This window comes from Pan troglodytes, chromosome 2 (genome assembly GCF_028858775.2).
Source record: "Pan troglodytes isolate AG18354 chromosome 2, NHGRI_mPanTro3-v2.0_pri, whole genome shotgun sequence".
Lineage (NCBI taxonomy): Eukaryota > Metazoa > Chordata > Mammalia > Primates > Hominidae > Pan > Pan troglodytes.
In genome coordinates, this window is record NC_086015.1 from 88,219,300 (window position 1) to 88,291,388 (window position 72,089).

The following is a 72,089-nucleotide window of genomic DNA, read 5'->3' on the forward strand; positions in this document are numbered from 1 at the left end:
AGGTGAATCTGATTTTTGAAAATAAAAATCCAGGATTTGAATAAGTATATGGTAAAAATAAATGATGCAAAGTATACAAACAAGTACTCTTGGAAATAACACTGTTCAGGATCCAGTAGGAGTGACGTTTGGGTCTGTGACTAGAAATAAAAGTTATATACCTTTAAACAACTTAAATAAGCTTTCAGGCTAGGCTTTTTTTCTGAGCATGAAGACAATTTATATAAATTTTGTCTTCTGTTCTTAAAGGATAATTTAAAAATATTAAATTACCTACGGCATGTAAGACAAATTGTATTTTCATATCAACAAGTTAGATATGAAAATATTCTTTTAAAGACAAAAAACTATAAATCTGTGTACATCAATGTAACAAACTATCTATAGAGGAAATAGATAATCTGAGCAGTTCTAAATCTATTTAAAAATTGAATTCAGCCCAGGCACAGTGGCTCACGCCTGTAATCTCAGCACTTTGGGAGGCTGAGGCGGGTGGATCACGAGGTCAGGAGTTCAAGACCAGCCTGGCCAAGATTGTGAAACCTCGTCTCTACTAAAAATACAAAAATTAGCCGGGCGTGGTGGCGGGCGCATGTAATCCCAGCTACTCAGAAGGCTGAGGCAGAGAATTGCTTGAACCTGGGAGGCTGAGGTTGCAGTGAGCTGAGATCAAGACACTGCAGTCTAGCCTGGGTGACAGAGTGAGACTCCAAAAAAAAAAAGAATTCATAGTTAAAAATATCCTACTTCAGTTTAAGAAAAAAATAGTTCAAATTCCACCCAATTCTTTTTCTTTTTTTTTTTTAGCAAATGAGAGGTGGTAACAATTCCCAATCATTTTATGAGACTAGCACTGTTACCAAAGAACAGGCAAAGACATTGCAAAAAAAAAAAAAAAAAGAAAAACACAGACCAATGTCTTCTATGAGTACAGACCCTCAAAAACTTAAAATTTCAGCAAGTTGAATCTAGTAATTTATAAAAAGTGTGATCCATGACAGGGTTGAGTTTATTCTCAAAATGCACAACTAGTATAAAAATGAAAAATCATTCAATATAATTTACACCATTAATGCGTTGAAAAATACAATTTGAACAGCTCTATAGATGAAGGAGAGCATCTGAAGGAATTCAACACACATTCAGCATAAAATCTGCAACAAACTAAAAGTTGAATGAAAATTTCTCAACTTGAAAAAGCATAATTATGAAACCTAGAGCTAACCTTATATTAAACAACACAGACCTGAAGGTTTTATACAAATATAAAGAACAGGGAAAAAATATTTGTTCACTACTTTTAATTAACATTATACTGTACATCTTAGTACAATAAGAACATAAAAAAATTGAGTACTGGATAAAGATAAAGAAATAAATTTGTTCCTTTTAGTAAAGGGCATAATCATGCATGTAGAAAGATTGAAGGAATCCATAGAAAAGCTCCTAGAACTCATTAGCAAGTTTAGCAAATTTGTGCAATGTTCCAAAATAAAGTGTAGTTCTATATAACAGAAAATCATTGGAAAATAAAATTAAAATACAATGCAGAATTAAAAAATTTAAATACACTATATATACTATATATGCTATATACTATATATTATGTATAGTGTGTGTATATATACAAAAATTGTGTGTACATATATATGTATATATATAAAATGGCTGAAAATATATTTTTAAAATTGTCACCTAACATTTTTAAGTAGATGATTATGTTAAGAAAACTCTAATAAATCATGAAAAGTAGACTTAAAGCAATGCATTGTATTTTGTATTATATATACTATATGTTATATAGTATATACTATGTGTACTATATTATATAGTATATATAGTATATAAGTATATACTATATATTATATAATATATAGTATATAAGTATATACTATATATTATATAATATATAGTATATATAGTATAATATATAGTATATAGTTTATATAGAAACAATATATAGAAACCCATTAAACCCAACAAGTGGCTTTAAGGAGAACAGACAGAATGTAGATTGCCTGCAAAGAGGTGGAGCTATATTATGTCAGGGTCAAAATAGAGTGCTCTGGGGAGAGGAAGCCATCCAGACATGCATGGTAGAAACAAGATAATGGGAAATAAACCAGAAAAATCTGGTCCAAAAGCTATGCTAAATTTTACTGATGACCAAAAAACAAACAAACAAAAAATACAATTAAACATCCTAGTAGAGGTGATAATGAAGAACAACCATAGTTTAAATGCAGAAAGCCATGAGAACCAAAAGAAGGAACAAAAAGCCGCATTTGGAGACTTAAGAAGAATTCCTTGAGAAAATGGAGTCCAAGCTCAAATCAAATGGCCTTTCTCTTAAAAGAGAAAGGATGTAAAATTCTTTTGTAAGAAATGAGAATATGGCCTTGTGAGAATTTTGTATTTGAAGCGTACAGGTGTTGAGTGAGAGAGGAAACAAAAGAGACAGGTTGGATCAATTGGCACAAGGTCATAATGGGCCTAGTGAGCCACATTAATGCACTTGGATTTATCTATAAGCAAAGAGATGACAGTTAAATCCGTCTATTTTTATTCACATGTAAGTCATGGAAAATCTTAGGCACAAAATATATTTCCTGAAGTTTATAATTCATATGAATCAAATGAAAGATCAGGCCATCTTATTTTCTGATGTTCACACCAGAAAACCTAAAAGTATAGCTCATTGGACAGCTAGAAAAAAACCCATGAATGATAATACTTCTAATTCTGCACCAAAATGAAATGTCTGCTTTCTTCATATTTTGTCATAATGACACAGCACATCTTAATAAAATTAAAAAAAGAAAAGCAACTGTTAGGGGTAGTTATTTCAGGCTAAATATTATCAACAAATCTCAAATTCCGTAATGAGAAGGGATGTAAAATACAGAATAAAAGCATTTTCTCCTTTACATTGAATTTTAATAACTATCATTTATCTTTATTTTCAACTCCTTCCCCAGATATCTTACTACAGCCTTCTAAAGTTTGAAAATGTTTTCTTAAATATTTCTGTCTCTGAAATTTCATGTCAATAATTTTTGATGAATGGAATTAAGTCCATTTTTTTCCTAGATGTATTTTTTTGAAAAAATAATTGTCCTGGTTATAAACATCTGTGTTTTCTGGCAGTGGCCCAAAAATGCCAAAGGAGGTATACAAAATGCTGAGTAGATATTATGATTATATTAATACTATTTTGTATCTATTTGATTTTATTCAAAAATAACATGCTAGAATTTTTATGTTTATTGGCATTCTTTGTTTGTTTCTTTAATTTTTTGTCTATGTATTCAACTATTGCACAGTTATCCATTCCTGATCTCATAACTTTTAATCATTGTTAGACACAGAGTAATGCAGTATGATGATAATTTCCTAACTTTAAATTTCCTGGCTTACTGCATTTCCTTTTATGTTTAAGAACAATAGTATTTTCCTTAATTCAATGCTTCCATTTAAAGAGTTAGAAAAACAGACATTTGTAATCTAGTCTTTTGAGGAACTTCGAACTCAACCTACTTCAAAAATAGCCACTGACTGAGGTCTGTGTGGAGGACCTAATTGGTATGAGTGAAGCACAACAGGAGATAGCAGCTAAATTTGTATGCAAGAGTCAGGATAAGAAGTATGACACTCACAGTGAAAGCACAAAACATCAAGCCAACAGTTCAGGACTAGTCATTCAAATGGACTAAAGGTCAGTTCCTTTTGTATACCTTTCTTACAGAGTTACTTAGAGGTGGGAGATGGAAGAAATGAATTTTTCATGAAATATACTGCCTGAGGAAAAGAAAAAAATGATGTCTATTCCATTGTGTATACCCAGAGCAAAGTGTAAGGCTCGTGGAGTACAAAATGTCATAGGCAAAGCTTGACTCTTTTTTCCATCATACAGTTGGGTAAATGAAGCTTGGCAGTGACTAATAATGCATCAATTTCTCGTGATCATAAATAAACCTGGATTATAAAGAAACATGAGAAAACATCTATCTAAGCCCAGGAAATGATTCAGAATTCCCTGTATGAAGTAAAATCTAGGATGTTTTAATACTCAAGGAAATAACCAGATGTCTGTTTTAATGCTTAGAAAGTTTATAATTTTCTAATTTCTTCTATAAGATAGATAATTAAATTTGAATTTATAAGATACAAATAGAAGATAATTCAAAGAAGCTAATCAATAAATGTGTTCCTCATTTGCTGACCCTGCTTTAAGCAATTTCTGTGAGTCTGATTGTGATTTCTATGTTCCTCTTAAGTGGGGGAGAAAAAATAAGAGTGCATAAAAGAAAGAAAGAAAACAGAGAAAGGTGGGAAAAAAAACAAAGGAAGGAAGAGAGAAAAGAGAATGAGAGGAAGAGAAGGAAGGGGAAAAACAAGATTGACTTTACAGTATGAGATATACTATTATATATTGGTAAGCAATTGGAAAAATATGTGTAAATATAATGGATTAATTGTATTTTAAACAATTACATTTAAATGTTACATACGTTTAAAATTTTAGAATTATTAATCTGACATAACTGTATATTTCTAGGTGTTATTTAAATAAACATAAATTTGTTCCAATTAACTTTTTGATAGATTAATCTACATTGACTCCTATCTTACATACCCATTTAACATTTTTTAGTTTTTTCTTAAATCCTAACGTAAATGAACTCTTCTGTGAGTTGCTAGATTTTCTCAAATATTAAACTTTTTTATTCCTTTTTCTTTTTTCTTTCTATCTCTTCCCTCTTCTGTCCTTCTTACTTTGTAAATAATTTTTCTTCTTCGTTCTTTTTTATTCTTTTACTTAATTACTTTTCTGTCTTTCTTATTTTCTTTCTTTCTTCTGATTACATGCAAAAGTGTACTTCTAGATCACCAGGCAAGATTTCAAATTTTCCAATTGGAGATCCTGGTAGAATTTTTGCTTACAAGTTTTGTAAGCAATAATCTATATTAACAAAATGAAAAAGAGGTAAAATGATTAAAATGTCTACATAATTGCAGATAATTAAATACATAAATGAAGTTAATAGAAAAATAATTTCAAATAAAGAGCAGGTAAATTAAACATCACCTGTTTTTTACTAGTTGCTGTTGATTTTATTACCTAAAAAAGATGAGGAGCTGTAAACTTTGTTATTTTAGGGAGAACAATTGCCATGAATATAGGACACAGCTCTTTCATCTGAATTTGAATACTTATTTATTTTTCTTTTTAAATTAGAGACACTGTCTTGCTATGTTTCCCAGGCTGGACTCAAACTCCTGCACTCAGGCTCCTGTCTTAGACTCTGTAGTAGCTAGGACTACAGGTGTTCACCACTGTACCCAGATTGTGGATTTAAATCTTATTTGAAGGAATTGCTTTAAGGATATAAGGTTAGGTTCTGTTCCAGGTAAATTCGACAATCTTACCATGAAAACAACAAACAAATATCCTGAGTTGGAAGTAGTGAAAAAGTTATGACCGACAAATATCAAATTATTATAATTAAAACTGGAACATGATATCAGATTACAGCAAGTTTGTTTCACTGTCAACCTTGTACCAGCCAAGAATGCAAAGGTACAGTTCTTGCATATTCTACAGCACCTGAGCCAGAAATTCCCCTAAGAGGTTTCTATACATATATTCAGTCCATTTAATTGTAAAGAATGAAATCTGAAGAAAATTACCTGTCTTAGAGCATAATTTACTTTGCACATATAGAGAAGTTATAAAGTCCCTGAATTTATGACATCGAAAGCGAGAAGCTCATTTTTACCACCATTTCCCATTTCAAAATAGGTAATTACAATCGAAGTCCCCACTTTCCACTTTGTGTAATGTATATATCTCACCCATTCTGCCTTCTAGCTGATGGATCTATAGGGAACACATTATGAAATATAAAATTGGATGCAGTTTTCCTATGAAGTTATAATTTTACTTCTATATAGAAAAAATAAATATGTGTGTGGTACTGTTATCCCACTTGTGCTGAGCAACTAATGTTAAAAATCTCGAGCACACAAAATTGGTTAAATCAGTGATTTGCTAGTTTTCTTTTAACGTTTCTCTATGTCTAAAGTATTTTTTTTACTAGCTATATTCTTGATAATTTAAAAGTAGATATTAGGACTCTTCTAAAAAATATTGTCTTTTAAGAGTTTCTGTGGGTTAGAAACTTTTTTTCTTGCTTTCTTATAATTCTTGAAAAAACATTAAACAATTTATCTCATAGAGTACTTTTATGAAACTAAAATTTTATGATTTTTATTTTTAAGGAAATGATTAACTTTATTGGTTAGACTACCATATTTCCTCTATAAGTCTATTACCTACATGAATACAAGGATCCTGCCTCCTTCTCTCTATCTCAGATCCACTGACAGCACCTGGCATAGAGTAGGGGCATCCATTCATAGAACACAAGAATACAGTGGTACTCTACCTGTTTATATGTTTTCCTTTGTACCTTCAACAGCGAATAGGAATACAACTATTTAGCGCACTTAATTTTGTGAGTGAGTTCATGAAATGCAACCTTTCATTCTCTTGTGTGTCTGTGTTGCTGGGAGACCTAGGTTATTGCCTACAATTTGTTTTTGTTCTGAATAAAGCTGCAGAAACCAAATCCAACAACTTTTGGCAAGGAAGCTTCCTTTTATCATGCACCTCCCTCCCTTGGGACTTGGACAGTCTTCTCTTCTTGGAAGGCCGATGCATTTGCAATTCTCTACAACTACTGTAGTCCCATGAGAAATGCTATTTTCCCAAATTTCAACAAAAAATTTGGATTGACATTTTATTTATTGACATTGACATTATTTTACACTTCTTCCAACTCTCCAGAAAATAAGAACCACTTGATGGTAGCAGTCCCACTATCACTGCTGCTCTGTAAATAACTCTTTACAATAATTAACACAACTTAATCTGACTTTATCTGACATATCTTATTTTTAGCTTTCTACTATAATATTTATTTTGGATTTATCTGAGTATTTATTCAAAAAAAAATCCTCAGTATGAAACATGGCTTAATGATTCCAGATATCTCATCATCAAAACTAACTCATGGAACTTTATTCTTAACCTTTCAATATTTCACAGTTTTATTATAAAAGTAATAGTCAGTTCTGCTATTACAAGTAATGGTACTTTTTATTAATAAATTACTCTACACATGTGCTGCTAAATTTCTGCAACCCTAATTTATTTAGAACCTCTTTTTTCTTTCTCTCATGCTACAGAGATAAAAAAAAGTTATTGATATGTGGGATTTCCCTAGTTAATACTCGAAACATTTTGGAAACATTTTTAAAAAAATTATAGCATCATACAGTATAATTTCTTTACTAATGTACATATATCCCCAATCCCTACACCAGGAATTGGCAAATGTTTTCTGTCAAGGGCTAGATAGTAAATATTTTAGACTTGCAGGACATACAATCTCTGCCACAACTACAACTCAGCCTTTGGAGCCTGGAAACAGCTACAAACTGTACATAAATGATCATGGTTGTTTACTACTATTTCTGGACACTTGTATTAGTTTGCTATTACTGCCATAACAAAATACCATATACTGTGTGGTTTAAACACAGAAATTTATTGTCTCACAGTTTTGGAGGCTAGAAGTCCAAAATAAAGGCGTCAGCAGCAGGGTGGTTTCTTCTGAGGCTTCTCTCTTGGCTGTCAGGTGTGACTGCTTTTACTCTATGTCCTCATATGGTCTTTCTTTTATGTCCACACGTGTGGTGGCATCTCTTTGTATGTCCTAATTTTTTATTATAAAGACATCAGTCAGATTGGATTAGGGCCCATTCTAAGGCTTCAGTTAACTTAATCACCTTTGAAAGGCCCTTTCTCCAAATACAAGCACACTCTATGGTATGGGGTTTAGAGCTTCAACACATACATTATGGAGAAACAAACATTCAGCTCCGAACAACACTGATACTTGTTACCACTTAATTTGATGCAGACTTATACCAATTAAATGCAAACCTTCTACTTATGAAGATATTCATATGATATTCCAGAATTACAAAGCTGTATCTACTTTAAATATTTACTACTTTTTATATAGAATGATATACTTTTCAAGACATTGGCCATAACATTCTTTCCATTTATATATATATATTTATCATGTTGTGCTATAAGGATTCAACAATAATTAAAATATGATATCAGCTTTCTAAGTAGGAGGAACCGCCACAAACATATGTACTTTAATATCATAAGTGCAAATATAGATCTATAAAATGTTAAGATGCACATCAGAAACACATAAACTGTAGGTCAGATCTATGGAAAGTTGACTGAAGAGGTAACATTTGAGAAAAACTTTAAAATAAAAAGCATTCTGGTTCATCATGACAAAATGTACATACATGTTCATGTCTCTTGCCATTAACTTTTCATGAGAAATAAAAAATAAAAAATGTGATTAAACCAGTATTGAAAATAAAAGAAGCATGCTATAACTCCAAGGCAAAAAATATTCTCTGGAAGATACAATGCAAATGCCTGAGAAATCCACGACGCCAAGCCAGGAAAGCCCTGAAAAATGTAATGGCAAACTAAAAAACATTGTTGAAAGAAATGAAAGAAGACATAAAAAAAAAAAAGACATCCCATATTCAAAAATCATGACAGACTTTATTCTCTAGATGACAATATTCTCCAAATTGATCTATAAATTCAACAAAACCCCTATCAAAATCCTAGCTAGACTTTTTTTTTTTGGCAGAAATTGTTAAGCTGATCTGAAAATACGTAGGTACAATGGATTCAAAATAGTCAAAGAAATCTTGAAAAAGAACAATGTTAGAAACTGACAATTTCCAATTCCAAAATTTATCACAAAGCTACTGTTATCAACACAACATGATGTTGGAATAAAGGTAGATGTATAGATCAATGGAATGAAATTGAGATCCCAGAAATTAATTAATTATACCATTAATTAATTAGATTAGTAATTAATTAATTTCAGTAACCTAATTAATTAGATTAATGGTTAATTGATTTTCACAAAGGTGCCAAGATAATCCAATGAGAAAGGAATGATGCATGGACACCTGAATAACCATGTGCAACACAATAATGTTGACATGTCCCTTACATCCTGTAAAAAATTAAATCTAGATGGACCATCGATGTAATTATAAGAACTAAAACTGTAAAACTCTTGGAAGAATAAATAGGAGTAAATCATTATGATTTTGGTTTAGGGTATATTTTATACTACACCAAAAGCATAAATGACAATGGGTAAACAGATCATTGTACTTCATCAACATTTTTTTTGAAATTGATAAATTTTACTGCTGAGTGATGGAAAGAGACAAAAATGACAGAAACATAATTCATAGCTGCATTCCTTACTGTAAAGCCAAGCACGAATAGCTCTATTGCTTAGAATCATTGCATTTAAATATAGCAAGATCACATCTTTCATAGTCTTTTTATGGATGATAATAAGGCCACCATCAGGAAAGTGAAAGACTATGCATGCAATGCGAGAACACATTTGCAAATAGTATATCAGATAAGGAACTTGTGCCCAGAATATATAAAGAATTCTTAAAACTCAATATTAAAAATTAAAAATAAATTTGCCTGATTTCAAAGGGAGCAAGAATGCAAAGGATGTATTTCAACAGCTTTATTGATATATAATTACATGCTATAAAATTAACCCAAAGTATAAAACTCAGTGGTTTTTAATATATACACAGATACGTGCAAGCATTACACAATTTTATAACATTTTCATCACCTCAAAATAAAACCCTGTAACCTTAGCTTTTAGCTCCTAATCCTCTATGTATGTATATTCTTAAGAAACAAAAGTATGTATATTCTCAAGAATATACATATTCCTCAAAGTATGTATGTTCTTAAGAAACAAAAAACATAAATAAGCTGATCTTAGTAATTTTACTATGTTATTCAAATTTTGAATTTATTCAGATATATAAATATATATGTATGTATATATACAAATAATATTAAACTGATATATATAAATAACAAAACATAACATCCAAATGGCATTATTTGTAATCAATATTTTGAAATATAATAACATAAAATTCTTAAAAAATGAAAGAACTTTGTTATGTTGATTGGAAATGTAAACATAAAGGCAGAATTATTTTAACTAAAATGTATTTCCTAGAGCTGTTCATTGATATGTACAAGAACAATGGTACCTCAACAGCAATGAACAAACTGGGACCTAGTTGATTTTTTAAAATCTAATTTCAAATTTATTTTAGATTTAGGGAGTACACGTGAAGATTTGTTACATGAATGTATGGCATGATGTTGAGGTTTGGGGTACAGATTCTGTCATCCAGGGAGAGCATAATACCTAATAAGTAGTTTTTCAATCTACGTCCCTCTCCCTCTCTCCCTCCTCTAGTATTCTGCTGTGGCTATTGTTACCATCTTTATGTCCATGTGTACTCACTGTTTAGCTCCCACTTGTAAGTCAGAACATGTGGTATTTGGTTTTCTATTGCTGAGTTTGATTTGATTTTACCCTCGGCCTGAACATCATTAATGTATACCAAGGCTACTGATTTTTCTGTTGATTTTGTATCCTGAAACATTACTGAAGTCATTTATGTTTTAGGAGCTTTTTGGTGGAGTTTTAGAGTTTTATGAGTATAGGATCATATTGTCAATGAATAGAGAAAATGTTATTTCAGTAGTTTTATATTTGATAATGTGAATACAGGATAATGTACCTTTTAAGAATAGACACATGCTGAAGTATTAGTAAAAAATAGACACATGCTGAAGTATTATGATGTTAGTAATATTTTTAAAATCATTTTCTAACAATGAAGTATTATGATGTTAGTAATATTTTTAAAATCATTTTCTAACGAGTTCCAAATAAATAGTGTTACATATGTAATTGTTATGCTATTTATCTCTGTACATGTATGTATATATTTGTATCTAACACTACAGATAAAAATACATAAACATGATAAATGTTAATAATTATTGAATATTACATTTATTATATTCTTATATTATATTATAAGATATATATTATGTCTTATATATATTATATATATCTTATATATATTATAATATAATATTTATTATATTATATTCTTCATGATTCTTGCTTGTTATTTTGCATAATAAATATTTTCGAGAAAATATTGGCAATTTAGTAAGTCATAAGAGTAGATATACAATTTTTTAAAATAGAAATGAAACAGAGCACTTATTTATATTGCAGTGAATCTAGCATTAATAATAAAAAGAGTAGAAATTTATTAATTAAAATACAAGTTTTATATAAGAGATGCTTTCAACAGAGAAAAATTTTAAAGTGTTATTAAGGTTTTTCAAAGTATGGATATTCACTGGAAATATTTCCTACTCCAAGAGTCAACTGAGGCAGTAAACAGAGTAAGTGACTACATAAGGAAGTAGGAAGTTAGATCAAATTACATTTCTGACAATATGGCATGAAAATGCTTGTAAAAGACTGTGGCCACTTGCCTTTTCTTTCCACCTTTGTTCTACTATTTTTAAACTGTAGATCTTATCATCTTTTCTGAAAAATATAATATTAAAATATTAAATCTTATTTGTTGCTTTAAAAAGTAAATGGGCTAAGTTGTTTTATAAAAAGAGACAGACTGTTTTAAGAACTTCTGCACAGCAAAATAAGCTATCATCAGAGTGAACAGGCAACCCACAGAATGGGAGAAAAGTTTTGCAATCTATTCATCTGACAAACAGCTAATATCCAGAATCTACAAAGATCTTAATCAAATTTACAAGAAAAGAAACAAACAACCCCATCAAGAAGTGGGCAAAGGATATGAACAGACACTTCTCAAAAGATGACTTTATGCCACCAAAAAACATTTGAAAAAAAAGTTCATTATCACTGATTATCAGAGAAATGCAAATCAAAACCACAATGAGATACCACCTCATGCCAGTTAGAATGGCAATCATTAAAATATCAGGAAACAACAAATGCTGGAGAGGATGTGGAGAAATAGGAACACTTTTACACTATTGGTGGGAGTGTCAATTAGTTCAACCATTGTGGAAGACAGTGTGGCGATTCCTTAAGGATCTAGAACCAGAAATACCATTTGACTCAACAATTCCATTATTGGGTATATACCCAAAGGATTATAAATCATTTTCCTATAAAGACATATGCACACCTATGTTTATTGCGGCACTGTTCACAATAGCAAAGACTTGGAACCAATCCAAATGCCCATCAATGATAGACTGGATAAAGAAAATGTAGCACATATACACCATGGAATACTATGAAGCCATAAAAAATGATGAGTTCATGTCCTTTTCAGGGACATGGATGAAGCTAGAAACCATCATTCTCAGCAAACTAACACAGGAACAGAAAACCAAACACCGCATGTTCTCATAAGTGGGAGTTGAACAATGAGAACATATGGACACCAGGAGGGGAACGTCATACACTGGGGCCTGAGTGGGGGTCGGGGGCACGGGGAGGGAAAACATCAGGAGAAATGCCTAATGTAGATGACGGGTTGATGGGTGCAGCAAGCCACCATGGCATATGTATACCTATGTAGCAAACCTGCACGTTCTGCACCTGTATCCTAGAACTTAAAGTATAGTAATAAAAAAAAGAACTTCATGAAGGCTGTTTACTAGAAATGTGTATAAACAATATGATGATGCTGCAAATAACAAAGACTCCCCTCTTTATTTGGCCTTATTAATATTCTATTGTGCATATATAGCACTATTTTTCATTCATTCATTTACTAACTGATAAATATGCAGGTTGATTCCACATCTTGGCTATTGTGAATACCAATTCAATAAACAGGGTGGGTACAGATACCTTTTTAACATACTGATATCATATTTTTTGAATATGTGTCCTGAAATAGGATTGCTGTATCATATGGTAGTGATTCTTTGAAGTTTTTGAGGAACTTTTATACAGTTTTCCATAATGGATGTGCTAACTACCAACAGTTCACAAAGCTTCCTTTTTCTCCCTATTGTCTCCAACACATGTTATCATTTGTCTTTTTGATAACAGCAATTTTAACAAGTGGGAGGTGGTATTTCATTGCAGTTTTCACTTGCATTTCCCTGATGAATAGAAATGTTGAGCATTTGTTCATATATTTGTTGGCTATTTAAATATTTTCTTTTGAGCAATGTCTATTCAGGTGTTTTGCCCATTTATTACATTTATTATTTCTATTTTTTCTATTTAGTTATTTCAGTTCCTTATATATTTCGGACATTAAATCCTTATGAGATGTATGGTTTGCAAAAATTTTCTCTCATTACATAGGAGGCTCTTTACTCTGTTAATGTTTCCTTTGCTGTCCTTCTTAGTTTGATATAATCTGATTTATCTGTATTTGTTTTTGTTGTCTGTCTTTCAGGGGTCATAGCCAAAACTTCATTGCCTAGACCAAAGCCAAGATATATGTCCCTTATGATTTTTTTCTGGTGGTTTTAGAGTTTCAGGTCTTTTGTTTAAGTCTTTAATTGTTTTTGAGTTGATTTTTAAATATGGTGTGAGATAAAGATCCATTTTTATTCTTCCCAATGTGAATATTCAGGTTTTCCAACATCATTTATTGAGGAACTTGTCCTTTCCTAATTTTATGTCCTTGTTACTTTTGCTGAAGATTGATTGACTGTAAATATTTGGATTTATTTATGACTCTCTTTATTCCATTGCCTTATATGTCTGTTTTTATGCCAGTACCATGCTGCTTTGATTACTATAGCTTTGAAGTATGATTTGAAATCAGGTAGTGTGATGCCTCCAGCTTTATTCCTTTTGTCCAAAATAGTTTTGGATACTCCAGGTCTTTTCTGGTTTTGTGCAGATTTTAGAATTCTTTTTCTGTTTCTATGAAAATTTCATTGTAACTTTGTCATTGGGATTGCATTAAATATGCAGGTTGTTTTGGGTAGTATGGACATTTTATCAGTATTAATTCTTCCAATTCATGCACATGGGATGTCTTTCCATTTGTTTGTGTCTCCGTTAATTTCTTTCATCAATGATTTTCAGTTTTCATTGCACAGATGCTTCATCTCCTTGGTTAAATTTATTTCTAAGTGTTTTGGGTTTTGTTGGTGCCATTGTAAGTAAGATTGCTTTCTTGATTTTTTGGATAGTTTGCTCTTAGTGTATAAAACTGCTATTAATTTTTATGTGTTGATTTTGTGTGCTTTGTACTGAATTTATTTATTTGTTTTAATAGTTTTTTGATGGAGTCTTTAGGGTTTTCTATATATAAATTCATGTCATCTACAAACAGAGATGATTTTACTTCTCTCAAAACTGAATACTTTTTATCTCTGTTACCTACCTCCTATGGCTAGGAATTACAGTACTATATTGAATAGAAATGGCTTGAGTGGGCATCCTTGTCTTGCTTCTAATCTTAGAGTATAGGTTTATAGCTTTTCACTGTGCAATACCATATTAGCTGTTTTTTTTTATTACTATACTTTAAGTTTTAGGGTACATGTGCACAATGTGCAGGTTAGTCACATATGTATACATGTGCCATGCTGGTGTGCTGCACCCATTAACTCGTCATTTAGCATTAGGTATATCTCCTAATGCTATCCCTCCCCCCTCCCCCCACCCCACAACAGTCCCCAGAGTGTGATGTTCCCCTTCCTGTGTCCATGTGTTCTCATTGTTCAATTCCCACCTATGAGTGAGAACATGCAGTGTTTGGTTTTTTGTTCTTGCGATAGTTTACTGAGAATGATGATTTCCAATTTCATCCATGTCCCTACAAAGGACATGAACTCATCATTTTTTATGGCTGCATAGTATTCCATGGTGTATATGTGCCACATTTTATTAATCCAGTCTGTCATTGTTGGACATTTGGGTTGGTTCCAAGTCTTTGCTATTGTGAATAGTGCCGCAATAAACATACGTGTGCATGTGTCTTTATAGCAGCATGATTTATAGTCCTTTGGGTATATACCCAGTAATGGGATGGCTGGGTCAAATGGTATTTCTAGTTCTAGATCCCTGAGGAATCACCACACTGACTTCCACAATGGTTGAACTAGTTTACAGTCCCACCAACAGTGTAAAAGTGTTCCTATTTCTCCACATCCTCTCCAGCACCTGTTGTTTCCTGACTTTTTAATGATTGCCATTCTAACTGGTGTGAGACGGCATCTCATTGTGGTTTTGATTTGCATTTCTCTGATGGCCAGTGATGATGAGCATATTTTCATGTGTCTTTTGGCTGCATAAATGTCTTCTTTTGAGAAGTGTCTGTTCATATCCTTCGCCCACTTTTTGATGGGGTTGTTTGTTTTTTTCTTGTAAATTTGTTTGAGTTCATTGTAGATTCTGGATATTAGCCCTTTGTCAGATGAGTAGGTTGCAAAAATTTTCTCCCATTTTGTGGGTTGCCTGTTCACTCTGATGGTAGTTTCTTTTGCTGTGCAGAAGCTCTTTAGTTTAATTAAATCCCATTTGTCAATTTTGGCTTTTGTTGCCACTGCTTTTCGTTTTAGACATGAAGTCCTTGCCCATGCCTGTGTCCTGAATGGTAATGCCTACGTTTTCTTCTAGGGTTTTTATGGTTTTAGGTCTAATGTTTAAGTCTTTATCCATCTTGAATTGATTTTTGTATAAGGTGTAAGGAAGGGATCCATTTCTGTTTTCTACACATGGCTAGCCAGTTTTCCCAGCACCATTTATTAAATAGGGAATCCTTTCCCCATTGCTTGTTTTTCGTATTAGCTGTTAACTTGTCATTTATGGCCTTTATTATATTGAGATATATTTATTTTATATATCTAACTTGTTAAAAGTTTTTCAAAGAAAAAAGTGTTGAATTTTGTCAATTCCTTTTTCTATATCTATTGAGATGATCATGTGATTTGTATCCTTAATTTTATTAATGTGATGCATCACATTTATTCCATTCATATGTTTGATTACTCTTGTATACAGGAATAAATCCCACTTGATAATGGTGGATAATTATTTTAATATGTTGTTGAATGTGGTTACCAGTGTTGTGTTGAAGACTTTTACACCTATGTTCATCAGAAATATTAGCCTTTAATTTTTTTTTTTTTTGTAGTATCCTTTTCTGGCTTTAGAAGTAGGGTAATGCTGATAATGTAAAATGAGCTTGGAAGTATTGTCTCCTCTTCAATGTTTTGGAAATACTTAAGAAATATTAGTGTTTGTTCTTTTTTGAGTGGTTGGTAGAGTTCAGCAGTGAAGCTCTCAGGTCCTGGGCTTCTGTTTTTGGCAGCTTTTGATTACCGATTCACTCTTTACTAGTTATTAGTCTGTCCAGATTTTCTAATTTTTCATGCTTCAGTCTTGGTAAGGTGTATGTTTCTAGGAATGTATCCATTTCTTCTAGGCTATCTAATTTAATGGCATATTATATGTGTGTTGGGGAGTGTACTATATATACGGTTGTCCACCCTTATCTCCCTTATCTGCCGGGATTATGTTCCAGGCTCCTCAGTGGATGCCTGAGACTGTGGATCATATCAAACCCCATACACTATGTTTTTATTTTTTCCTATAGAATAGTTGTCAGGGAGCATATACAGTGTGGATACACTGCATAAAGTTATCATTCGTGACCCAGGAAGGAGAGGGTGGGATAGTATGAGATTTTACTAGCTACCCAAATTGGTGCTCAATTTGAAACTTATAAATTGTTTATTTCTGAAAATTTTTATTTAATATTTTAAAATCATAGTTGACCACATGCCTTATTCTCTTTAGTGTTGATATACCAGAACACTTGAGGCTAGATAAATTACAAATAAAAGGGATCTACTTGGTTCACAATTCTGGTGGCTGTAAAATCCAAGAGAATGGCACCAGTATCTGTTTTGCTTCCAATACAAGCCTCATCCTGCATCACAACATGCAAGAGAAGCAGAAGGGGAATTGTTGTGTGCAAACAGACCAAACAGGAGAGAGAGTCTGCTTCATAAAAACCCACTGTCAAGGTAACTAATTCAGTTTCAGGAGAGTGAGAACTCATTTACTACTACAAGACTGTTTTAACACCTTCATGAGGGAGGATCCCTCATGATCCAAACACCTCTTAAAGGCTGCACCACTTCCCGACACTGTTAGATTGGCAATTAAATTTCAACATGAGTTTTGGTGGGGAAAAATTGTATGCAAACCATAGCACTGCCAGTAACTGAAGAAACACAGAAAGCAGAACTATAACTAATGGGGGAAAAATACAGACATATGCATACACAGTGGAATAGAATACTTCTCAGCCTTAAAAGAGAAGAAAACCTTATCATTTGCAAAAACATAGATAAAACTGGAGGACACTATATTGCATTTTTCTCAGTGAGATAAGCCAGGCAGAGAAAGACAAATACTGCATAATCTCACATATGTGTGGAATTTGAAAAAGTCAGACTCAAGGAAGATGAGAGTAGAACAGTAATTACCGGGGGAAAGGGTAGGGTAGGAGGAAGATCAGAGGAATGGAAAGATGTTGGCCAAAGTGTACTAAGTTTCAGAAAGATAGAATAATTTCTGAAGATCTATTTTGTGCAGGGTGACTATTGTTATTAATAATGCATTATATTCTTGATAATTGCTAAGCAAGTAGGTCTTTAATGTCCTCACCACAAAAAGCATAGCAAGTACATGAAATAATGGATGTTTACTAGCTTCATTGAATCATTTAGAAACATTTACATATATCAAAAACACCATTATACACCCTAAATATATGTAAGTTTTTACAATTATACTTATACCTTAATAAAGCCGGGATGGATGGAACAATAAAACACTGTGAAAAAAAGTTTGGAAATTGTTATATGGAAAGTTTGTGTTTTGTCAAATTCATACGGCAAAGCCCTCACCCCCAGCAGGATGGTGTTTGAAAGGGGTCCTTGGGAGGTAGATAGGGTTGGATCAGGTTAGAATGTGGGACCTTTATAATGGGACCTTATTAGTAAGAAGGAGAGAGAGAGAGAAAGATGACATGGAACCTTGATCTTGAACTTCCCAGTCTCCACAATAGTGAGAAATAAATTTCTATTGTTTAAGCCACTCAGACTATGGTATTTTTTTTAAATGTCAGCTCAACCTAATATAAAAATCAAGAATTGAAAATGTATATAATAGATAAAATTTATGATTAACATTACAAATAAGACAAAGAAGGGCATTAGATAATGATACAAGGTAAACATACTAACAGTATCAAACCCTTCAGCAACTAATTACATAAAGTAAACTTTATTAGAAATTCTAAGAGAATTTGATACAAATGAAATTATTGAAGTGGGTGTAATATATCTCTTTAATAATAATAAATAGTAGATAAGGCCGGAGCATAGGGCTTGGAGGCAGGGAAACTAAGGACTTCCTAGAATTAAATCAAACAGAAACACCAGCTATGACAGGAAATATCCTCTTCATTTACATAGGGTGTACAGCGAGTAAATAATGTTGTAACTTTACTTTATTCTCTTCATCTACATAGGGCATACACCAAGTAACCAATGGAAATTTCCAGAGGAAATTTAAACCCCGGAAAATTCTGTAACTGGGCTCTTGAGTCACTTGCTGGGGCCTGCTGCCGCCCTGTGGAGTGTGCTTTCGTTTTCAATAAATCTCTGCTTTCGTTCCTTCATGCTTTCCTTGCTTTGTGTGTTCATTTTGTCCAAATCTTTGTTCAAGACGCCAAGAACCTGGACACCCTCCACCGGTAACATATTTTGGCGAGCCAGACAAGAGGTAAGCCCAGAGTTTGGGATTTATTTTTCACCTTTTCCTTTCTGCTCCATACAGTGGAATCTCTCTCTCTCTCTCTTTTCATTTCCAACTCAGGACCCTTGGTGGGCAGTGCCTAAACAGAGACAACTACAGGTTTCTGGCTGTGGCCACTCTCTGGTGAAACTAAGGGGTTTCTGTGTGGAGGCGCCTAACAGCCACCGTCCAGTTTGGGTAAGGGACCTGGATTTTTTTTCTCTTTATTTCTTTTTTCTCTCTTTCTTTTTCAGGCTTTTGGTGGCTGCTTCCTAGTATTAAATACCTCCTTAGTAACTGAGCGCAACTGTCCAGGGCCACTCTCTGGTTTACCTGAAGGGCAAGGAGTAAAGGGGGATAGCTACCATGCCTGGAAGGGGGAAGGATTTTTCTGTCTTTTCCAGTTGTTGTCCCTGATCCCTACATGTGGGACAGCTTTTCCAGGGTGAACTCGCATGCATTTCAGGTGACTTAAACATTCTTTTCCTATGCTAAATTCTTCCCTTCCCCTACTCTACTGGCTAGGGATGAAAGAAACCCACCCATCCTCCAGTTCCTGTCATTACAGTTCATGGCTATCACTCTAGTGCAGTGGGAAACATGGAAACACAAGGCCTTATGAAATTATAAGGATGCTAGAAGTCAAGGCCTTCATCCAGGGACAAAAGGAAAGCTCATAGTAGGCCATCACCTCTGGAGGGAAAACATGCAAAGCAGGACCAGTGCCCACCTGAGGTCAAACATATCTGTCCATCTAAGATTGGACTCCAGAGGGGGACACCCCAGGGAATCCTCTGGACCTCAACCTCTCCAAAGGGGATGCCCTTGATAGAGGTCCCCAGGTCAAGTACTAAGCCCTTCTTAGAATTTTCTCTGCCAGTTGCAATACTGTTTCACCACAATATTATTTGGAATCTGGAGTTTGCTGTTGAATGGGAAAGTGGGATGGAATTGCGTGTATCCAGGCTTTTGTGCTGCTGTTCTAAGCAGGGGGCCTGGTTAACATGTCATCCTCTCCTGTGGTACTGTTTGGTCCCAGTGTTAGAGTCTGGGAAGGTTTAACCTTTAAAAATTAAACTGTCAAAGCCCATCTCTACTAAAAAATACAAAAAATTAGCCAGGTGTGGTGGTGGGCACCTCTAGTTCCAGCTACTTGGGAAGCTGAGGTGGGAGAATGCCCTGAACCCAGGAGGTGGAGCTTGCAGTGAGCTGAGATCGTGCCACTGCACTCCAGCCTGGGGGACAGAGTGAGACTCCGTCTCAAAAACAAAAAAACAAAAACAAAAAACAAAAAAAAATTAAACTGTCATGTAAACTGCTTTAGTTTTGTGGTGAGCTTGTATTGCTATCTCATGGCTAGAGTCCCAAGATAAAAGCTATTGAAACTTCACTTGTATGTATACACAATAAACTCATGTCTAGATTTGTTTATTTGTATGTTCACTAATTGTTACATGCTGTGTCTACTGAAGTTTTACTGAAGTAAAAGACTTTTCATAAATTAAGTAAATAAGTGTAAGCAATTTTACTTACTGGTCAGGTGCCTAAAGTGAATTTCCTGATTGCACAGGATGTATGGTGATATTAGTGAACTTAAGGATATTGCATTGTGTAACAGGAACAAAATATTTATTATGTGGGTTTTGGGGGGCCCTGGGGAACACTGTAGCCTCCATGATAGATTGAGTAGGATAACAATAGATTATTATGCTACCTTGTATTTTCACCAGGTAAAGAAAGCTTTTTATGGTTCACTAAGGACAATCAACCCCTTCGCAATCTAGAACCAAAAGACTGGATCTTCTGAGAACATCTGCTGTAAGAACTATAGTTACACAACAGACTTGGAATTCTCTTGTGAAAGTTAAGGTAGAATTGGCTGAACAGAGGAGTATCTGTGCGGCTGCTGGCATTTGTGGCTTATGGAGAAACACATTAAATGAAGATTACAGAGATTCATTGGCAGGGGATTAACAGAGATTGCTTAATTAAGTGAGTAGGCTCACTATCTAGCTCATTCTTTGATCTATTTGATTTTAGGTGGTTTGGTTTATGGGGACCCGGGGAAAGAAGCATACTCCAAACTCTTAGTATTATCCTCCCGATGGTTATAATAATAGTTGTCCTGTTGTCCTGTATTTTCTGAAAGGTTTTAAATGCTTACATGCAGCCATCTCTAGAATGTCAAACGGTTTCTCTTCAACTGGAATGACAAGAGCTTAAAGAAACATGTGACCATGAGGAAACCGTAAACTATGAATAATGTGTTGAGACCAGAAACCCAAAATGATGGTAACTGAGTGGTGCTAAGGCCCTAAGTTTTGGTCACACTCTCACCTAAGTGAGAACTTGACCAAAAAGGAGGGAAGTTTTTAAAACAAAATTGTGGGAAGTCATTGTTTTTGATTGAGTTCATGCACTCAGCCCCAACAGATCAAACCAAACCAAAATGGAGTTGCTTGTGTTAAGACTATAAGGAAACAGATACATTCTAGAACAGACCATGTTTTGTTTTTCTCCTGCAAATCTCTGTAACAAACATTCCTGACAACATAGGCATCCACTCCCTGAAGTTCCCATTAAGTCTTTTAACTAAATTCACTTCCTCTGGCCTAGAGACCATCAAGCTTCAGATGCTCATGTGACAAGGGTTCCAGCCAGTTCCAGGTGAAGACACCACTCCTAGCCATCAAGGAACTACCCTGTCTCCACTAGACAGAGAACGGTGAGAGTTCTGTGATCCTTAACAGATAGGGACCACGCCCCAAGCCAGCATAAAGCAATTACAGAAGAAAGACCATTGGTCTCTCCGCCTCCCATATAGATGTATGGGGATCACGCTTTTCACGTGGGGAATGAGGCAGGAGAACAGGGCCTGGAGGCAGGGAATCCTAAGTACTTCTTAAAACTAAATCAAATGGAAACACTTCAGTCATGACAAGAAATATCCCCTTCATTTACATAGGGCATACACCTAGGAAATGACTTCGTAACTTTACTTTATGCTCTTCATTGACATAGGGCTTACAACAAGAAACCAGTGGAAATCTCCAGAGGAAATTTAAACCCCAGAAAATTCTGTAACTCAGCTCTATGCTTGAGCCACTCCCACCCTGTAGACTGTACTTTCACTTTCAATAATTTAAACCCCAGACAATTCTGTCACTCAGCTCTATGCTGGAGCCACTCCCACCCTGTAGAGTGTACTTTCACTTTCAGTAATTTAAACCCCAGAAAATTCTGTAACTCAACTCTATGCTTGAGCCCACTCCCACTCTGTGGAGGGTACTTTCACTTTCAATAATTTAAACCCCAGAAAATTCTGTAACTCAGCTCTATGCTTGAGCCCACTCCCACTCTGTGGAGGGTACTTTCACTTTCAATAATTTAAACCCCAGAAAATTCTGTAACTCAGCTCTATGCTTGAGCCCACTCCCACCCTGTGGAGCGTACCTTCACTTTCCATAAATCTCTGTTTTCGTTGCCTCATTCTTTCCTTGCTTTGTTTGTGCATTTTGTCCAATTCTTTGTCCAAGATGCCAAAAACCTGGACACCCTCCACTGGTAACAATAGATAGGGGGAATATAGAACAATTAAATAAAAACCAGTTTAGAAGATGTATAAGAATTTTTTCGTTAAAGACTTAAAAGATGTGCCTTTTTTTATCTGTGTCCAGGGAAAAAAACACAAAAATGAGATATGAACTTTGTCACAAGGAAATCTTGAAATTTCCAAGAAGTGAAACTTTATTTTATGCCTTAAACTTTTAGAAGATATACTAAATCGATAGGTAATATTATAACTAAATTATATAAAGACAGACAAATCCAAAATCTGGTTCTTTGAATGTGTTAAAAAAGATAGAGTAAGAAACAATGTACAGGAAAAACAAGCAAACAACAATGACAAAAACAAACAAAAAAAACCATCTCTGAATCTTACTGAACAGAAAAGAGGAGAGATGAAATATACACATTAGTAGTTAGAGGAGAATAAGACCACTCAATAAGTAGAGTTTGAAACAACAGAAGTTTGCTAGGTAAAACCCTATGGTGATAGTTATTTATTGTGTATCTAATCACCCTAAAACTTAGTGACTTAAATCAGCAACATTTTCACTATGTCAGTTTCTGTTCCTCAGAAATCCAGGTGTGACTCAGCTGTCTCCCTTGTCTCAGGGCCTTTCTCAGAGCTGTGATGAAGGTGTCAACTAGGACTGAAATAATATCAAGCCTCAAGTGAGGGAGGATTTTCATCAATGCTCATCACTTGCTGTTAAGATACTTTTCTTCCAAAAAATGCTCACCATCACTGGCCATCAGAGAAATGCAAATAAAAACCACAATGAGATACCATCTCACACCAGTTAGAAAGGCAATCATTAAAAAGTCAGAAAACAACAGGTGCTGGAGAGGATGTGGAGAAATAGGAACACTTTTACACTGTTGGTGGGACTGTAAACTAGTTCAACCATTGTGGAAGTCAGTGTGGTGATTCCTCAGGGATCTAGAACTAGAAATACCATTTGACCCAGCCATCCCATTACTGGCTATATACCCAAAGGACTATAAATCATGCTGCTATAAAGACACATGCACACGTATGCTTTTTGCAGCACTATTCACAATAGCAAACACTTGGAACCAATCCAAATATCCAACAATGATAGACTGGATTAAGAAAATGTGGCACATATACACCATGGAATACTATGCAGCCATAAAAAATGATGAGTTCATGTCCTTTGTAGGGAAATGGATGAAACTGGAAATCATCATTCTCAGTAAACTATCGCAAGAACAAAAAACCAAGCACCGCATGTTCTCACTCATAGGTGGGAATTGAACAATGAGAACACATGGACACAGGAAGGGGAACATCACACTCTGGGGACTGTTGTGGGGTGGGGGGAGGGGGGAGAGATAGCATTAGGAGATATACCTAATGCTAAATGACGAGTTAATGGGTGCAGCACACCAGCATGGTACATGTATACATATGTAACTAACCTGCACATTGTGCACATGTACCCTAAAACTTAAAGTATAATAATAATAAAAAAAAATACCTTCTTCCTAGGTTAGACTACTGCCTCAGCTTCTTGTTGATTGTCACGCAGTGGCCTTACTCTGTTTCCTTCGCCATGAGATTCTCCATGGGGTACCTTACAACATGGATGTTTTCTTCATTAGAATGAGCAACAAGCAAGCAAGGAGAGTTAGAAAGAGAGTGGGAACAAGACCGAGAATAGCCTTTTTTTTTTTTTTTTTTTTTTTTTTTTTTGATATAGGGTCTCGCCCTGTCTCCCAGGCTGGAGTGCAGTGGCTCCATCATGGCTCACTGCAACCTCCACCTCCCAGGCTCAAGTAATCTTCCTGCCTCAGGCTCCAGGGTATCTAGTACTATAGGCACACACCACCACACTTGGTTAATTTTTTATTTATATATTTATTTTTGGTAGAGACAGAGTCTCGCGATGTTGCCCAGGCTGGTCTCAAACTCCTGGGCTCAAGTGATCCCCCTGCCTTTATTCCCCAAAGTGCTGGGATTACAGGCATGAGCCCAGCACATAGTCTTTTTTATAAATCTCAGAAGTGACATCTAATCACTTTTGTCTTTTTCCGCTGTTTTTAGCAATGTATTAGGTGTTGGTCACACTCAAGGGCATGTGATTATACCAGAGCATGAATATCAGAAAGAGGCAGGGATCACTGGAATTCAGTTTAGAAAGATGCCTACTGCTGGTGACAAGTTTAAAAACAAAATTTAAGGATTTTTTTATTTCTAAAAAATAAGGTATCAAAACATACAAAAGGAGAAGTAGGATACTTAAATAGAACAACAAATATAGAAGATATTTCAAATGTGATTATTAATATTATTAGATTGGTGTTTCATAATTTCTGTCTTAAGAGAGCAATATTTTAGTTATTTAAACTTTCCAGACTATAAATAAATACTGTATTTTTTGTAATTGTATCTAATAAACCTAGAGTGACCTATTGCATCATTTGATTTTACTTACTATATTGTCCCTGCTATTCTTTATCATTATTTGTTCATACATTTTGCTCACACATTTGTTTAGTTGTTTCCTTTCTCCCTACCTAACAATTAAGTTCAATGTTCTCTTCCCTGAAAATGCTTCTTCAAACAATATGGTTTCAGTGAAAGTTATACATATTATTACCTGTCTCACCAATTATCATCTCCTGCCCTCAGTCATCAAGAGAAACACAGAATATAAAAAGGGCAAGTAAAATACTATAATCTTTCCCTAAGCTATGCCAATTTAGTGCTGATTTGCTGGAAGGATTATCTCTCTGCTTCCTCTTTCTTACAACTTCAGCTACTTGAATTTGTTTTCTATTATTTACAATTAGAGAATCCTGACTGGTATAACATCTAACACCCTTTCAATTTCATCACCACTTCAATGCCAATGATCCTTGTTTGTACAACAGCCTCTCCTATATTCCTATAAGACTTGCACAATTTTGGTTATACAATAGAACTAACATCTGGGTAAATGGGTCATTGGCTTTAGTGCAGGACTAATAGGGAATACAAAGTAGGGAGTAAACATTGTATCTCAGAATGCATGATTTAGAGGAAGCAGAACATAGGATTGTGCTTCATGGACTTGTTGTAAGGCAATACAGTCTCTATGCACACAGATAATTTAGATAATTCAATCAGTACCACAGATACAAGGAAGACAGAGAAAACTACAGAAACTGGAAAAATAAAAGGTTTTAATCCCTTTCCAGAGTTGTAAACCTTTATTAAGCAAGAGACTTGGAGAAAACCCAATGATAATAAGTGGTAAGAGCAGAACCATAGAAAACATGACCTATTATTATTTAGTTGTCCTATTGTACCCCCAGACTGGTGGTATTTTCAGGAGCAATATTTATTTATTAAATTATTAATAAAGAGTCCTTTTGGTATGCTTCCTCGGGATTATAGAGAATAGTGATTTCCATTATAGTAAGGATTAGGTATAATTATATCTCTTAATATCTCCTTACTTTGGATTGTTATTCTTTTTTCCTTGACAGTTTACTGGCTACCTTGAAGAGTTAGTAAATTATGTATATACAAGTCATTCTAGTATTATGTCACATTTACAGATACTTAAGGCATAAGTAATTAGATGAAATTTTATGACTTTGTGACAATTAATTTACTAATGGCATTTGTTATGTTGGTAAGATTATTGTATGTAACTTAGTTTTTTGAACTTTAGCAGTACTTGATTTTATAAAAAATTGCATTGTTTTTCTTTTGAAAGTTCTAATATACAATTGTATGTTGGTTTTGTTTATTATCAGTACTATTACTGAAAAAAGTTGTATGATATTGTTTCACATTAACATATTAACTAATCTATCAGGAATTGTATTTCATGATTTTCTTTTAATTTATATGACTCCAACCTTATATATGAAGTTACTGAAAAGAGAAGAGTAAACGGAATATAGGATAGCTTGTAATCTCAGTAAAGATAATGTTTCATAATAGGCTTAGTACTACTTATCTTCATAAGTATGTAAGATTTAATACTAAAGTTATCCACTAAGATGTGAATAAATATTAAAGTAAGTAAGCAAATGATAAAGCATCTAGACTGTATTTAGAATTATTTCAATTATAATCTTGTGATATATCTACTCCTTGAAACTGTGTCTAGTTATTTTTCTTTCACATTAAAACTATATCCACCATTTTATTTGCTTATTAACATTTGTGAGTTAATGTTTTCCTAACAGTTAAGCAGAGAAGGTAGTATAAAACGCATTAAATAAAAATAACTATAGGAAATATCAACTACTTAAAAATTTTTCTGCTTACTAAATCAATTAATTCTTAGGTATTTGTGAAATATTAATTTCTGCCAATACACAGAAAAATGCATTGAGATTTTTGGGTAGGATTATTTAGGAATTATTCTGTTTACTAGCGTAGTTCTGTGGCTTACCATTACCAGAACCAAAAATAATACAAAACTTGTTCAGCCCAAACATATCCATGATTTGAAATCAACACAAAGCCACAGGATATATAGTACTTATCAGCTAAGATTTGCCATGGGTCAGGAGCCTGACAAATTTGAACTGGGTCCTCTGTTCAGGATCCGACAAGGCTGAAATTAAGTGTCGACTGGGTACGTTCTCAATTTGAGGCTTGACTAGAGAAAAATCTGCTTCCAAACTTTCTCAGGTTGTCGGAAGGAATTGTTTCCTTGCTGTTATGTGACTGATATTCTCATTTCCTTTTAATTTAATTTAATTTTTAAAAATTTTATTTTAAGAATATGTGATAACATACATATCTGTGGGGTACATGTGAGTGTGTGTTACATGTTAAGAATGTGTAATGATTAAGTCAGGGTAAATGAAGTACCCTTCACCTTTAATGTTTACCACTTTTATGTGCTGGTGTCATTTCAACTTTCCCATTCTAGTTACTTGGAAATATGCATAATGTTATTGCTAAGTCATCTTAGTCCACTATCAAACATTGGAATGTATTTCTTCTATCTGACTGTGTTTTACTCATAACTAACTGTATTAGTCCATTTTCTGACTGCTGATAAAGACATACCTGAGACAGGAAAATTTACAAAAGAAAGAAGTTTATTGGACTTATAGTTCCACATGACTGGGGAGGCCTCACAATCATGGCGGGAGGCAAGGAGGAGCAAGTCATATCCTTCATGGATTGCAGCAGGCAAAAAAAGAGCATGTGCAAGGAAACTCCCATTTTTAAAACCTTCAGATCTCGTGAGACCAATTCACTATCACGAGAAAAGCATGGGAAAGACCCGCCCCCATAATTCAATCATCTTACTGGGAGAATTATGAGGGCTACAAGATGAGATTTGGGTGGGGACACAGAGCCAAACCATATCATCAACCTATCTTCATCCACCACTCCTCTCCTACCCAGTCTCTGCCATCCATTGTTCTATTCTCTATGTCCATGAGATCAAATTTTTAGCTCCCTCATAGAAGTAAGAACGCATCCATTTTTTTTTTTTTCATAGTTGTGAGCAAGAGACTGCTTTCAGTCTCCAGGTATCACACTCTGGTTCTTGCCACATGACCCCCATTCCCATAGTTTCTCTCACACTTTAAATATCTTCCCTTAGTAAAGGTCTAATTCCTTTTATTTACTTCTGTATTTATTTATTATTTATTTTTATTTTATTTTATTTTTGAGACAGGGTCTCGCTCTGTCACTCAGGCTGGAGTACAGTGGTGGGTTCTTAACTCCCTGTAACCTCCGTCTCCCAGCTTCAAGCAATTCTCCTTCTCCCAAGTACCTGGGATTACAGGCATGCACCATGAGGCCCAGCGAAATTTTTTATATTTTTAGCAGAGATGGTGTTTCACCATGTTGACCACGCTGGGCCTAAAATCCTGGCCTCAAGTTATCCGCCTGCTTTGACTTCCTAAAGTACTGGGATTACAGGTGTGAGCTACCACAACTGGCCTCCAGTTTCTTTTAAAGGCTCACCTGATTGGATCAGTTCTACCCAAGATAAACTCCTTTTTTATTATCTCAAAGTCAACTAATTTGGGATCTTAACTATATCTATGAAACCCCTTTAATTCTGCCTACATTCAAAGGGAGGGGATAATCCAGGGGGTGTAAACCAAAACATAGGAATCTTGGAAGCCAGTTCCAAATTTTGCCTACCTCAGTGGTTTTGCTGATAGAACATATGTGACTAGGAGAATCCAAAAGGAAAGTTGAAAAACGTGCAGATACCCTTACTTCCTTGTTACAAAGAATTGTATGCAATAATTTTGAAACACTAAAATATATAAAATATTTTAAATTATTTTTCCATCATTCTTGTATAATATAGTCAGTAGCCTAAATGTTTCAAGATACACAGGTATCTGAAAGTCTTAGTTCATGCCCAGTAAACTCTATACACCAAATTGGATATCTCATTATCTGCTTGATTATGGAAATGAAAATTCTCCATTAAAGGATCAAAAATCAAAAAGGTTTCTCTGTTAAGTTCTAATCTTCTTTCTGAAAAGAAGCATCTATTTAAATAATATAATGATAATAATATATTATACAGTTTCATATTCCCTTGACTTTGCCTACAGAAAACTCTAACTCATATTTCTCCTTATCCATTAAATCTTCACAAGCTTCTTAAATTTATTTTTTACCCCTTCGTCTAGTTCTCATCTAATTTCCAGAGTAGTGCATATTTATGAATTGTTCAATTATTTACAAATACACAGATGAGCAGACAGGAGGAGGTTAGCAAAAGGAAAGTTTTTTTGAGAAAAAGCATGCTCATGTGTATAAAAACACAAGGTAGAAGTCAATCTACTTAAAAATAATTGCCAAAATGTTCATATTGGAAAAAAGAATATTGATCAAGTTCAGGATTCTACTTCAGTTAGTCCAGTAAGAAGGGTGCCTTGCTATTAAATTCCAGAATATTTCCAAAGGTGAAAAATAAAGCTAGAGGCTAAAATTAGGTTTTCCACAGGTGTGGGTCAAATATCACCCTTAAAGAGGAATTAGAAAAAATTAAAGTACAAGGCTAGGACTGAATAACAAAAAATCTTTAAATCGATTTGTTTTATAAAATAAAACTATATTTTCTAGTACCAAAATTAATAACACTATGGCTTATTAAATTATTGAACACATTTTTAATTATCAGAAAATGATTCAAAATAAAATAGTATGTCACGTTATTTCAATAAGGTATATGTTTAAAGGAGCAGGAATAAAATAAAAAATATTTTTTATTAAGTTATCCTCAAATCTTATAAAAATCTTTATTTTGGAGATTATTCAAAGATTTTGAAAAGAATAACTTTTTTAAAGAAAGAGCTTTTTACTTTTACGACAATAAAAATATTTGGAATAGTAATTTTTAATTGTTCATAAGAGATTTTGATTTGCTTTATAAATCATATGACTTTAAAAATCAATTGATATTAAGTATTAGCCAGGATATTTGTTTAATTTCAGAATACACTGAAGAATCTACTTCTTATTGTGATCTGGCACTTTATAGATCTTCTATTCACATTCTATCTCTTATAATTGCTTGGCAGTTAAATACAAGTTTGATAATATGTAAAAGCTATACCAGCTAGTGTTGTGCATTTGTAATTAACTATGTAATTTTAAGTGATCAAAATATTGTCCATGACTATGCTCAATTAAAATCTAAAAATTAATTATATTAATATATGCTAAATTTATTAGTGGTTGTGCCTAGGTAGCTAGGAATTTATTATTGTGTTTATATAGCCATCTGTTCTAATTCCATATCCAAAGTTATTGGACATTATCCAAAAATGTGTAGCTATTGTAGACCTAAAAAATGTTAGCTGAAATATTTTACTAAACAAATAATAATTTAAAATAGAGCACTCTTTTAGAGTAGAAAAAATATAAACTAGTAAATGAATTTGGGCTATTCATCTATAAGACCAGTTTCCCTGAAATTATCTATAGGGGAAAATCTCATATTCGCTTAATTGCATATAACAAGAGTGTAAAAAAGGGGAAATTAGTAAACATCTTTTTCTCAACTCTTTAGTTTTAGTTTCAAAGTTTAAGTTTCACACTCATAAAATCTGCATGTTCTTTGGGTGCTTGATATCACGTTTAAATATTGTGAAGTAAGATTATGAAAAGACTATTATTTAATGTAAATGACTAGTCTTCATCCCTATGAGTTTCCCTGTGTTTTGATCATCATTGTCATTTTCTGACCATCTGTTTATTCCATCACATTAATTGAGGGTATTGGCCCCTGTCTTCTTCCCTCTCCTTTTTAAGTACCATCATTCTTCCTTAATGATTATAGTTTCTATGAGAATAGCCTCTATTAGCATTTATTACTTTTAAGGTCAATCTCTCTATTTGTGAGCATTAAACAGGAAGTGGTAATCTTGCTCAGCCTCACTCTGCCACCATCTCCGTGCATGTTAGTCAGGATCCAACCTCTATGAGGTAGAAACCACACAGTAATTTGAAGAGTTTAACATAAAGAACTGTTGACTATAGGAAGGGATTAGAGTAATGAGGAATTGGCTACTGAGAAGTAAAGAGAACTCTAAAGAACACAGGAATAGCATATTGATGTGCAGCTACCACCCTTAGAGCTGAGATAGAACACCCATGGAAGAGGATACTCCAGGACAAGATCCAGACCTTGTTGAGGAAGCACAGCCTTGGCCATTGAGTGGCAAATTCACAGGGCCACTGTCTGAAGAAATTTCTGGAAAAGTGTCCTCCAGAATTTGCCATAAGTCAACCCCTTAAAGTGTTAAGGAAATCTCCCCACAGGGAGATGTATTATCAGAGGGACTTCTTTAGGAAACTACCAAAAGGGGATTTGCATTTGAGTATTATTACCCAAAAAACTATGGAATACAATAATGATTTAGGTTATTGAAATTCTTTGTAAACTAAAATGTTGAAAAAACTAAAGAGGGCAGAATGTATGATCTACTTGAGCGTATTTCAAAATTAACCAATACAGAAAACTATAATCTGACTGTCTATACAGCATAAAAACCAAGTCCTCAATTTTTCCTGTCAATCAATAAATCAGTCATTTCTATGTACTCAAACGGCATTTTAAAAAATTGTTATGTAATTACATCAAAATCATCAAATAACTATCATAAAAACAGGGAATTAGATGACATTAAAAAAAGACAATTATGTAACAAAATACAAAGAATTCAGGAGATATCACTCTCATTAAAGTTTAAAAGTCTGAAAGTAGGAAAATAAAATAAAATTGCATTTAGTTGACTTTCTACTTTTTTTTGTCCTTTGGTCTTAGTTTAGACTATATTGTTTCATAACTTCAATATATTTGACCCTAGCTCCGAGGTGGGAGTTGGCGAGATGAGAAACTTCAAACCGTGATTTTGAAACCCCCAGTTCAAATGCTCTGGGGTGATACTGTGAAGAGACTATCCTTAAAATAAATTATTTGATCTTCAATCAAGAAAAGTGTTAACTTCCTGGAAAGATTTCAGTTTCCTGCTCTGAAGTACTCAATTTAGCAATTTCATCAACTTTCACTTAACCATGTTATTGAAGAGAAACAGAGGCATGAATAATCTAAAAGTACAGTTAATTTTAAAGGAATATATATGAGATGATTTTCTGCAGTAAGTTTAACATTCTAGTTATGTTGTATCTAAGCTAATAATAAAATTAGTTTTTCTTCCTCAGGGTGTAATAATTGGTAGCTAAGTAAAATGATGTGATAAGGGAGAGCCAAGCACTTTTGTCAGTTAACATGAAAATATTTTTAAGCAGTACATGCATATGTGATGAGTTGAAAATTGCTGATAATAAAGAAAGCTTGCTGTGTGTGAAAAGCTGGAGAATCAAAACAACTGACCCTACATTGTGAGATAGACTGGACTAAATACATATCCACACTAGCAAAGTGGATAGACTCTACTAGCCAACCTTCCATGAGTCAATGTATTTAACAGCATTTTGTAAATTACATAGAATTACATAAATACATGAATTGGAGGTTATCAAATGTTACTTTTTTGGTGTGATGCATGAACTTTTCTTAATTTCCATTATTATATGTGTAGAAAGCGCCTTTTTTAATGTTATTTTTTCCATGCTTTCTATTTTCTTATTTCCCATTTGATCAGGTAGGCAAGTTCTGTGATTTTTTTTATCTCAAAGAATGATTCTAGTACAAAATTGTTTCCAAAAGCCCAGCCCTACAAAATAATAAGGTTGGCAAGAGATAGTTTCCTATAAATTAAGAAGAGAAACTCTTTGGATGTAGAGCAAAAGAGGGCATGAGAGAATGGTTTGGGAGAAGTCAAGGAATATGAGGCATACGAAGAGGTCATTGAGGAATTTCCAGCTCTTACCAAACCAACAGAAAGCTCAATCTGCTGAGACAAGTAAGCGTGGAGAAACTACACTAGCTAATGGGAAAGGCACAGTCTAATAACTAACAACAACGACAAATGCAACCACCTTGAGAAAGCTCTAGAGAAACTGAAGCCTTTCTAGGAACAGTGTATGTAGTGGTCTGGTGTCTGCAAAACTTGATTTGAAGAAGAGAGAGACTACTTTTGAAGAAATAGTTTTAGTACCATTGCTTTCTTATTGACTGACTGTATCTTAGCAATTAGAGGCAATAGAAAAAATATCAGGACAAAACCTACACTCTATGCATGCGTGAAATTGATGGAAACTATTGTGGCTTGACCAGTCATTCACAGTCATTGATTTTTCACCCCGCCCCCAAGATCACTAAGTTTACCAACTGCCAACTCCAAATGTTTCTCAGAGTCATGATCATGGATATATAAAAATGTAATGCATGATAAAGGTGGTATTACAAATGCATGCAGAAAGAGCAGATTGTTTATTAGATAAGGTTGAGAAAATTGGCTCATTAAATGGAGAAAAATAAACTTGGATCTCTACCTAACTCCACATAGAAAGGTGGACTCCAGATGGCTTAAAACCTTAATGAAAAATAATCCCATAAATTCAACAAACAAAAAAAGTTAACTATCATTTTTACTAAGAAACAATGAAGCATGTCTTAAACAAGATTTTGAAAGCACTAGCCATGAAACAAAGCAAACAAAAAGATGAGAGAGTGATGGCATTCAATCAAGATATTAGGACAAAAAGATAAAGGGAGAAAGTGCATAAAACTGATAAGGATTAACATTTAGCACGTAGAGATTTTACTAAAATATACTAATGACTATAAATCAATTGATAGCACTCCAAATAGGAAAATGAACCAAGGAGACAAACAGGCAATGTACAGAAGAGAAAGCTCATAAGCTAAGAAATATAGGAAGATATTTTGTAATGCATTAGGAATAAGATAAAGGAGAGTGAGAATACTTAGATATCCCATTAACTCTTATCAATAGAACAATTCCAGTTCTGTGAGTTATGGGGATGCAGAGTCGCTGGTGGCCTGCTGGTGTAGCTATTCTTCAGAGCAGTTGATTCCACATGGTTAAATAAATCTACATAACTATTAATACAGGAATTAAATTTTGAGTAAATGAGCCCAAGATATTTTCATATAAGTCCATTGAAAGTATGTACAAGGACTTATACAACTTTTGTCTATCCTTATAAGAATGAATAATTTAAATGTGGTCAAGGCATGTCATGAAATAGTATATATCAGAAGCAACTAGCTAGTTATACACATAATAACATAGATTTATTTTAAAACCCTAGCACTGAGGAAACAAAATAGAAGCAATAGAGTGAAATATATGCCTTAATCTTATGATAATAAATTCAACCTGTGTGCACTAAAACAAGAAGACTTATATTCTAACCATACACACAGCTGAAAATATTCACAGAAGACAGAATAGGTTTTTATGGGGAGAAGGTGAGAAAGAAGAATGTGGGTAAAGCAAAAGACTCAGAGAGAACAGGGTCAGGTGAGGTATCAGTGATGGGCAACAGGTAATAATAACATCAGAGAAAGCTGAAACCTCTGGGAACTGAATTGATTTCTACAGGCTGCTCAGCCTTCTCATGAGTCTACCTTATCCTTTGTCTCCTAAGGGTGTTCTTGTCTGTTTTTAAATTTTAACAAATCAGCAGCTGGTGGTTTTCTTGGTACCTATCCAGCAGAAAAGCATGATTGATGTCCTGTGACTTTGCTTGGGGTCCTGAGCTGCTACATGAAAACCATGTGAATTCCCCCAGACACCCAACACATCAGTAAGAAATTGAAAATTGTGTGAGCCTTGGAATCTAGTGAGAGTTAAAGTGGTTGTGCATACATGAGAAATATCCACACCTGAACTTGAGCATTGGCTTTGTAGACTGGATGGAAATAGCTTAAGCCCTTAGAAAAATATATAATGATTCAAAATCATTTGATATGCTTTCTAGGTTAGTAATTACATCTTTCAATAGCAACAAGTAGTAGTTTGGAAAAGAATGAGTGAACTCAGGTAAAGTCCACCAAATCTTAACTGATGAAAAAAATCAAACCTACCAATATAACATATATATATATATTTGTATTAAATTAATTGGTATATAAGTTAATTGGTGGAAAAAACTAGCAACATCTGAATAGAGCTAGGAATTTATTTTTTTTCTTTTTCTGGCTCCTATATATATATATCTGTATGGTGCAATATACATATTTTGATATTTTCAAAAAATTTTTGATACATTATAAAATTTGAAAATATTTGTCAATCAAGTAAATGTTAACACACACTGTTTTAAGCACAAGTAAAGTTCAATATGTTTTTACTTTTTTTTTTTTGAGACAGTTTCTCACTCTGTAGCCAGACTGGAGTGCAGTGGTGTGATCTTGGCTCACTGCAACCTCCACCTCCCAGGTTCAAGCGATTCTCCTGCCTCAGCCTCCTGAGTAGCTGTGACTACAGGTGCCTGCCACCATGCCCAGTTAATTTTGTATTTTTAGTAGAGATGGGGTTTCACTATGTTGGCCAGGATGGTTTCGATCCCTTGACCTAGTGATCTGCCCACCTCGGCCTCCCAAAGTGCTGGGATTAAATGAGTGAGTCATGGCGCCCAGCCTCTTTTCACTTTTTATTGGGCATTTGACTTTTATTTCAGTGATTTTTTTGTTCACATTGAGTTTTTAATTTCAAGATCTCTGCTACTCTGACTTTTCATTTTATATAATAATGTGGTATAATTTAAAACATAATTGTAAGCAAGAAGCACAGTCCAATATGGTCTTGCTTTCTGTTTCTTTTTTTCTAATTATTTTGAATTCATTTCAAAGTTACAGTAAAAAATTAAGAAAAGTTAAAAGTTTTCATATATCCTTCATACAGATAATCCATTCAAGTTTTGAAAACTATACCAATAATGTATTTTACTTAAAAAATGTCTAACCCAAGATCATTTGTTGCACTTAGATGTCATTTAATCCAGAAAAATTCTTCAGTCTCTCTTGACCTTAATGTCCTATACATTTTTGAAGATAACAGAAAAGTTGTATATTAGATTATCTTTTAATTTGGATTTATTTGATACTTCTTCATGATTAGATTTAGATTATGCCTTTGGGGCATAAATATCACAGGAAAACTGCTGTATTTGTGTCATTGAATCCTAATAGTTGCCATGCCATGTCAATTTTTCTCACTATTTGTGATGTTTGATTTAATTACTTGAAGTGACATCAGCAAGGATTCTTTTCTGTAAAATTACTTCTTTTTCTTTGTAAATAAGTAAGCAGTCTGGAGGAGACACATGGAGACTCAGTAGATACCCTATTTCATACTCAGGTTCTAGTAACGTTTTAGCATCAATTGATATTACTTACCTGAATGTAATAATTGTAATGATGCTTATCAAGGGTGATTTTCTAATTTTATATTTTTTCTATGTTTATTTTAGGCATACTACTGTAATGCAATTTTTCTCCACCCATTCTTTCATTCGTTTATACTGGGGTGTTCTTGTGGATTCTCATTTTATTCAATGTAATATAAAGGTGTGTATGTATGTCGGGGGAGTGCTTGTACACACACTGTACTCATGATCATTATTTATTTTGACACTCTATTATTCAGTTCATCCAGTAATCAGTATATCCTCTTCAAACTGGTTTCCATGTCCTGAAAATATGCCATTAATTCTTTGAGCATTTCCTTGCTTTCTTTTATGGCAAAATATTCCACTCTTATCTAGTTCTTTCCCTGCTCCAGTCCTAAGATCAACTTCTTCAAGGAATAGTGGTTCCACTTAGAAGAGAATATTTATAGACTGAGTTCTGAGTTCTTGGTATTCTTATTTCTACAGGGAATTTGCTAGTCCTAGGCCCTGTCAGTGGATAAACTTACAAAATATATGCATGCATATGCATATACATGAGTACACCTACACAAACACACATACACAGACTTTTACATCTGCAATTATGTTTTTTAATCTATTAGTTCACATTTATACTTCCAAATTCAATCTATTACTGCAGGATTTATTTTCTTGCATGTGCCCTTTTCATATTTGAATATTTTTCTCCAAGTGTGAAATTTGGCTCCAGTTTTCCTCAATGTATTTATTTAATCCCCCTGTATCTAATTCCCAAAACTTGCTGGACCGACACCTCATTTATTTCTGCTTAATGGTTATTTGACTAATTACAAAGGAAGGAAGGAAGGAGGGAATGAAGGAAGGAAGGAGGGAAGGAAGGAAGGAAGGAAGGGAAAGGAAAGAAGGGTGATGAATTTTAACTAATGTGTCTATCAATGTAAACTTCATTTCAATGAAGATATAGAACATTTCTCTCATTCCAATAAGTTCTGTCCTGCTCCTTTTCAGTAAACTCTTCATGACAGTTAAATCACTATCCTAATTTCTATCAGCACAGCTTAGTTGTATCTGTTCTAGAAATTCATGTTAATTGGATCACACAGTATGTATTTCTTTGTGCTTGCTTTGTTCCCATCTGAACATGATTATTTTAAGATTCATCATATTGTATGTATCACTATTTCATTTCTTACTCTTTCTAAGTTATATTACATTTTATAACTACTACACAATTTCTTTATTCATCCATTCCTCAACAACTGAGTTATTTCAGTTTGGGGTTAGTAGAAAAAAGTTGTCATGGAAATTTATACAAGTCTTTTGCATAAATATATTTTTGTTCCTCTTGGGTAAAATACCTGGAAGTATAAGTGTGGGTCATATGATATGGGTATTTTCGTTTCTTAAGAAACCTGGAAATATTTTAATAAGTGGTTGTACCATTTTACACTGCTACCAAATATACCTGATGACACTTTTATATGAAGGAATACATTTTGATATCAATATATGGATGTCTATTCTTATAAAAACATTCATTCGAACCAATCATCTCCAATATGTGTGTTTAATAATATTTAGAACCTTCTAAGAATATTTATTAAATATTATTTCCTCAGGGAGTGAAGATAAACCCTTTAGAGATTGAAAAATGAATGGCACAACAAATTTGCAGGATAAACTCATGAATAGACATATAGTGACTTAATCTGTATAATGCTGTAATCACTGAAGATTTGAAGAAAGGCTTTCTCTCTCTATTTATTTCTCTATTCCCACATATCCAATGGGAACTACTAGGTGACCAAAGTGTTTCATCTGGAAAATTATTTAAAATTAATGACTAAAATGAAAAATAGCATGTTGATCTGATATCACATATTTAATAGTGTATGAAGTGCTAATCTTTCCTCACCAGTGCTTCCCAGTGCGAATTTCTGCTTGCCTTATTATTTTTATGGTTTACCTGAGCATTATATAATGCCATATTGAAAAAGTTCTATTTTCTTCAAACATTCATCTAAGCCATAATTAATTGATTTGTTCCTGTATTGAGGAGAAACATTCTTTCCGATGAGGCATAAACTATAAACTCATTTTTCCATAATTGACAAGATTGTGATAATACATTTAAAGAATCTTAAATTAATTTTACAGAATTAATATTTATATGTTTACTTCTGTTTGTCTCACCACACATCAAAAATTTACCATAACAGAAAAGCCATTAAAATAAAAGAGCAGCAGAATTAGAGGCTATAAAAGTTCTCATAAAATAGTAACATTTGCAATGTGAAATATTATATACAATTCTGGATAATTTTAGTGTTCTAAGACATTATATATTATTAAACAGGAAATAGCCTCAAGCATGTACATTTTGATAATGAAGATATATGTAAAATAAATACTTTATAGCCATACTTTATCTTAGTAATTATACACAGCATTAATAAAAGAAAATAATTAAGTATAAACATACTAAAATGGTGGTCTGGTTATGCATTTGTTAAGTAGAACTGATTTATTTTCTATTATACGCATTTAAACTAATATTTAGCAGCCTCATTTACCTTTACAAAACTAAAACTCACTATTGTAAGAGAAACATTTTCATAAATCTATTGATCTCTACTTATTTTAGAACAAACTCTTGTATAGAGTGAAGAATGCAAAAGTAAGTTTGACATGCTTTGCTCAGTGAGTTATACAAACTAGCTTTGCCATGATACTCAGTGAAAAATACTCTTAGGTAAACCTTCATTTAATTGGAAAAAATACTCCTCCTCTTTATTTTTTACTAGGAAACATGTGTCTCAACAATTACCAACCCATGCCTCTTATTCTTTGACATTAACTACATTAAATTTTGACAATATATTTGATAAAATACAGAACAAGCATTCTTACTATTATAAGCATAGCATTTATTAAGATAAACTAGTAAGAGAGTATGTAAGAAAAAATACTATAAGAAAGAACATAAATATTTGTATAATATTAGTATTTTATGACTACTCAGGAAGCAAATAATGTAGATTATAAGATTGCAGCAGATAGCTCATATCCCCCTTATTCTTCTGTTTTGTATTTTACAACATAGCTTTCAGATATTAGTTTTACTGAGTAAATAAAAAACAGATGAGACAAATTAATGAAAACAAGGCTCTAAGTTCCAATAAATAGATTAAATAAAGAGCCAACTAAAGAGAAATAATATCACTTGTTCAGTTCATTCATAGGGATACAGCAAAACTTCACAATAGCATTATACACAAAAATCTTGAAATTACCAAAATTTGCTCGTATTATAATATTAAGACTCTACTGTACATATTACAGCATAGTTAAGCCATCTGGGTGACTTAATTATATCTCAATGGTCTAAGAAATATTTACTGCTAAAAACATTTATATTTTTTCTTCTATCGAAGACAAATAAATTAGTGTATCACTTTTTTAAAAGAAAAATGTAGAAGTGTGAGGAGGCAGAACTGAGGTATTTACACACATTTTCATAATATTTATGTGAATTTATAGTAAACATAAAGTAAGAAAAACTTGACACAATACTAACTGAAAATTACTTCAGTGTTTTGTGTTTTATTGTGTATGGAAGAAAAGAAAAAACAGAGTTACAAATCTAAAAGTGACACACATGAAGAATGCTTATTGGACAACAAATTATCCTAGAAGCTAAATAAATGTTCAGGAAAATACTTTTTCTTAATGATAAAGGTAGTTTTTAAAAAGCAATAAGATAATCAAAGAAGAGTTGCAAGTTAACAATGATTGATGATAAAATACATAAGAGGGCGAAAAAAAGTGAGTTAGTGATTTAAAAAATGGAAGGGAAAGTTGCTCTGGGAAATAATTATAGAAATCAAAATCATTTGGTGTATTGAATGATAATATTAAGTTTGCCTAAAAACATTCTGAAAACTATAAGACAGTTTTGAGAAAAGTATAACATAAAATGGACAAGAAAACAGTGTGTATATTGATATAGAAAGCCTTCAAAAATACAGTATTAAACAAAAGTAAGTAGTCTATTATTATTCTTTGATACAATAATTTTACTAAATATGTACTAAAAAGTTATTCATATGCATAAGTACATATATATTCAAGATATATGCACATATACATATGTAATTCTTCTAAATATGGATATGGGCTTAGATAAAGTAGGCCCTACTCTGCACACACAATTTCTGTAATGATGAAGTTAAAGCAAAGTTAATGTAATATTAAGTTAATGCTGAAAAAAATGTTAAGTCATTCTCTACTCTTATGTTTCTTCCAGTAGTATGATGCCTCTGGCTTCCCTCTATCACACGTCTTCTTGTCGAATAAAGGTTTTTCATAAATGTGAGTGTGGAAGAAGAAACCAGGTATGTCCACATAGGTAAGTCCCTTCACCCTCACCTCTCTGGACTATGGCTGACTGCACAGGTCATAGGTTCTTAAATTCGTTATACTTTGGGTTGTCAATAGCCAGTATTAACAGGTCTTTCCTCTAGAAAGTGGAAAGAAATATTTTTTTTTAAAATTACTAGCTATTACGTAATACAATTTTTAAATGAATAATTTCTAATTGCTTTCACGAAAAAATTTTTAAAAGCTTTAATTTTTAAAGCTAAATAAGTATGCTATTGTTGGAATTTTTACAAAACAATTTAAAAAAAGGAATGATAATTTTATAAAAATTTTGTTCCCATATACTTAAGTGAGAAAGAGTTTCTCACTTAACACTATACAACAAACAATAGGGATAAAATGAAACATGGTACTAAAGGATGAATATTGTCTTATTTAGGATTAAATAATATCCATCCACAGACAATAACCAATTACAATAATTAGTAAACATATTTGCCCAGTAAGGAATTCAGTTATAGTAAAAGTTTCCTTATTTTTAATTTTTGTTTGCTTGAGGACTTATTTACTAGTAATTTTAATGAATTCTCATTTGTGACTAAAAACTAACTTAGAACCATAGAGGCCAATATTTTTTTAAAAATAAATTATAATATTTAATCCACATTTTTGCAGAAAGTTATAATAATTAAATCAATATAACATTATAAAGCATGAAATATATTACAATAAACTCTTTGGGTGTGATGAAATAAAAATACACATCAAATATTTATGAATAAACCAAAATTTCTCTTGGAGATGAGCTTTTTGATGTATTTCAAAATGTTTACTTATAGGTTTCAAAATGTTGTATTAACAGTGTAATGTAATAGTATTTTAAAACATTTATATTTAAAACATGTTGAAATGACTGTTTACATTTAAATTAATATAAAAACTGTAGGAAGTAAAGTGAAAAAATATGAGAGAATATATGCTTTCTCAAATAATTTTTAGTGGAAAGCATAAGCCAAAAGACATGCACTTATTTTTTATTTTAACTTTTTGATTATGAATACATAATAGTTGTACAAATTTATGGAGTACATGTGATATTTTGACACAAGCATGCAACATATAATGATCAAATCAGTGTAATTGGGGTATCTATCACTTCAAGCATGTACAATTTGTTTGTGTTAGGAAAATTCCAATTACATTCTTTTTTTTTTATTTTGAAGTACGCAATACATTATATTGTCATCCTATTGTGGATACAGTCATCCTATTATGCAACCAAAACACTAGATTTTATTCCTTCTATCTAACTGTAGTTTTATACCCATTAACGATCTTAACTTTATCCCCTGCTTCACTGTTTCCCAGCCTCAGGTAACCATCACTCTACTCTGTATCTTCATGAGTCCAATTTTGTTTTCTGAGCTGCCACATATTAGTGAGAAAAATGCAGTATTTGTCATTCTGTGCTTGGCTTATTTTACTTAACACAATGTCCTCCAGTTTCATTCATGCTTTTATAAATGACAGGATTTAATTTTTTTATGGCTGAATCTTGTATTTTGTATTGGAATCACATTTTCTTTATCCCTTTATGCCTCCATGGACACTTAGGTTGAGTTCACATCCTGTGTACTGTAAATAGTGCTGCATAGGAGTGCACATAAGTCTTCAATATACTGATTTCCCTTTCTTTGGGGTATATACACAGCAGCAAGATTGTGGATCATATAGTAGTCCAATTTTAATTTTTTGGGTCACCTCCATATTCGTTCTCCATAGTGGTTTTACCAATTGACATTTCTACCAACAGCGTACAAGGGTTTTCTTTTCTCAAAATCTATACCAGCATTCGTTATTGCCTGTTTTTTTAAGCAATTTTAATTGAAATGAAATAATATCTGATTGTAGTTTTAATTTGCACTTATTTAACGATTAATTGTGCTGAGCATTTTTTTGGGTACTCTTTGGCCATTTGTATGTCTTCTTTTCAGAACTATCTATTCGGATTGCCTGCTTTTTAACTGGAATCTTTCATTTTTTCTATTGAGTTGTTTGAGCTTATATGTTATGGTTATTAACACCCTGTCAAATGGGTTGCAAATATTTTCTCCAAGTTTGTGGGTTCTTTCTTCACTTTGTTGGTTGTGTCCTTTGCCGCACAGAAGCTTTTTCATTTGATGTGATTCTGTGTCCATTTTTGCTTTTGTTCCCTGTGCTCTGGAGGTCTAACTCATGAAATCCTTGCCCAGACCAATGTTCTGAAGTGTTTCTCTAATGTTTCCTTCTGCTAGTTTCATAGTTTTGAGATATAAGTATCTAATCAATTTTGATTGGATTTGTGCATGGTGAGAGATACAGTTCTAGTTTCATCTTTTGCATATGGATATTCCAGCACCATTTATTACAGAGACTGTCTTTTCTCCAATGTATGTTCTTGACACCTTTGTTGAAAGTGAGTCGACTGTAAACATGTGGATTTATTTCTTGGTTCTCTATTCTGTTGCATTGGTCTAAGTGTCTGTTTTTTCTGCAAATACCTCGCTGGTTTGGTTACTAAAGTTTTGCAGTATAATTTGAAGTCAGGCAATATGATGCCTCCAGTTTTATTCTTTTTGCTCAGGAATTCTTTGGCTCTTCTGGATTGTTTGTGGTTCCATATAAATTTAAGGATCTTTTTTTTTAATTTATGTGAAGAACTTCACTGGTATTTTGATAGGGATCACATTAAATCTGTAGATTGCTTTGGGTAGTATGAACATTTTAACAGTACTGACTCTTCCAAACCATGAATGTGGAATACCTTTCATTTTTTTTTTTTTTTTTTTTTTTTTTGAGGAATGAGACAGAAAAAATGGAAAGGAAGAACTCAACTTATCCTTGTTTACAGAAGGTACGATCTTATGTTTAGAAAACCCTAAAGAGGCAACCAAAATAACTATTAGAACTGATTTAAAAAATCAGTAAATTTGCAGAATGCAAAATCATCACACAAAAATCAATAGCATTTCTATAAACCAAAAGTGAACAATCTGAAAAAGAAATCAGGAAAACAATCCAATTTACAATAACTATAAATAACATAAAATGCAGTGAAAACTGTAAAATATTGATGAAACACATTGAAAAGACATGTATTTATGGTTCAATTTCCATTTTATAGATGAGGGCTGTGAAGACAGGTGAAATTATTGCTAATGTAGAAAATGAAAAAATCTAAACAGTACTTTCAGGACAAATGGTATTTATTTCCACCAGATTATATTTTTAATATATTTTAAGTGATAAAAATATGTAGCTGATAATTTAGTCCTAAAATTATATAATCACATATGCTGTCTAATTTCTCAAATTTAGGACCCCATGATGGAGTCAAAAATATCATCATACTTTGGATTACTTGTGTATGTATATATGTATGTATGTATGTATGTATGTATGTGTTTGCTTACCACTCTACACATGGTATAATGTTGAAAGCTTCTTTAGATATTGCTTTTGTGGAGAAACTGAGGCTCAAGATAAAAGGTTATTTTTGCCTTTGTTAAATAATTCATTCTTGATGTGTCTAACCAAACTAGGCTCTAGGACTACGGGTTGCTCATTTGCATTTGTATCAATTCCACGAAACTCTAATTTGTATGAAATTAAATTAGTCACATTACAAAGTTGGAAAATATTTCTTTTAATTTTTACTGGACACCTTATATTTTTGTCATATTTTGCTATAGGTATTTGGATAAATGGACAGAAAACTAAATCCAAAAAAAAAAAAAAGTGTATTCTTGAGGACAGCCAGCTAAGTCAAACTTAAGGGTGAAGAGTTTGTGTATGAGTCAAGAGTTTAACAATGGAGGCCATTTGTCAAACTGGTTGTGTGTAGCAATACAAACATTTGCCACAGGTGGTGGAAATAGACACCGAATTCAAATAACAGGAAAAAGTAGAAAGTAAGGAAGTAGAGACAGCAAATGTAAACTATTTTCTCAAGAATCTTGGCCGTGCCTTCCATAAAGATAAAAATGACGTACTTTAGCACTGAGAAACAAGTGATCGAATCTTGCTTATGACACTTTTTAATAGCTGTGTGATTTGGGGCAAGCCACAAACTGTTGAAAGCTCAGCCTCTCAAGATGCGAACTGAGGGTAAAAATATCTATATCAGCTGAGTGCGGTGGCTCACGCCTGTAATCCCAGCATTTTGGGAGGTCGAGACGGGCTGATCACGACCCGTCTCGTCAGGTCGTGAGTCCAGCCTGACTAACATGGTGAAATCCCATCTCTACTAAAAATACAAAAATTAGCCGGGTGTGATGGTGCAGGCCTGTAATCCCAGCTACTCAGGAGGCTGAGGCAGGAGAATCACTTGAACCCGGGAGGCACAGGTTGCAGTGAGCCGAGATTGTGCCGCTGCACTCCAGCCTGGGTGACAAAGTGAGACTCCGTCTCAAAAAATAAATAAATAAATAAATCTATCTCATGGGGTTATTGCAAGCATTATAGGAAATTATCTATTAAAAGTAATTAACACACTTCTCATCATACAGTAAGTATGTAACACATAGAGTACACAACACTAAATACAGTATAAAGAAATAGCTAATTTAAGGGTATATTTTGCACAATAATTTTAAATATAAAATGTGCTTAAAATAATTCATAAAAATTATTGAAGGAATTAATTCATATTCAAATTATTGGGAGCATTTTAATTTAATATATATTTTTATTAAGATAAAAACAAACAAACAAACAAACAAAATCATTTTATTCTAGATAGGGAGACCAAACAGAAATTCCTGACTTGATGAAAGGTAACTGTTTTAGTCTTCTCATATTGCTATAAACAAAATACCTTACACTAGGTAATTTTTAAAGAAAAGAGGTTTAATTGGCTCATTGTTCCTCAGACTGTATAGGAATCACGATGCTGTCATCTGCTTGGCTTCTGGGAGGCCTCAGGAAACTTACAATTATGGTGGAAGTCGAAGGGGAAGTAGTCATGCCTTACATGGCAGTAGCAGGAGGAAGGGGCAGGGAGGTGCTACACACTTTTTAACAACCAGGTCTTATGATAACTCATTCACTATCACACTACAATACCCAGGTAAAAATTCTCCCTCATGATCCAATCACTCCCACTAGGTCCCACCTCCGGCATTAGAAATTACATTTCAACATGACATTTGGGCGGGGACACAGATCCAAGCCATATCAGTTACATAAAATTTTCTATTTTCCAATTTAAAATTAAATACTTTGAATCTAATTGCTAACAAGTTAGATCAACATAAATAACTCTTCATAAATTTCTCTAGATTTATGATTCTCAAACATCTACTAAAAATTATGACAGACAGAAATAATGTTAATCCCAGCCTCTGCCCCTCCTATTGTTACTTTGTAGCTAATTTGGGGTGCTATGAATTTGGTTGTTAGAAGAAATTCAGTAAAAAATTTATGACCAATTCTTAAAAATGTTTTAGCCATGTGTTTATATACATGCCTGTCTGATTTTTTTCTTGTTACAGATATAACCTGATTTGAAAGTCACAGGAATAATCTGATTTGAAACCATGATAGATCATGATAGTCACCAAAAAGTAGTTAACATTTTCATTTTTATGACTACATGGGTGATATGCATAAAAGTATAACAATACTCCTCACTGGACTCTAATTTAGAACCAAGCAAGCCTTTGTTTTTCATGTATTTTTATCAAATTAAAATAACATCCTTTATTTCTCAGCAAAAGTATGTTTTCATTTTCATCATGTTTTGTATATTTATTTTGCTGTTGTGCAAAAGATAGTGTCATTTTATTTGGTGGTACAATACTTTCAGAACTGTTTAAAAAAGTTAAGGTTAAATAATTATTATCTAGTTTATGTGCATAAAAAATTAATGTAAAAAAATCCCACAATATTTTGCAATTTGACTAGTGTAGATCAAATATAAATGTTTATTTAGTATGATTTTTAGAATTATATAGAAATCTGATTATTTTGGCAATTTGATGTTTTTTATCTGTTCTTGTATGGAAAAAAGAAAAATGTTAGATTTGCGTATTGCTCTTACTAAATTGACATTAATTCTTATATAATATGATCAAATAGGTGTTTGCAATAAAATTGTATGTGTTGCTTTGATATACTCACATATGAAGGACTATTTGTAATAATTTTGTAGTAAAATTCATAGTTTTATTTTAGAAGCCTCCAATATTTCAGGTGTGAAACTTTATAAGAAAAATTCAGGTTTTCTGCAGTATTATTGAAAGGCAAAACAAATCGTGAGCAGTACATAACTTAAGTGAGATATTAATGTTTTTATATCTATTTATACATTTAGCATTTATACTACTTTCTCAGTATATTACTAATTATAAAACGATATAACACTTATCTATGTAACTGAGCAAAACCACCTACAAACTGTCAACAAATGTTGATGCACCTCTTCTGTAAAAACGTAATGGTTATTTTCCTGTGGCATCAGAATATTAAATTTGAGATACACTGTGATTAATTGATCAAGGACAGTTCTTGTTGAGTAATTATATTTAAGAAGGATCTGTCAATACCATTTGCTTTCAATTGTCATATTAAATCTAAGATAATGAGTACAGGTGTACTGAGTGATGTATGAAATAATGCAATTGAGTGAAAAAATTCAAATAAAAATATAGATAATTAAGAACTAAAAGTAGGCAAAGTAAGATAATAGGGTGAGATTCATTGACTGCCTTCAGGATACTGAAAAATCAAACAAGCCTGCCAATGATTTAAATGTTCCACTTAGTACACTGAAAATATTTCCTAGACATACTTCATAAAATAGCATCATGAGGCCTAGACAAGGTCACAAAGTAATATTTAAACTAATACCAAATGATCTAAAACTTAAAAAACTGGTGTGGTCCAAGGAGAACATGGTTAATAGTTTTATAGAGGAGTATCAAATGTAATTTATAATTCCAAAACTATAACTAGGAGGAAATTAACATATTATTGTATTAGAATTTACCATATTCTGATTTTGCAGTTCTCAAAAAATATATGTTTACATGTATAAGTTGTTTGTAAGTAGCATGCTCTCAGAACTCAGTAAATATGTGTATTTTGCAAATCAGATGAGATTTACCATTTAATGAAGAAAATAATTTAAAAAGGAAAAGTTATACACATAAAAGCCATGATGTTAAGTTAAAATATTCCCCTAATCAGAAGTATAATTATAAAACCAAGCTAAGACCAAAATGAATAAAATAGTTCTTTAAAACATAGTATATAATGTACTAAAATTCTGAAAGTTATTTATAAAGCTTGTGTACAGGCCCAGATTAAATAAGAAAATATTTTATCATTTAGAAAGTTATTTATTTAATTCAATGTGTAATTATTTAACTAACCTAATCTCAGTTTGCACACCTCGGTAGTATGGTTGTTGTTACCTGCTACCTGTGGTTGATCACTTTAATGAATTGCAATATACTGAAAGCTCTCCAGTTATTAATGCTTTGCTGTAGGATTAAAGCTATTGTCAAATTCAGAATAATTTATCCAGTGTTAATTATAAAGGTGTTTATTAGATGTCTCTGTAGAAATAATAATTTTATTTTATCTTTAAGTTCCATAGAGTAGGAGTACCAGGTTTCAAATGGTTGGAAAAATTAAATGTTAGAAAATGGAATTGTTAAATTCAAATGTTTATTATTGTTCAAATCATCAAGTTAGGAAAGAGAAAATTGATGTGCAACTTGTTCTCCATACCAGTTATGACTTAGCATTTTAAACAATTAAGAAAAATAGTTCCAAACTACAATGTATAGACTACCATGAAAAAAAAATGCTCACTTTCTCAAAATATATGTGAGTTTTGATTAGGAGACTTCAAATTACAGTACTCAGCTTACAGATGTATTGAGGTCATCTATAGTGTTGACCCACATATCTCTGGGATAAAAGATAAAATGTTGGAAAAGCAGTTCTTGCATTTTTTCTAGCTGTTTAGTTTCTTTTGGGATGTGTGCCCAGTTTTCCTACATCTTCCATTACTAAAGAGATTGTGGTAATATGGATTTTTTTATGACAAGGATATTGATAAAATTCCTGATGTACACACACAAATTATATTCATATAGTCTTGTGTGAGGTTTGTGAGTAATACATAGACTGTATTCAGAGTTTTAAAATTAATTGTTCTTTAAATTTTAGGATAGTCCTTTACACAAAATAATTCATTGATTTATGGAAAGTCTGCAATGAAAAATGACATGTACAATCTCATAAGTGTTTTGTCAGCTTCTAAATTGTGAAGAAAAAAACCAAAATATTTCAAAATTGGTTAAGTTGGATGCTTTCCCTTTCTCCAAATTTAAGTGGTGTGCACCAAAGCCCCTAGGAGACTCTAAGATTTTCAAAGTGACTTAAATCCTTCTTAGTTGTTTGAAAGTTGTACCTGATTTCAAGGATAGCTTTTTATCCTAATAAAATTTTTTGATAAAGGATACATATTATATCACATAGTTCATACTATGTAACAGAGTTTTTTTCTTTTACTGAAAGTTTATTTTTATACTTTGTAGAGACAGTTCTTTTTTTATTATTATTATACTTTAAGTTTTAGGGTACATGTGCACAACGTGCAGGTTAATTACATATGTATACATGTGCCATGTTGGTGTGCTGCACGCATCAACTCGTCATTTACATTAGGTATATCTCCTAATGCTATCCCTCCCACCTCCCCCACCCCACAACAGGCCCCCCGGTGTGTGATGTTCCCCCTCCTGTGTCCATGTGTTCTCATTGTTCAATTCCCACCTATGAGTGAGAACATGCGGTGTTTGGTTTTTTGTCCTTGCGATAGTTTGTTGAGAATGATGGTTTCCAGCTTCATCCATGTCCCTACAAAGGACATGAACTCATCCTTTTTTATGGCTGCATAGTATTCCATGGTGTATATGTGCCACATTTTCTTAATCCAGTCTATCATTGTTGGATATTTGGCTTCGTTCCAAGTCTTTGCTATTGTGAATAGTGCCACAATAAACATACGTGTGCATGTGTCTTTATAGCAGCATGATTTATAATCCTCTGGGTATATACCCAATAATGGGATTGCTGGGTCAAATGGTATTTCTAGTTCTAGATCCCTGAGGAATTGCCACACTGACTTCCACAATGGTTGAACTAGTTTATAGTCCCACCAACGTTGGTGAGACAGTTCTTAATATGTTGCCCAGGCTGGTCTTGGACTCCTGGCCTCAATCAATCCTCACACCTTGGCCTCCCAAAGTGTTAGGGTTACAGCTGTGAGCCACCACACTTGTTTTAGGAACTGTACAAGGTGTTTGCTAGAATCTTCATCCAGTCTTCGACTCCTACTCTAATGAATCCATTCTGGAGTTTTCAATTTCCTGATGGTAACAGGCTTCCAAAGGCTCTTAGCTACCCTGAGAACATATAGGAAATGCCAACAGGAAATGGAGAGGTCTCCACTGGGATCAGAAATACTCCTGGAGTTGTGGAGGCCAAGATGTCCAAGGTCATTGGGCCACATCTGGTGGGATCTTTCCTGCCGGTGGGGACAGTGATGAATCCCAGGGCTGCGCAGGGTATCATATGGTAAGAGGGCTGAGCATGCTAGCTCAGGTTTCTCTTCTTTGTATGGTTTTTATTGTATTGATTTTCATTCCAGTAATTTTTGGGGAACAGGTGGTGTTTGTTTACATGGATAGGTTCTTTAGTGGCAATTTTTGACATGTTGTTGCACCCATCACCCAAGCAGTATAACCGTGCCCAATGTGTAGTCTTTTATCCCTCACCCCCTCCCGCCTTTCCCTCTGAATCCCCAAAGTCCATTGTATCATTCTTACGCCTTTGCATCCTCATAGCTTAACTCCCACTTATAAGTGAGAACATACAATGTTTGGTTTTCCATTCCTGAATTAATTCACTTAGAATAATGGTTGCCAACTCCATCCAGATTGCCGTGAATGACATTATTTCATTCTTTCCTGTGACTGAGTAGTATTCCATGGTGTGTGTGTTTGTGTGTGTGTGTGTGGATGTGCGTTTCTTGCTCTCTCTCTCTCTATAGATAGATAGATAGATAGATAGATAGATAGATAGATAGATAGATAGATAGATTCATTCTTTCATTCCTTTTTATGGCTGAGTAGTATTCCATTGTGTGTGTGTGTGTGTATATATGTTTATGTGTGTATATGTATATGTGTGTGTATATATATATATGTATATACATTCTTTCATTCCTTGTTATGGCTGAGTAGTATTCCATGTTGTGTGTGTGTGTGTGTATGTGTATGTATATGTGGGTGTATATATATGTATATACATTCTTTCATTCCATTTTATGGCTGAGTAGTATTCCATGTTTGTGTGTGTGTGTGTGTATGTGTTTCTCTCTCTCTCTCTCTCACTCTCTTTCTATAGATAGATTCATTATTTCATTCTTTTTTACAGCTGAGTAGTATTCCATAGTGTGTGTGTGTGTGTGTGTGTGTATGTTTGTGTATATGTATATGTGTGTGTATATATATGTGTATACATTCTTTCATTCCTTTTTATGACTGAGTAGTATTCTATGGTGTGTGTGTGTATATATATATGTGTGTGCATATATATATAGGAATTTTTATATCATATATATACACTTATGTATATACACACACACACACACACACACACATATATATATATATATATATACACACACATATATAATCACATTTTCTTTATCCACTCATTGATTGATGGGCATTTGGGCTGCTTCCATATTTTTGCAATTGTGAATTGTGCAGCTATAAACGTGTGTGCAAGTGTCTTTTTCATATAATGACTTCATTTTTTCTGGGTAGATACCCAGTGGTGGGGTTGCAGAATCACATGGTAAATCTACTTTTGGTTCTTTAAGGAATCCTCATATTGTTTTCCATATGGGTTGTACTAGTTTATATTCCCAGCAGCAGTGTAAATGTGTTCCCTTTTCACCACATCCACACCAACATCTATCATGCTTTGATTTTTTAATTTGGCCATTCTTGCAGGAGTAAGGTGGTATTGCATAGTGGTTTTGATATGCATTTCCCTGATAACTAGTGATGTTGAGCATTTCTTCATATGTTTATTGGCTATTTGTATATCTTCTTTTGAGAATTGTCTATTTATGTCCTTAGCCCATGTTTTGATGGAATTTCTTTATCCTTGTTGATTTGTTTGAGTTCCTGGAGTAGATTTCACATATTAGTCCTTTGTTGGGTGCGTAGTTCATGAAAATTTTCTCCCACTCTGTAGGTTGTCTGTTTACTCTGCTGATTATTTCTTTTGCAGCATGAAGCTTTTTAGTTAATTAAGTCCCATCTATTTATCTTTGTTTTTTGTTGCATTTGCTATTGGGTTCTTGGTCATTAACTCTTTATCTAAGCCAATGACTAAAAGAGTTTTTCCAGTTTTATCTTCTAGAATTTTTATGGTTTCAGGTCTTATATTTCAGTTTTTGGTCCTCTTGAGTTGATTTTTGTATAAGATGAGAGATGAGAATCCAGGTTTATTCTTTAATATGTTGCTTGATGATGATCCCAGCACTATTTGCTAAATAGGGTGTCCTTTACCCACTTTATGTTTGTGTTTGCTTTGTCAAAGATCAGTTGACTAGATTTAGCTTTATTTCTCAGTTCTCTATTCTGTTACATTGGTCTATGTGCCTATTTTTATATCAGTACCATGCTGTTTTGATGACTATGGCCTTGTAGTATAGTTGTCAGGTAATGTGATGCCTCCAGATTTGTGGTTTTTGTTTGTTTTTGCTTTGTCTTTCCTTGGCTATGCAGGCTCTTTTTTGGTTCCATATCAACTTCAGGATTTTTTTTTTCTAATTCTGTGAAGAACAATGAGAGTATTTGATGGGAATTGCATCAAATTTGTAGAATTGCTTTTTGCAGTATGATTATTTTTACAATATTGATTCTACCCATCCATGAGCTTGGAATGTGTTTCTATCTATTTGTGTCATCTTTGATATCTTTCAGCAATGTTTTGTAGTTTTCCTTGTAGAGGTCTTTCACCTCCTTGTATAGGTATTTTCCTAAGATACTTAAGTATTTTGTTTTTGAAACTATTGTAAAAGGAATTGAGTTCTTGATTTGATCCTCAGCTTGGTTACTCTTGGTGTATAGTGGTGCTACTTATTTAGATACGTTGATTTTTGTATCCTGAAACTTTACTGAATTTATTTATCAGAGCTTTTTTTTTTAAAGATGAGTCTTTAGGGTTTTCTAGCTATACAATCATATCATCAGTGAACAACAACAGAATGACTTCCTCTTTATCAGTTTGGAAACCCTTGATTTCTTTCTCTTGTCTTATTGATCTGGATAGGAGTTCCAGTACTATGTTGAATAGAAGTGGTGAAAGTGGGCATTATATTCTTGTTCCAGTTCTCTGGGGGAATGCTTTCAATTTTTTTTTGTTGTTGTTCAGTAAACTGTTGGTTGTGGGTTTGTCATAAATGGCTTTTATTACCTTAGGGTGTGACCCTTCTATGCTGATTTTGCTGAGAGTTTTAATCATAAAGGAATGCTGGATGTTGTAAAATGCTTTTTCTGTGTCCACTGAGCTGATTATATATTTTTTGTTTTTAATATTGTTTATGTGATGTATTACATTTATTGACTTGCATATGTTAAGCCATCTCTGCATTCCTGGTATGAAACCCACTTTATCATGGTGAATTATCTTTTTAATAAGCTATTGAATTCACCTAGTATTTTGTTGAGGGGTTTTGCATCTATGTTCATCAAAGATTTTGGTCTGTAGATTTCTTTTTTGGTTATGGCCTTTCTTGATTTTGAATTAGGGTGACACTGGCTTTATACAATGATTTGGGGAGAATTCCCTCTTTCCCTGTCTTTTGGAATAGTTTCAGTAGGATTGGCACCAATTTTTCTTTGAATGTCTGATAGATTCACCCGTGAATACATCTGGTTCTGAACTTCTTTTTTTTGGCAATTTTGTTATTGCCATTTCAATCTCACTGCTTGTTATTGGTGTGTTAAGAGTTTCTATTTCTTCCTGGTTTAATCTAGGAGGGTGGTAAATTTACAGGAATTTATCTGTCTCCTCTAGGTTATCTAGTGTGTGCACATCAAAGTGTTCACAGTAGCTTTGAATGATATATTGTAGTTCTGTGGTATTGGTAGTAATATCTCCCATTTCATTTCGAATTGAGCTTATTTGGATTTTTCTCTTCTTTTCTTAGTTAATCTCACTAATGGTCTATTAATTTGGTTTATCTTTTCCAAGAACCAGCTTTTTGTTTCATTTATTTTTTGTATTGTTTTTGTTTGTTTTAATTTCATGTAGTTCTGCTCTGATCTTTGATATTCTTTTCTGCTACTGGATTTGGGTTTGGTTTTATCTTGTTTCTATAGTTACTTGAGGTGTGACCTTAGATTATCTATTTGTGCTCTTTTAGACTTTTTGATGTAGACACTTAATGCTATAAACTTTCCTCTTAGCACTGCTTTTGCTGTAAGAGGTTTTGGTAGGTTGTGTCACTATTATCATTTAGTTCAAAGAATTTTTAATTTTCATCTTGATTTCATTATTGACCCAACAATCTTTCAAGAGAAGATTATCTAATTTTCAAGTATTTGCATGGTTTCGAGGGTTTTTTTTTTTTTTTGGTGTTGATTTCCAGTTTAATTCCACTGTGGTCTGAGAGAATACTTGATATAATTTCAATTTTCTTAAATGTATTGAGGCTTGTTTTGTGGCCTATCATATCATCTATGCTGGAGAATGTTCCATTTGTTGATGAACAGAATGTATATTCTGCAGTTGTTGGGTAGAATGTTCTGTAAACATCTGTTAAGTCCATTTGTTCTAGGGTGTAGTTGCTGACTTTCTGTCTCAATGACCTGTCTAGTGCTATCAGAGGAGTATTGAAATTCCCCACTATTACTGTGTTGCTGTCTATCCCATATCTTAGGTCTAGTGGTAATTGTTTTATAAATTTCGGAGCTCCAGGATGGGTGTGGTGGCTGACATCTGTAATCCCAACACTTTGAGGGGCTAAGACTTGAGCCCAGGAGTTTAAGACCAAACTGGACAACACAGAGAGACCCTGTCTCAATTTAAAAAAAAGAGAAAGAAATCAATGAATAAATAAATGAATTTGGGAGCTGCAGTTTTAGGTGAATATATTTAGGATTGTGATACTCTCCTGTTGAACCCGTCCTTATATCATTATATAATGTATATAATGTCCCTCTTTGTCTTTTTTAACTGTTGTGGCTTTTTTATCCTGATAAAATTATTGCATAAGTGATGTGTATTATATCACATGTACATATCATATCATTTACATAGTATGGCAAAACATTACACCACTTAAGCAATATTATTTTAATATCACATTTTATTCTTAAAATTGCCAAATAATTTCTATATAAAGAAATTATCTTAAGCAGTGATTTAATAAATATAATGTAGTTGAATTCATTGCTGAGAGGAAAAACAAAGTATTCTCCATCCTTCAACAGCATTTGACATGCAGTTTGTTACTGTACTTTAATCAGATGAAGCTAACAATAAAAATTTGTCTTATCTTTTCAATTTGTAAGTCTTTGTACTTTAATCTTTTTTAAATTGGATGATCTCATAGTGCTGATATAATCTTATGAAAATGGAGGATATTTAAGACACATTAATCTGATTCACATGTGTAATATGATTTTCCAAGACATGTCAAATGAAATTGGTTTAAAGGTTGTTTTCTGTGTAGTTGCTCAAATGTTGCCAGTATGAGATATGAAGGATTCTTCAATTTACATTTCTAATGTAAAAAAAACTGAGGCTTGATAGAAAAAATAATCTGTACATTGGAGTTATTTAAAAGTACTGCCATTTTGAGGGCATATGTTTTATTTGGGAAACATTCTCTCTACCTCCTGCATCCTGACTTTGAGAAAACATGGAATAACCTCTCCTAATATCAATATCAAATTTCACTTATCTATTAAAATTCACAATTTTAAAAATAAAATCTATTTATTTCTTAGCTATTGTAAGCTTGTGTTTGATATAGTGTGATTGGCATTGTTGTTTTTCTGTTAAGGAATTATTATTCTAACCAGTGCAAACAACTAATTGACAAACTTTTTTAGTTATTAAAAATCAGATTTTACAAAATACTAATAAAGTACATTTTATTTAACTTGATCGGTAAAAAGGTATGCTTCATTTTAATGTACATAATTACCCACAAACTCTTATATACTTTTAAATTGGTGTATGAAGTAACTTAATCTAAGACACTTAATCAAGGAAAAGAGGAAGACATAAAAATGACTTTCTCCTGCTTATCGTCAGATATTTATTTTATGTAACTTACTGATGTTTAAATAATTGTGAAGCATAATTATTTGTAAGATTGGGTTAGGTCGTGCATGCTATGGAAACCAATAACTCAAAAATGTTAGTTATTTGAAGCAAGATAATTTACTTGTTATTCATGTCATTTGTGTACCGTGTATATCCTACAACATAGGCTATCCTTTATATCTCCTTAGTCTGTAATCCAGAATAATAGCAAGGTCTCCATGTGGATGTTGCCATGCTAGAAAGAAATAGAATAAAAATTTTAAAAGATGGAATTTGCAAGTCACTAACTGACTCTAAAAATTCCTTCCTTTTCACTCACATTTTATAAAACTGGGTTCTAAAAGTATTTTCCGTGGACCAGTGACATCAGAATTGCCTAGGAACTTGTTGGAAATGTAAAAAGTTTCTGTCCCTAGCTCCAGAATTACTAAATCAGTAACTCTGGGGTACGCGCCTAGTAATCTATGTTTTAACTAGCTCTTTAGTAGATTTTGATGCTCAATAATGTTTAAAAACCACTGTCTATGGCAAACCTTGTCTAAAACTAACCTCAAAGAAATGGGAATGTACAGTCAATTTAAGTGTTCTGAGGATAATCAGAAATATTTGATGGCTAGTAATAGTGAATACAACATGAGATAAAATATGAGAAAAACATGATTGCTGTTGAGCCCTAGTCATTCCTTTGATAACTATTATTAAACTTAAATTTGTATCACATACTTAGTCAAAGGGAAACCTTGAGTTGCAAAGATACAATATGAATGTGACACTTAAAGCTTACAATATAGATAGAGAGACAGATATTTTACCCAAATTGATGAGTAGTGACATGAAACCGTTTATGTTAATTGCCCATGTGGCCTTGTCAATCAACAAGTATGGGCTGATTGTCTGGAGTTTTATATTGAGACTTCTGAGACAATCATCAGATACATTATAAAAGATTGCTAAAGTCAATCTAATTAGGACTGTTCACATGGGTAGGGAGGAATAAAAGAACACACATGACATGTATTGGTATCTTAGTTTTTTTGTGTGTTGCTATAGTAGTCTGTTTTGTGTGGCTATCACAGACTGGGGTATTTTATAAAGAAAAGAATCTTATTTATCACAATTCTGGAGGTTGGGAAGCCTAATATCAAGGTGCTGGCATCTTGCCAGAGCCTTCATGTTCAGTTATCCAATAGTTGAAGGTGGAAATACAAAAGACTGAACTCACTTTTATAAAAACCCACTTTTGTAATAACTAACTCACTTCTGACTACATGAACCCATTCATGATGGCAAAGGTGTCATGGACTAATTGCCTCTTAATGATCTCACTTCTTAATACCATCACAATGGCCATACAATTTAACATGAGTTTTGGTGGAAGCATTCAAACTGTAGCACTTTGCTATCCCTATTTATTCAAAAAGTGAAACAATTTATGCTAAGATACTAGGTTTAGAAAAGAAAAAAGTATAGAGTAGATAATAAAAATGAATAATTGTCCTAAAGACACATTATATTGGTCTTATACTAAAAGAGTTTCAGAAATTCTGACAGGTGAGAGAGAAACAATATTACATATAGAGTCATTAGTTCCTATATGGCTCTATCTTCTTTTCGATCATATCATTAATAGGCCAGTTTACTTCTTAGCACAAAAGAATAAAGTCTTATTTTTGACTGAATGCATTTTAATTCTTATCTTTACAGAAGAATATTATCTTTTATCTTTTGTTGATTTATCATTGTATGCACTTAAAGCTTTTAAGTCTTCTTTTTAGTTTTGTGTTAACTACCTTTCCAAATAAAAACTCATGAAATATTATTTTATTGAATTGGCACTGTTTCTTTGTAATTAATATTATAAAGCTATTCTGACTTAATTTTATAATTTTCCTTAATAATTTTAAACTTAATTTTATTTAATATTATTTACTGTATCTATTATTACATGCTTGAATTAGTATCATGGATTTATTTAGTCATCTGTATAATTATACAATGCTTATAGTTGTATGGTTGCAAATAATAAAAAGAAATTAAATTTGTTTTTTCCTTAACAATAGTTAAATATGGAACTTCACACCAGGACACAAAAGGTGGGTAATTCTATTTTTATAGGCTTCTTAATGACTAGAATTTACAATAATATTATGGTATAGCAAAACCAATTTATATCTGGATTATAATTTTACATTTTATATTGAATTCTCCATCAAAATTTAAAACGAAACATTTAAGCAAACCTCTAACAAATGTGCACTCATGACAGTGTAGAAAATGTAAAAGTCAAAATAAAAGTAAATATGAAGAGAAGGGACAATCTCTCTGAGGATAATTTTAAGATAATTTACAAATAATTTGCTAACACTAATATTAACTCATACATTATTTGCTTCAATCATCTAAATAGTGTAAATTTCTAGATATGACATAGTTAAAAACAGTTTTAAATTGTCTTTTTTGAGTGGCAAAAAAGTTTAAAAAATTGTGTTGAATTTATTTTTCAATTGAAAATTAAAAACTTTATATTTATTATGTATATGTTGTTTTGAAATATATATATGGTGTGGAATGATTAAATTTAGCTAATTAGCATATGCATCACCTCACATATTTAGCTTTGTTTTTGTGGTGAGGACACTTAATATTTACTCTCTTAGCAATTTTCAAGAATGCATTATTATTAACTATAGTCACTATGTTTTACATGAGATGTCTCATGTTTATTGCTCATATCCCATTGTAATTTTGCATTCTTTGCCAAATAACTCACCAACCCATCCCACACACTAGCCTCACAACTTTATCCTTTCTTTCTAGGACTTCAAACTTTTAGATTCCACAAGTATGTGAAAAGACGCAGTATTTGTCTTTCTGTGCATGGTTTACTTCACTTATCATCATGTACCTCAGGTTCGTCCACGTTGTTGCAAATGACAGGATTTCATTCATTTTTAAGACTGAATAGTACTCCATTATGCAAATATACCAGATTTTCATTGTCTATTTGTTCACTGATGAACACGGTTTAATCCTATATGTTGGCTATTGTGAATAAAGCTGCAATGAATATGAGAGTACAGATATATTCTTGACATATTAATTTTATTTTATTTGGCAATATACCCAATAGTAGCTAGATCATATGAGAGTTCTATTTTTAATTTTTGAGGAACCTTCATACTGTTTTTCATAATAGTTGTTACTAATTTACACTCAGTATACAAGAGTTCCCTTTTCTCCACATTCTTTCCAAAATTTGTTTCCTTTTGTCTTTTTGATAACAGCCACTCTAACTGGAGTGAAATAATATCTCACTGTGGTTTTAATTTTCATTTCTCTGATTAATGATTTTGAGCTTTTTAAAACAAATACTTGTTGGCAATTTGTATGTCATCTTTTGAGAAGTGTCTATTAAAATTTTTTTGCCTATTTTTTAATCAGGTTATTTGTTTTCTTACTATTTTGTTGGTGGAGTTTCTTATATATTTTAGATATTATGTGCAAATATGTCCTTCTATGCTGTAAGTTGTCTTTCTACTCTTGTAAAAACAAGACCCAAATATATACTGCATACAAAAGAGTCACTTCATCTGTAGGGACACAAGTAGTCTGAAAGTGAAGAAATGAAAAACAAATATTCCATCCCAATGAAAACCAAAGAGAGGGAGTAGCTCTACTTATATCATGAAATTGACTTTATGTCAAAAACTGTGAAACAAGAAAAATAAGGTTATTATGCAATGATAAACGAGTTAATTCATCAAAAATGTGTAACAACTGCAAATATATATGCATGCAATATCAGAGCAGTAATTATATAATGCAAATAATAGTAGATCTGAAGTTAGGGATGCACTGTAATATTATAATAGCAGGGTAAGTCAATACGCTACTATCAGCAATGGAAAGATCATCAAGGCAGAAAATCACTAAGAACATATGAGACTTACACTGCATTTTGGAGCAAATGGAGCGAACAGACATACACTGAACATTTTACCCACCATTAGTGGAATACACAATCTTCTCCAGTACACATGGAACATCCTCTATGATAGATCATGTGTTGAGCCACAAAAGGAGTCTTAATGAGTTTTGGAAGATTAAAATAATATCATGTATTTTTTCTGACCACATAGTATGAAACTAGAAACCAGTAATAGGAGAAATTTTAGAAAATTTACAAATACACAAAAATTAAATAACACCCTCCTGAGCAACCAATGGATCAACGAAGACATTAAAAGTGAAATTCAAGTAAAGCACCCTCAGCAAATGTAACAGAACAGAAATTATAATAAACTGTTTCTCAGACCACAGTGCAATCAAATTACAACTCAGGATTAAGAAACTCACTCAAAACCGCTCAATTAAATGGAAACTGAACAACCTGCTCCTGAATGACTACTGGGTACATAACGAAATGAAGGCAGAAATAAAGATGTTCTCTTAAGCCAATGAGAGCAAAGACACAACATACCAGAATTTCTGGGACACATTTAAAGCAGTGTGTGGAGGGAAATTTATAGCACTAAGTGCCCACAAGAGAAAGCAGGAAAGATCTAAAATTGACACCCTAACATCACAATTAAAAGAACTAGAGAAGCAAGAGCAAACACATTCAAAAGCTAGCAGAAGGCAAGAAATAACTAAGATCAGAGCAGAACTGAAGGAGATAGAGACACAAAAAACCCTTCAAAAATCAATGAATCCAGGAGCTAGTTTTTTGAAAACATCCACAAAATTGATAGACCGCTAGCAAGACTAATAAAGAAGAAAACAGAGAAGAATCAAATAGACGCAATAAAAATTGATAAAGGGGATATCACCACCGATCCCACAGAAATACAACTTACCGTCAGAGAATACTATAAACACCTCTACGCAAATAAACTAGAAAATCTAGAAGAAATGGATAAATTTCTCGACACATACACCCTCCCAAGACCATAGCAGGAAGAAGTCAAATCCGTGAATAGACCAATAACAGGCTCTGAAATTGAGGCAATAATTAATAGCTTACCAACCAAAAAGAGTCCAGGAACAGATGGATTCACAGCCAAATTCTACCAGAGGTACAAAGAGGAGCTGGTACCATTCCTTCTGAAACTATTCCAATCAATAGAAAAATAGGGAATCCTCCCTAACTCATTTTATGAGGCCAGCATCATTCTGATACGAAAGCCTGGCAGAGACGCAACAAAAAAAGAGGATTTTAGACCAATATCCCTGATGAACATTGATGCAAAAATCCTCAATAAAATACCGGCAAACTGAATCCAGCAGCACCTCAAAAAGCTTATCCACCACGATCAAGTTGGCTTCAACCCTGGGATGCAGGGCTGGTTCCACATACACAAGTCAATAAACATAATCTATCATACAAACAGAACCAAAGACAAAACTCACATGATTATCTCAATAGATGCAGAAAAGGCCTTTGACAAAGTTCAACAGCCCTTCATGCTAAAAACTCTCAATAAACTAACTATTGATGGGACATATGTCAAAATAATAAGAGCTATGCTATTTATGACAAATGCACAGCCAATATCATACTGAATGGACAAAAACTGGAAGCATTCCCTTTGAAGACTGGCACAAGACAGGGATGCCCTCTCTCACCACTCCTATTCAACACAGTGTTGGAAGTTCTGGCCAGGGCAATCAGGCAGGAGAAAGAAACAAAGTGTATTCCATTAGGAAAAGAAGAAGTCAAATTTTCCCTGTTTGCAGATGACATAAATGTATATTTAGAAAACCCCATCATGTCAGCCCCAAATCTCCTTAAGCTGATAAGCCACTTCAGCAAAGTCTCAGGATACAAAATCAATGTGCAAAAATCACAAGCATTCGTATACACCAATAACAGACAGAGAGCCAAATCATGAGTGAGCTCCCATTCACAATTGCTTCAAAGAGAATAAAATACTTAGGAATCCAACTAACAAGGGACGTGAAGGACCTCCTCAAGGAGAACTACAAACCACTACTCAACAAAATAAAAGAGGATGCAAACAAATGGAAGGACATTCCATGCCCATGGATAGGAAGAATCAATATTGTGAAAATGGCCATACTGCCCAAGGTAATTTATAGATTCCATGCCATCCCCATCAAGCTACCAATGACTTTCTTCACAGAATTGGAAAAAACTACTTTAAAGTTCATATGGAACCAAAAAAGAGCCCACATTGCCAAGACAATCCTAAGCCAAAGGGACAAACCTGGAGGCATCACACTACCTTACTTCAAACAATACTACAAGGCTACAGTAACCAAAACAGCATGGTACTGGTACCAAAGCAGAAATATAGACCAATGGAACAGATCAGAGCCCTCAGAAATAATGCCACATATCTACAACTATCTGATCTTTGACAAACCTGACAAAAACAAGCAATGGGGAAAGGATTCCCTATTTAATAAATGGTGCTGGGAAAACTGGCTAGCCATATGTAGAAAGCTGAAACTGGATCCCTTTCTTACACCTTATACTAAAATTAATTCAAGATGGATAAAAGACTTAAATGTTAGACCTAAAACCATAAAAACCCTAGAAGAAAACCAAGGCAATTACCATTCAGGACACAGGCATGGGCAAGGACTTCATGACTAAAACACCAAAAGCAATGGCAACAAAAGCCAAAATTGACAAATGGGATCTAATTAAACTAAAGAGCTTCTGCACAGCAAAGAAACTAACATCAGAGTGAACAGGCAACTTACAGAATGGGAGAAAATTTTTACAATCTACCCATCTGACAAAGGGCTAATATCCAGAATCTACAAATAACTTCAACAAATTTACAAGAAAAAAATCAAACAACACCATCAAAAAGTGGGCAAAGGATATGAACAGACACTTCTCAAAACAAGACATTTATGCAGCCAACAGACACATGAAAAAATGCTCATCATCACTGGCCATCAGAGAAATGCAAATCAAAACTACAATGAGATACCATCTCACACCAGTTAGAATGGCAATTTTTAAAATGTCAGGAAACAACGGGTGCTGGAGAGGATGTGGAGAAATAGGAACACTTTTACACTGTTGGTGGGACTGTAAACTAGTTCAACCATTGTGGAAGACAGTGTGTCGATTCCTCAAGGATCTAGAACCAGAAACACCATTTGACCCAGCCATCCCATTACTGGGTATATACCCAAAGGATTATAAATCATGCTGCTATAAAGACACATGCACATGTATGTTTATTGTGGCACCACTATTCACAATAGCAAAGACTTGGAACCAACCCAAATGTCCATCAATGATATACTGGATTAAGAAAATATGGCACATATACACCATGGAATACTATGCAGCCATAAAAAAGGATGAGTTCATGTCCTTTGCAGGGACATGGATGAAGCTGGAAACCATTATTCTGAGCAAACTATTGCAAGGACAGAAAACCAAACACTGCACGCTCTCACTCATAGGTGGGAGCTGAACAGTGAGAACACTTGGACACAGTTTGGGGAACATCACACCCTGGGACCTGTCCTGGGGTCGGGGAATAGGGAAGGGATAGCATTAGGAGATATACCTAATGTAAATGACAAGTTAATGGGTGCAGCACACCACCGTGGCACATGTATACCTATGTAACAAACCTGCACGTTTTGCACATGTACCCTATAACTTAAAAGTATAACAACAACAACAACAAAAGTGACATTCGCCCAGGTGCGGTGGCTCATGCCTGTAATCCCAACACTTTGGGAGGTTGAGTCTGCCTGATCAGTTCAAGACCAGCCTGACCAACATGGAGAAACTCCATTTCTACTAAAAATACAAAATTAGCCAGGTGTGGTGGCCCATACCTGTAATCCCAGCTACTCGGGAGGCTGAGGCCAGAGAATCGCTTGAACCCGGGAGGCAGAGGTTGTGGTGAGCTGAGATCACGCCATTGCACTCCAGCCTGGGCAACAAGAGTAAAACTCCGTCTCAAAATAACTAACTAAATAAATAGAAGTGAAATTCAAAAATACCTGGAGAAAAATGAAAATGTAATGTGAATGTAATGTAGCAAAACTCATGGGATCCAGTCAAAGCAACTTTCTAATAGGGAAGTTGGTAAGTTAATAAGTTCCAAATAAAAAAATAAGAGAGATCCTGTTTAAATACCCTAATTATGTACTTCGAAGAACCAGAAAAACAAACTGAGCCCTAAGCCAGCAAAAGTGAAAAATAATAAAGATTAAAGTAGGAATAAGTAAAATAGAGACAAGGAAAGAATAGAAAAGATAAATGTAACTAAGTTTTTTTTTAAGATCAAATTGATAAATCTTCATAGAGAAATACTAAAAGAAAAAACAAGAAGACTCAAATAAATAAAAACAGAAATGAAAGAGGAGGCCTTGCAATAGATATCATAGAAGTACAAAGGATCATAAGAAGACTATGAATGAACAACATATGCCAATAAACTGGATAACTTAGAAGAAATGGAGACATTCTTAGACACATAAAACCTATCAAGACCAAATCTTGAGGAAACAGAAAACCTGAACAGAATGATAACTAGCAAGAAATTAAAGTAGTAATGAAAATTCTTCTACCAAAGAAAAGCCCAGGACCTGATGGCTTTACTGTTGAGTTCTGCTACAGATTTTAAAAAGAACTTATGCCAATCTTTCTTAAACTTTTCAATAACATTAACAAGAGAATACATCGAAATTCATTTTACAAAGCAAGCATTACACTAATAGAGCCAGACAACAATAATACAAAAAAGGAAATTACAGAAGACTATTGCTGGTAAACATAGATGAAAAAGTCTTCAACAAAATATTAGCAAACCAAATTCAATATCACGGTAAAATAATCATTCACCACGATCAATTGAGGTTTATTCCAGGGATGTCAAGATGGTTCAACATGTGCAAATAAATCTGATATATCACATTAACACAGTGAAGGACAAAACAACATGATTATTTCAATAGATGTAGAAAAATCATTTGACAAAATTCAGCATTACTTCATAATAAAAACTCTCAACAACTTAGGTATAGAAGGAATGTATCTCAACACAATAAAGGCCTGATATGACAAACCCACAGCTAACATCATACTGCTAATTCATACTGTATGGATGGGATGCTGAGAACAAAGACAAGGGTGTTCATTCTTGTCACCTCTATTTTATATAGTTCTGGAAGTCCTAGCCAGAGAAATTAAGTAAGAGAAAAAATAAAATACATCCCAATTGGAAAACAAGAAGATAAATATACCCTGTGTGCAAAAGACATAATTTTATATATAGAAAACCCCAAAGACTCTACCAAAAAACTATTAGAACTAATAAATTCAGTAAAGTTGCAGGATACAAACTCAACACATAAACATCAGTGATTTTTCAATACACTAACAATGAACTATCTGAGAAATAAATCAAGAGAACAATTCTATTTACAATAGTATCAAAAATAAAATACTAGTAAAATGCATAGGAATAAATTTAACCAAAGAGGTTAAAGACCTGTACACTGAAAACTATAAAACATCAATTGAAGATTGGAAGAAGACACAAATGATGAAAATATGGCCCACATTCATGGATTATAATGTGAGTATTATTAAAATGACTATACTACTCAAATTTACAGATTCAATGCAATACCTATGAATACACCAATAAAATACTACTGATATAGTAAAAGCCATCCTAAATGTATGTGAAACCATGATAGACTGAATAACCAAAGCAATCTTGAGAGAAAGAACATAACTGGAGATGTCACACTAACTTCAAAATATATCACAAAGCTATATTAATCAAAACAGCATGATACTGGCATCACAATAGATATGTAGACCAATGGAATAGAATAGAGAGCCCAGAAACAATTCCATGAATTTACAGTTAATTGATTTTTGACAAAGTTTCCAAGAATGCACTATAGGGAAAGGACATTACCTTTCAGAAACCATGTTGCTACAACTGTATAGCCACATACAAAAAAATTAAATTAGATTATCATCTCACACTATATACACAAATAAAAATTGCTTAAATAATAAATGTAAGACATGAAACTGTAAAACTAATAGAAAATTTAAAAAAAATTTTAAAAAACAGGAAAAACTCTCCATGATACTGGCCTGGACAATGATTTTTTTGGATATGGCCCATAAAGCACAGGCAACAGAGCAAAAATAGACAAATGGATTATATCCACCTAAAAAGGTTCTGCCCAGTCAAGGAAACAATCAATTAAATTGCCTACTAGTGTTATTTTCCTTCTCCATTTTAGTTTGAGATCCTTGAAGTTTGAATGAATAAAACTGTTCATTCCATTTTGGAGAGTAGATACAGAATTTGAATTTATATCTTTTAACATATAGGTTTTATCTGACTTGTTACGTTTTAGAGAATATGTCAATGGGCTCACTGAATACTTTGATAGATTTAGATTTCCGAAGTAACTCAGTGTGTGTGAGAGAAAGAGAAAGAGGGAGGGAAAGACAGAGAGACAGAGCCAGAGACAGAGAGAGAGAGACAGGGAGGGAAGAAGGGAGGAAGAGAACGATTTTATTTTTTCTCAGTATTTCTTAGTGTTTATGTTTCAATGATTTGTACCTAAATTCTGACATACACATCACCCAAATTATACAGTATCTGGACCCACTAACACATGTTTTGTTTGAGTTTTTATCCAGGTCACTGGAATCCACAAAAATCTGCTTTATTTTTGTTTGTTAGTATCTGCCTACTATTTACAAATGGACTGAATAGGTACATAAATAGTAAGTATTCAATTTCAGTCTAACTTTTCAGCAAAATATTTCAAGTTAGTTCTGCTTTATAAAATGACACTTACAAGTTTTAGCTATTTATTATTTGAAGTTAACTATTAATGTTGGTACATTTGGTTGCCAAGTTCAGAGAATATCCAATCAGAGCGACTTAACTCAAAAGCCATTCTGCCTTTATGTGTGCTGCTCTGAAATTTTTCCAACTACACCTTTGCTTAAGAATAAATTATTTCCAAAGAAGAAAATTATCATTGATAAAATTTACTCTTAGGGATCTTAGTATTTTTTTTTTCTTTCTAAATATCACCTCTCAAAATGTTAGACTTGTTAAATATTGGTGATTTTTATTCATTCAATAATAATAATATTGATGAAGATGCCCAATTAAGCACATTCTACTATATAAACTATTTGGTATTTATAATAAAATTAAAATATGATTCCCAAATACAAGGAGAGTGAGTAGTCAGTAATACTTTTAAGCCGTATTCATGCAGAATCTTAATGTGTTTTATTTCTTCAGTGATAATCTTTATATATAGCACATTTGTAAGGATTTTTCTTATATTTCATATGTGACTTGTACAGAACCTTGTTACATTATTTTATTAATATAGTTACTTTGATCCTAGTTTTCTCAAAATTGCAATCAAAATAGTTAATTTATTTAATATTAAAATTTTATTAAATCATCTTTATATCTCCCAACAGTACTTGAATACATTGCATTTATTTATTTTATATATTGCTATAGATTTATTTTCTTTTAAAGAATGTTTACTTAGCATCAAGGGGCCATGTTCTAGAGTTGGGGTTTTATTCCAGCTTCCACATTTACTATTAAAATGAAGTGGCTTTAATACATTTTCTGAGGTTCAGATTTTTCTGCTCTAAAGTGGTGCTAATAGCATAAACTGCTCAGAAATTTGTGAATTTTCTTTGAGTCAACAAATCTGTTTCTATCTGATCTTCTCAAATAATTATTAGTTCTCCACAGTATTATAGCTGCTCTTAGCTATATATTTTTCTTCTTTTACTTTCTTTGGGTTTACTTTTTTTCTTATTTTATTTAAACGCTTACCGTATTTAAATAAATACTATCTTTCTTATATTTTATTTACTGAATACTATGTAGTAATATTTATCCCTAAATAACACTACTGCTTTAGATGCATGCCACACATGTTGATATTTATTATTTACATTATTGTTAAGCTCCACATGTTTTACTATGTCTGTTAAGAAATGTTTTAGTGCATACTTTATTGCTATTATTATTATTATTTTTAATAATACTTTAAGTTTTAGGGTACAAGTGCATAACGTGCAGGTTAGTTAGATATGTGTACACGTGCCATGTTGGTGTGCTGCACCCAGTAACTCGTCATTTAATATTAGGTATATCTCCAAATGCTGTCCCTCCCCCCTCCCCCCACCCCACAACAGTCCCCGGTGTGTGATGTTCCCCTTCCTGTGTCCATGTGTTCTCACTGTTCAATTCCCACCTATGAGTGAGAACATGAGGTGTAACTATTTAACTATGTGATTTAAAGTCTCCAAGAAAAAAATTTGTTGTTATTATTTTAAAACTTTATTGAACTGTTTTCAGAGAAATATTGGGTATGATACAATCTATGAGAATTCTTGGTAGTTGTCTTTGGAATATTAGTCATTCAAAAAATAATTTTTCATGTCCACTTAAAACCAATAAAGTAATGTTTGTGTCCAGAAAAGTCTATGTACATTTGATTAAGTTTATGGAATGTGCAAGTCAAATCTTCTATATCCAACAGTACCAGACATCAAAACTGAGTATAAAGGTATAGGAATAAATTTAGTGCAAGGATGTACAAACTGATCATTAGAACTAAAGACACTATAAAAAATTGACCCAAGGTTTCCTGAATTATAAAAGTGGTAGCACTACCATTAAGAAGAGGGAATGGATGACGTCTTCAATAAATGAAATGGGGTCAACTGAATAAAAATGTAGAGAGACTATATACACACACACTCAGACACATTGACCTCAAGTTCACAACATACAAAGAAATAAATTCCATGTGGACTGTGGCTTTAAATGTGGAAGGCAAAAGAATAAACAGTGAGATTTTAGAAGACAAGAGTATCATTTTATATCTCAGTTATATAAGACAAATTATATATATCAATTATATAAGACAAAATATATATATATATCATGGTGATCTTGGTGTAGTCACAGATTTCTCAAATAGGAAACAGAAAAATAGTTAAATAATGGGGAGAAATAAAGTTAACTATATTTAATTAACCACTTCCATTCATCAAAAGACACTGTTAATTACCTAATTCTGAAAAGAGTGTCTTCTATGAAAAATGTCTTTAAACCATAAAAGTTAAGAAAATTAGGCAAATTAGCAGAAAAAAATCAAAACCCTTGAATAGACACTTCACAAAATGGGCCATTCAAATTTGCACTGACATATGATATATATATATATATATATACACCCATGTATGTGTGATATATATGCTTATGACATATATATGTGTGACATATATGTGTGATATATATGCTTATGACAATGAAAAAAAAACTGCAACCTGAAACCACTACAAACTTATGACAATTACTAAACTAAAAGATGCTAGAAAATACTGGTGTTAATAAGGAGATGGATCAATCAGAGCTCACAATTCTTTGTTAAGGAAGAAATGTCCAGCACAACTCAGATTCTGTCTCCATTCCTCCTAGAACAGGATGTTCTGCAAGACTTGTACTCAGACAGCTCAGTTGCATGCAGGTTATATAAACTCAGGATGGAGTACTTTTAGGGTCCATCAGCTGTAGTGCAATGTGGGGTACATGCAGACAAGACTCCAGTTATTTTAGGCAGCTGTTCTGAGCATTGGAGGACCACCTCACCATGAATCCTTAGCTTTTGTTTATCATTCCTGCCTATGTGTAATAAATCTGCTTTTCTTCATTTGTTGTGTAAATGTTCTTTCTCTCTGGATTCATACAATTAGCAAAGAATCTTTGCATTGCCCTGGCAATCAGTACTCAGTGGCCATGATGAATAAGTAGGTCAGCTTCATTGCTTGATGGTGTCCAATATGTCCCTCAGGCTCTGTTCACTTTCCTTCAATCTCTTTTCTTTTTGTTCCTCAGACTCAATAATTTCACCTCTCTTATCTTCAAATTTATTGATTCATTTCATTACCTTCATTGAATTCATTTTTCTGCATTCAACTTTTGACTGGAAGTTTATTGAATTTAGTATGTACAGCCTGGATCCCATTACTCTTTTTCTTTCAGGTCAAAACATTTCCAATTTCCTAATGGTTCTTTTCCACCCTAAAGAAAAATATGCAAGTTCAAGTCACAATTCTAACTCAAATCTGACCTTGAATCTCTGCGGCAAATCCTTTTTGTAATATTCAGCTTCAGAATTTCTTTGTGGATTCTTTTTTGGTTTTCTATGTCTGTATTCCTATTTCCATTTTGTTCTTAATTCTTTTTTTTTTTTTTTTTTTTTTTTTTTTTGCGATGGAGTCTCACTCTGTCGCCCAGGCTGGAGTGCAGTGGCGCGAGCTCGGCTCACTGCAAGCTCCACCTCCCAGGTTCACGCCATTCTCCTGCCTCAGCCTCCTAAGTAGCTGGGACTACAGGCGCCTGCCACCACACCTGGCTAATTTTTTGTATTTTTAGTAGAGATGGGGTTTCACCGTGTTGGCCAGGATGGTCTCATCTCCTGATCTCGTGATCCACCCGCCTCGGCCTCCCAAAGTGCTGGGATTACAGGCGTGAGCCACAATGTGTGACCTACATTATTTTATTGTCATTGTTCACAATTGTAGTTCTTTGAGCATCTTTAATACAGTTGTTTTAAAGCCTTTGTCTAGTAGATCCACCATCAAGTCTTTTTCAGGGACAGTGTCTATTGGTTTACTTACACATAGAAACAATTTTTCTGTTTCTTTATATGCCTTGTGATTTTTTTTTATTGAAAACTGAACATTTGACTTTTACAGTGTGGTAACTCTGTCTATGAGATTCTCCACCTCACCTTGAGTTTGCTGTTTGTATTATTGTTTTGTGTTTTTTGTTTTGTTTTTTAAGGGTCTCTCTGCCAAGGATCCACCTGAGGTGTAAAGTTTGGGTCCTTTCATTTCTTTTCTGAGCCTGTGCCTTTCTCTGGGCATGTCTGGTCCTTTTTAATTTTCTCCAGGTATGCAGTTACTTTTGAAAGTCCTAGACTTTAACACTTAGCTCCCAAAGGGAGAAAAGAAGAAAAATAAAAGAGAGAAGCAACTCAATTCATTAAACCCTCTGGAAGTTACTTTAACTACAAGGGGAGGAATAGGTTTGCAACAATGGATGGAAACACGACAGTGCTTCTCAACTCTTGGTTTGTACCTCTGTGATCAGAAGCAGAAATCACAGAGATCCCCAGTATGTGAAGGAAGAGGGGTTTTTTTCATTTGTGTGCTTTTTCCTTTTGTCTGTCCTGGCTTCGTTGAGCTTTATGCAGACTTATTTAGGAAAATAGGGACAGCTGTTAGCCATGGGGCTTAGGTGGAGGATGGCTAGCTGCTACTGTACTAAGAGATTAAATTGACCAAAATTGCTTGCAATGCACCATCCAATCATTCTCCTGGAAGTTGCAAGCCTTCAATAGTTTCCAGAGTCTCAAAATAGCTACATTAGACAGATTCTGTCAGTTCAATTGTTGTCTAGGTAGTAAGATAGATCCTTTGTGCTGCCTACTATACTATTTTTCCAGAATCTTTCTAGAAATGTAAAAATGTTACATTTTTAACATAAACATAATCTTCCAAAATTGCATCTTCTTATATATTGTATGTAATTAAAATCAATTTAATTTTGTATATTTATTTTTTATTCAGTACTCTTTCTAAATTTCATTATTATGTTAATCACTTCAATCCTTTAAACAGTATTTAAAAATTTTATTCATTATGTTATTGTATTTCAACTTCTTGAAGAGCCAGATTCCCTTTCTAATGTGTCACACCTCCCTAGTGTTACTTTTTTTCAAAATTTCTTTTTCTGAGCTTTTATTTGTATGTGTTATTTTGTTAAACATTATTTTACCAATTTTTTTATTTTGTATCAACATTATATAAAATCAAAATTGTGGAACTCCACTACTGTCATTATTTTAAATTTGGTTTGATTTTTTGAGATTCTCAGAAATGGAGCAATTTTTATGTGACTCAGAGATTCTTCAGTGTGACTTGGAAATTCTTACTAAACATGGCTAGTATAAATAAATGTAAAATATATAAACCTTGCGATTTTGTTATCATTCTGTACATTTAAGCATACAAATTTACA

General features: G+C 33.2%; 1 long non-coding RNA gene across 3 annotated transcripts; it reads left to right on the top strand.

The window, feature by feature from the left end:
- The first annotated feature begins 3,636 nt into the window (after positions 1–3,636).
- LOC107970692 (uncharacterized) lies at positions 3,637–59,283 on the top strand. Of its 3 annotated transcripts, XR_001713455.3 has the most exons (8): positions 3,637–3,715; positions 18,912–19,028; positions 20,561–20,648; positions 21,447–21,555; positions 40,490–40,591; positions 43,402–43,456; positions 58,035–58,067; positions 58,792–59,283. It is a non-coding gene; the product is annotated as an uncharacterized LOC107970692 (long non-coding RNA). The 3 variants fall into 3 exon arrangements; XR_001713454.2 differs by lacking the exon at positions 43,402–43,456; XR_010155455.1 differs by lacking the exons at positions 58,035–58,067; positions 58,792–59,283 and adding an exon at positions 43,921–43,975.
- The last annotated feature ends 12,806 nt before the right edge of the window (positions 59,284–72,089 follow it).